General features: G+C 36.5%; 5 protein-coding genes across 5 annotated transcripts; 2 read left to right on the forward strand and 3 right to left on the reverse strand.

Annotated features, from left to right (window-relative positions):
• Positions 1 to 8758: 8758 nt before the first annotated feature.
• LOC114093540 (olfactory receptor 4A47-like) lies at positions 8759 to 9682 on the reverse strand. Its single transcript, XM_027936334.2, has one exon. It carries the CDS (start codon positions 9677 to 9679, stop codon positions 8759 to 8761), a length of 921 nt encoding a protein of 306 aa, XP_027792135.2. The 5' UTR covers positions 9680 to 9682.
• Positions 9683 to 22553: 12871 nt separating this feature from the next.
• On the reverse strand, positions 22554 to 23483 carry LOC114093740 (olfactory receptor 4A47-like). The gene has a single exon (XM_027936634.2). The coding sequence runs from the start codon at positions 23481 to 23483 to the stop codon at positions 22554 to 22556; it is 930 nt and encodes a 309-aa protein (XP_027792435.2).
• A 13565-nt stretch (positions 23484 to 37048) lies between these two features.
• LOC114093700 (olfactory receptor 4C3-like) lies at positions 37049 to 37957 on the forward strand. Its single transcript, XM_027936577.2, has one exon. The coding sequence runs from the start codon at positions 37049 to 37051 to the stop codon at positions 37955 to 37957; it is 909 nt and encodes a 302-aa protein (XP_027792378.2).
• Positions 37958 to 45787: 7830 nt separating this feature from the next.
• Positions 45788 to 46708, reverse strand: LOC114093781 (olfactory receptor 4C45-like). The gene has a single exon (XM_027936687.2). It carries the CDS (start codon positions 46706 to 46708, stop codon positions 45788 to 45790), a length of 921 nt encoding a protein of 306 aa, XP_027792488.2.
• A 22538-nt stretch (positions 46709 to 69246) lies between these two features.
• On the forward strand, positions 69247 to 70176 carry LOC114093651 (olfactory receptor 4C12). Its single transcript, XM_027936507.2, has one exon. It carries the CDS (start codon positions 69247 to 69249, stop codon positions 70174 to 70176), a length of 930 nt encoding a protein of 309 aa, XP_027792308.1.
• Positions 70177 to 70216: the final 40 nt, after the last annotated feature.

The raw sequence follows: 70216 nt of genomic DNA on the forward strand, positions 1-70216 counted from the left end.
TTTGGTACCTCCAATCTTTTCATTTATCCAACTAAAAAGTGTTCATAGAACACTGTAATTCTGTCTCACTGTTCACATAAGGTGAACATCAGTGTGTCCACTAGCTCAGGAAGGCTCAGGGTCTACATCGGGCTCATGACATTAGAGGAGAGAAATCTCCATGCTAACTGAGGAATCAGCTTTTTCATCTTGGGCCTTCTACTTTTCCAAATGGAAGCAACAGTGTTGAAGATATAACATGGGCCCTGACTTCAATTTTCAATTTTTTGAATTTATATTTAGTGACCATTTTATACAATCTAAACAGCCATTTTCTGCCTACAGAAGTTATTATTCTCATTTTCTTGAATATTCGAGTGATATAATTACCTGTGTAATTAAACATTCCCACAATCTCAAAGTCTGATTTCTGCTACTGACTAGAATGTCTTACCTTTGGGAGCTTGTCTGAAGTTTGAAGGAGGAAGTTTGATCTCAATCCAAAATAGTGAGTAATCCCTCTTCCATTCAATATGCACACAGAAGAAAGAAAGCTGTGCTATTCTTGGAGAATATATTTGAAATCACACTACCATGATTTTCCATTTTCTCTGGAGTCTTCTAAATACTGCAGAAAATAATTAGTGTTTGTAGTAGTATTCAAAAGAATTACTTGGTAAAAAGAGAAAAATGAAAATTTACCATATTAAAACAATTAAGAAAAAATGCAAACAAACAATTTAAACATAGAAATAGCACATCTAGAATTTTCCAAAAAAAATGAAAAATTTCTAAGTTCTTTTCTGGTAACTTTAATAAATACCACTTAGCTTTTTAATCTGTCTCCTCTTGTCCTGAAAATGCCAAGTATTTGTGCTTGGTATATGGATAGAGTACTCTTGTACCTTTTCAAATCCTTCTTTAAGAAGAATAAGCCATCTTTTTAAAAAAATTATAACTGTGACTAACAGAGGACAGTTTTGTCTGACAGGGACAAAGATCTCTAAATATTTTATAGCAAGAACACATGTTAATCATGGTGCCCTGCAACTGGAACGTGTCCAAGCTGATCTTGCTTAATTACACTCCCTGGGACTCTCCATATACTTTTAAAGAACATCTGTGTGTCAAGATGCAATATAGCAAACACATAAGTAGAGTCACAAGGATATAACAAGGAAAAATATTTCAGAAACATTATGGGACAAATAATAATCAAGAACAAAATATCAGCCCCATTGATTTGTTCCAAAGAGTTGAGTTTATCACTTATTCCTTTTTTTAGTCAGAGCAATTTTCATTTTATATTTATCTAATCTTCATTGTGTTCCATATGAGTTTGAGATTAAATATAGTTTTAAAAGTTTTATGCAGCTGTAGTAACTAGTTACTTATGTATTTATTTTCTTTATTCTTTCTTTTTCTACAAAACTAAAGAGCACCAGGTAGGGTAGTGCACAGTTATAATCTCAGAGGCTCAGGAGGCTGAGACAGGAGGATCACAAGTTCAAAGCTAGCCTCAGCAACAGCATGGTGCTAAGCAGCTTAGTAAAACCTTGTCTCTAAGTACAAAATAGGGCTGGAGATATGGCTCAGATTTGAGTGCCCCTGAGTCAATCTCTAGTAACAAAAGCAAGCAAGCAAACAAACAAACAAAAACTAAATAGCATCTATTTTGTTTCATTTATAATAAGATACCAACTGGTTATACAATAGTTAATAAAACAGAAGAAAAAAATGAAAATGTAGTCCTAACTTCATCAACTTTATACCTAACACAGCCACAAAATAATAATGGAAATAATAATGGAAAATTGTACCTTAAATAACTGTTTGGAGAACAGGTTATTATGACAGAAAAATATAAGAGTGAGACACATTTTGCATAATACATAAGGCCTTTATAAAGGTGATATTTAAGGTAAAGTCCCAGGATGAGAAGTCAGTTGCCCCTTCAGGTCCAGGGTTACATGTGGGAAGATACAATGTGGAAGTCAGCTGGGTGATTTCAAGATGCTGTGCTGTCACTGAACCTGAAGGGGTTGAAGACAGGAAAGGGGTAGAACAACGGGAAGTTGAAGGCATGCACAAAAGCCAAACCACAAAAGATATCACAGATACCACTAAGAAATTCGAACTTCATTTAAAGCGCTTTTCAAATGAGAGTAAAGAGGATGTCCTGTTAGTTTAGCAAAAATTCTCAATATTTAGCAAAACAAATCCATAAAGTGGAAAAAGAATTGTATATCAAAACCAACTGAAATTATTCCAGATATGAAAACCTGGTTCAACATTCAAAAATCAATTAACGTACTCCATCACACCATAGGACCAAGAAGAAAAATCACAGGATTATATCAATATTTTCAGAAGAAGTGTTTAATAAAATTCTACACCCCTTCATTTTAAGGACATTCTGTAAAATATGGATAGAAAAAGGCTCTTAAAGTTTTTTTAAAAAGATTATTATCAAAGCACCGCAAAACTGACATCTTCTATAATAGTGAGAGTCTAGAACATTTCCTGATAAGGGTAGTTTTAGTTATCTTTTGTGTCACTGTAACCAAACCTATTTCTTCTGACACACCCTGCCTGCCTACAGTTATTCCTTGGTTAATCCATACTAGTGGATTAATCCACTCAGTAGATTAAGACTCTCATGAGCTAATCATTTCACTTCCTAACATTCTTGTATTGTCTCTCACAGGAAATTGGGAAGGATACCTCATATCTAAATCATAGCAATCAGGAACAAGGGAAGGATGTTCTCTCTCACTGCTTTTCAACATTGTACTCAAGTCCTAGCTAATATAATAAGAAAAGAAAGTGTATACTAATTAGAAGAAATAAAACTGTCCTTGTTTGCAGTTGACATCATCTATGCAGAAAATCCCAAATACGTCTACAAAACTCTGGAACTAATAAATGATTGGTGTGAAGCTGAAATATAAAAGAATAATGTGCAAATGTCAATGACTTTCCTATAGGCCAGCAATGCACAAGTGAAAGTTGAAGTTCAAACACCGTAGCACTTGCTACTACAATGCTCTCATGAAAAAGGAAGTAAATGTTTTCATTCACATCCCTTGCTCATGTACAGAAAGACTTAATATTGCCAAGGTAGGTTATGACCTAATTTTATAGATGCAAACAAACTCATTATGAAGTTTACATTCTGAGACAAAGACACAGAAAGGGTAGCACCATGCCCAGGGGGGTGTTTTTTGAAGAACAAAATTGCACACTGAACATTATCCAACATCAAAAGTTGCCACAAAGCTTTGTAATCAAGACATGAAGTATTGGTGAAAGAGAATAGAAGGTGATTTCAGAGGAGACAAGTATGTCACCCAGTTTAGAAGACAGGTTGGTAGTTTCTCATGTACTAACATGCTCTTACCCAGAGTCAAGCAATTAGGCTCCCTGGTGTTCAGCCAAATGAAACAGAAGTGTATGTTCTCACAGAAACCTGTACAGACGTTCTGTCTGCTTTGTTCCTAACTGCCAGAACTTAGAAGCAACAAAGATGGCAGTTAGTGGCTGAACAATAAGGTATGGAACAATAAGAAATTACATTGCACAATAACCTATTATTTGTTACTAAGAAGAATTGAGGTACTGAGCCATGGAAAGACCTAGAGGAATCTATTACCAAGTGAAGAAGCTGGTCTGCAAAGTTGTGTGGTTATTACTGGATGACTATCCAGTAAAGTCAAAACTGTGGGAAAAGTAAAAAATCTCAGTTTTTGTGAAACATACAGTATTTTTAGTTCAGTTACTCTCTTCTGTATGATTCTGTGAGTGTGAACACATCATTACATGTTCTTCCAAAACTATAGAAAGTACAACTCCAAAAGCCAAGAGATAACCCTAATGTAAACTAGAAACTTTGGATGATGTCAATGTTAATTAATGAATTGTCAAAGGACCCAATATGGTGTGGCAAGTTGATAGTGTGTGCTCTGGTTTAAAAGTGTCCCCTAAATGCCATGTCTTAGAAACAATGTAACAGTGTTGAGAGGCAATTAGTCCCCTGGATTAATATTATGGTACTGGGGGAAGGGTTGGTTAACTAAGGGGTGGGATGCTGATAAAGGTGAGCTCAGCCCTCCCTTGCAGTCTCTTTCTTGCCATCTTCTACCCTTTTTCCCTTTATGAAGGGATGGTACAGTCCCCTGACTCTCTCCAGATGCCAGTGCCGTGTTCTTAGGCTTCCCAGATTCCAGAATCATGAGAAAATTATTTTCCATTCTTTATGAATTCATCAGTCTCACTTATTCTGTTAGAACAACCGTAAACGTACCAACGGGGAAACTGTGGGGAGGAAGAGATTTCATAAAAATGACGATTCTGCTAAAATTTCAGTGAACCTAAAACTGCTTAAAAAATAAATGTTCTTCAGAATTTCTCCAGTGTTGAAATAAGACTGTAAATGTAGTGAAAACATCTCCTGGGAATTAAGGGGAAATTAAGACATTCTGTGATGAAGGAAAACAAGAATCTGTCATCAGCAGAACTACCCCAGAAGAATGGCCATGGAAGTTCTCTCAACAGGAAATGACACAAGGAGACACCTCAGAAAGAATATGCTAAGGGAAAAAATGGGAAAATGCAATAGACTTTCCTTCTCCTCTTGAGTTTTCTAAATTATGTTTGAGAGTTGATACAAAAATTATAATGTTTTTGATGTGATTCTAAACATACATGAGGAAATATTTAATGTAAACTATAATTATAAACATGGAAAAGTAAAAACTTGATTGAATATAAAACCTGGGCTGATCAAATGGCTAGACTCTTACTCCTAAATTTTTTTTGCTCAGACTTTTAGAATAAACAAGATTACAGAAATTCACTATACTCTCTCTCTTCTATAGTATAATTTAAGTAAGTAGAGATTCTTGTAAACAAATGGAGAATCAACTGAACCAAATAATGCATGGATACACCTGGACATAATTTCTTGAAAAACAAATTTATTTATTTATTTATTTATTTATTTATTTATTTATTTATTCATTCATTCATTCATTCATTCATTCATTCATTTATTTTATCAGGGATTGAACCCAAGAGTGCTTAACCAGTAAGCCACACATCCCCAGTTGTTTTTTTTTTTTTATTTTCTAATTTGAGAGTGTGTCTTGCTAACTAACTTGCTGAGGGCCTAAGTTATGGAGGCAGGGTTTGAACTTGTCATCCTCCTGTCTCAGCTTCCTGAGCCGCTGGGATTATAGGTGTGCACCACTGTGCCCAGCTATTTTCTGAAAAAAAAAAATTATCTATAAGTTGTTTTAAGGAAGTGGCTTCAGAGTCTACTCAAAGTTGGCTCAAAATTGTTTTTCCAAGAATAGGCATGCACAAAAGAAGATACCATCATAGCCCAGTCAATAAATGTGACATTGCAAATAACTGTTCTGACAACAGTGATGATCACAGTATCTAAGAGCAATTAAGAATCACATGCAAAACCTTCTACTAAAGGCATAATGTGAATCTCAACCTAAAGAAACAGCATACAAACCTAAACAAGAACATAGGACACTCCGCCAAACAACTGTCATGCACTCTGCCAGATTTGAAGAGTGAGAAGGGAAGTTTTAGGGTTCTCTTGTGCAGGCCTGGATAGTCATATAGCTTCTTCATAGGTAGTATGATACTTTTCAAGGTGGGGGGTTTTATCATGAGCCATATGGAGAATTTTGAGCTTATCACATGCAAAAAATGAAATTATAGACATGTGGTGTGTTGTTGCCAAAGTCCATTCTTGAAATACTGGTTTCAAGGTTACCTTTAGTGGACTCCGGAGGCAAGTCCTGAAGAACAATTTAAGGATATTGGGATCCAGGGAAAAAAAATAAAGGCTCAGGAATGTTTCACATAAAAGGAATCCATGTTTTATGTATGACAGGAAAATGCACTGTGTGAACTTGTATTCTCTTTTGCCACAAATAGAATTTCATAGGGTCTGTTGGTAAACTTGCAATAGACTGTGTGGATTATTAAATAGTATTGTTTCAATATAAACTTCTTAATTTGCACTGTTGTTATTCAATAAGTGTCTTGAGTTTTGGAAAGTCTTATAGTTTTAAGACTATTGGGTCATCATTTTTACAATTGATTCCTCATTCTTTAAGAAAAAACTATCAATAAGTCTATACAAATAAATGAGACCAAGAGAAATGAAAAATAAAAAAATGATATAGACATATATCTAGAATGACATATGCACATATAATGAGATATATATTCATATACTAATACAAAAATAGACACAAGACAGGAAAAACCATATGTGGAATAATTTTAATACATGGGGAATCTTGGGGAAGTTTCTACAGAATATCTTTCAACATTTATCTGAGTTTGAAAATATGTCACACCTAAGATATTTTTAAGCAAGAACTATGCATGAAAAATATAGAACTAAATCACCACTAAAAATAACAGAATCAATGGATTCTTTACTCAGTATATGCAAATAGGTCTGAAGGCCTTGTCATTACCAGGTACCCAAACCTGCCATACCTATGCACAGGTAAGACTTCTTGGATTTGGTCTAAACCCTCTCCAGGTCATACCCTTTTACAGGGTTTTCAACCTCCATGAGGCCTTGTTTATACAGCTGTAAACTGGGTCCAATGAGAGTACCCACCTACTGATGTTATTGGAGGAATTAATACTTGGAATGTTACATGAGGAAACCCATAACATGTACAGAATAAGCCCTGAAAACGCATACACATTTTAGAAATGCTGGGTGTGATTGTTACTTCAGAGAATATCATCCCAATGTTACTTAAGTTGTCTCTGAAATAAATTAATTTAAAAAATAAAAGCATTTCTATTTCTATAAAGCCCTCATTCAACAATTATTTACTGTGGCCAGCACTATTACATGTGCTGAGGGCTGAGCAGGAGCTTATATTATAGTGAGAAACAATACAATTTTTAAAGTAAAATATGTAGAGAAGTGAGTCAATTGTGCTAAACTTAAATGTTGTAATAGAAAATTAAATGTGACAGGGATAAGAAATATTGGGGTGGATTTTTAAAATATGATCATTCATATTTGTATAACATTCTAAATATTGTGGCATATGTGGATATCTATATTCTTTTAAATTATAAAAAAACAATGCAAATAAAACATGAAAAGCACAATAAGAATCCTTTAATATAAGGAAACAATATAATGTAACTTTACCAAAGTTTAGTCCACAAATGCCAAGATAGTTTAATACAATAAAATCCCATGTAACATGGATCACAAAACATGTATAAGAGTAAAAATTTCTAATCACCTAAACAACTACAAACAGGTATTTAGAGAAAGTATACCATTATGATTTTCTAATTTCAATAAAAAATTGTGACATATCTCAGCTGTCATCACCATTATTTCACATTATTCTGTATGTTGTTACCAATCCAGCTCACCGAGAGAAATAGATTAGCAGTGTTGGAATTTGAAAAGAAAGAAATGCTTATGGATATGAAAATGACCAAAGAATATAGCAGGAAAACCAACAAAGAAAAAAGAAGCAACACCTAAATTTGAAAAGTGACCACTAAATGAGTATAATCTTCATCAAGTTGGTGACATAAAAACAAAGAGAAATGGACAACCTAATAAAGTTGAGACACAATAATGTAACTGTGAATCTCTACTACAATAGATCTTCGAGGTGAAAAGAACTCCGAAACTAGTGAACCATATAGAGCCATAATCATATTTTAGCAGTAATTGTAGTATCATCTTTATTTCTTTCAGTTCTGTTGATATCTGATTGACAAATAAGATTCATACATGTTTTGGGTGTACAGCATGAAATTTTGGTATATGTATGCATTGAGAAATGATGACTATAAATCACGTACACATCATGTCACATGATTAAGTTTTCTTCAATCTTTTTGTTGTAGGACACTTCAGATCTACCCTCTTATTAGGAGTCAAGTATATAATACAGCAAAAGAAACAATAACTACCATACTATCAACTCCAGAATTGCTTAGCTTGCAAATGAAACTTGGTGCTTTTTGACCAACATGACTGTTTTCTCACTCTCCAGCTATGACAACCATCATTCTTCTTTCTGCTTCTGAGAGTGTGAAGATTCTAGTGTTAATATATGTATGACATCATGCAGTACTTGTTGCACAAATGATAAGCTCTCTTAACTTGAAGAATCTTAGAAACACAGTCTCTGCCCCTGGGATGAGTACTGGGAGATGCTGGTGAGTAATTCATCATATATCTTTTTTTCAGATTTACCATTTTGCAAGGGTTCCACTGTAATATTCATATTTATTATGCTACCCATATTAAATTTAAAAATAAAATATTGCACTAAAATTACAATTGTAATGATAGTAAAATCAAATAAAAATGAGACACATATAGCATTTAACTTATGAGAAAAAAGTAATCATGAAAGGAGAAATGAAAACATAGTTATTAAAAATAAGTGTAAAATATTAAATAAATACCCTTGTAATACTATAAAAATTTTATTCATAAATAAATTGCATATTTTTATTGACTTCCTAGTATATGCGCTCCAAAAATTGCCAGGTCTCTTAATAAAAAGACACTAAAAAATGACCAATTAACTGGGGAAATATGTTAAGGTCAAAAATCTATAATCTATTCTTTAATTATGCTTAACAAAATTGTCTGAGCAAATTAGCATCAGTTTTAAGACTGAAATAAATAATGTATCTTAAGGAGACAGTTTCATAGTGAAATGTTTCCTTTTATAGTGACTCAATGATCCTACCTCATGTGACTTATTTTCCACAATTTATGCATAGCATTTGTCATTTCTGAGTTTCTCAGAGTATAAATTAAGGGGTTCAGCATGGGAGTCAGGACCATATAAATCACACTCAATGACTTGTCAATGGGGAAAGTCTTGGCTGGCCTTGCATATATGAAAATACAGGGAACATAGAAGAGGACAATCACAGTGATGTGGGAGCCACAGGTGGAGACAGCTTTCCGCTTCCCCTCCTGACTCAGGTGCTTCAGAGAGTGGAAGATGATGGCATAAGACACAAGTAAGAGCAGAAACACAATTGAGCACATCAACCCACCATTGGCAATCACTAAGAGGCCAGTGACATAGGTGTCAACGCAGATGAGTTTCAATAAGGGATGCATGTCACAAGTAAAGTGGTCAATGACATTGGGGCCACAGAAAGGGAGCCAATAAATAGTGCCAAGTTGAAATGCAGAGTGCACAAAACCTCCAACCCAGGAGACTACCAGCAGCACCACACACACCCATGGCCTCATGATAAGCAAATAATGCAAGGGCTTACAGATGGCCACATAGCGGTCATAGGCCATCACCAACAGAAGACAGGCCTCTGTCCCTCCTAAAAGGTGTTCTGCAAAGAGCTGAAACATACAAAACTTGAAGGATATGCTAACTCTTCCTAAGAACAAGTTTAAAATCAAAGTGGGGGAAATGATTGATGAATAAATGATGTCCACAAATGATAAATTAGCAAGAAAGAAGTACATTGGAGAGTGCAGGGTTTTACTGAAGGTTACAGTTATGACAATGAGCAGGTTCCCCAGCATGGTCAAAATGTAGAAGAACAAGAACATAGCAAAAAGTACTTTCTGCTCCTTTGGATTTTGTGTGAGGCCCAAGAGGACAAAGTAAGTTACATTGTTCCTATGTTCCATCTCTTCTTTTATTGATGCTGATTTCAGAAAGGAAAGAAGTTTACCTGTAAAACAATGAAAAAAATCCTGAGAAGTATTCTAAATTTTTGCTCATCTGAGATATAGATAGATAGATAGATAGATCTCCTTGCCTCACACTACCTTCAGGAGATATCTTGATTACCAAGTAAAATAAAAGAAGTTTTCCTGGACTAAGTGATTTGATACATAATTATGTGGTCCAACATTCAAAGAGTAACTTGAGAAATATGTTCATAAATATATTTATTGATGCTATGCTATAGGTTCAAAGTGCTGCAATCTAAACCTGTTGAGATTTAGGAAGGTTTATCAGAGAAAGTTACTCTTTAGATCAGTTTAAAGATGTGAAATAACAAGAGAGAATGAAAGGGAATTCCATGTGAGCATGCGCTGGTTACACAGTCACACAATGTAATTTGAAGACTCACTTAATGTAATTTTCATATGAAAAGTGGATAAAATCAATTACTAATGGAAGACTCCAGACCACCATCACTGTATCGATACTGGTGCTGAGACTTTAGAAAATGATGCCCTTCCTACACTTTCTTTGGCCCTCAGGTCCACTAGAAATGTCACCCCCCAAGCATCTTAGCATTCATGTTTCTGGGAACATTGTGCTCAAAGTGATGTCTTGTTCTCCATGACAGTTGCTATCTGTCTTATTGCAGCACCAGCACCCCACTTTCTGGTACCAAAAGCTGTCTTCATCTTCTGGAGCTATAGTCATTTTAAACATAAATGGGTTGTCTCAGAGCCCTGATGCTAAATATTCAAAATAAAGGTATGGGCAGAGGTAGATCCCTCAGAACACAATGAACAAAGGTTAGTCTCCATCCTTGGCTTGCAGATGACCATCTTGTGGTAATGTGTCATTCTCCCTCAACAAATATTCTATTCCAATAGAATATAAGTTACATGGGCTTGGGATCCAGCATAATACAATTTCATAACTGGATGACCTTTACAAACTCCATTTCCAAATAAAGCTTCTTTTTGCAGTACTGTAGGTAAGACTTCAACATATAAATTATATGGGGAACACAATAAAACCATGATAGTTTCAAGTGAGAACTTGACAAACCAGTAGCTACCACAGACTCATCTTGGCAAATCCCCAAAACTTCCTTCTAGAGACATAGGTTAAATATTGCACGTTATCCTAACCTATAAATACCTAAAGCACTCTGGATTGCATGTCTTCAACATTGTCACACCCCTACCTTTCAAGCTGGTATCTGCAACTATTTAATTGACATCTTCAATTAGATATCATTTTAATATTTACAAAAATGAATATTGTATTTTTCACAATAAATCTATTCCTTCCTAGGTTTTGTTTCACTAATCAAGGGGTACTTCTTTCTGTCTTATCCTTCAAGTGAAATTCTGATAGTGTTCGAACTTCTTTTATTCCTCTCATGTTGCTTATTTATTAAGACCCCTTGGCTTTCTATTTTATACTATCTTGCAAATGTGATCATTCTTATTCCATCTCCTTACATCCCTTGTGTACTATAATAGCCCCAGGCCATATCTATCACTGACTTTTTGACAAATGCTAATCTCAGAGACCAGAAGTAGACATCACAAATTTGTTAAGTAATGGTGATTATTGTACAAGGTGTGCAGTACGTTCAATCTTTTCATTTATCCAACAAACAAGTATTCATAGAACATTATATTCTGTCTCACTCTTCCCATAAAGTGAACTTCCAGCCATCACTGAGTCCCCACTAACTCATGAAGGCTTTGGGTCTAAACTGGGCTTATGACATTAGAGGAGAGAAATCTCCATGCTGACTGAGTAATCAGCTCTTCATCTTGGACCTTCTACTCTTTCAGATGGAAGCTACAGGGTTAGAGGATATAGCAAGGTCCCTGATTTAAATTCTCAAATTTTGGAATGTATTTGGCATGAATATCTTATACAATCTGAATAGCCACTTTCTGCCTGCAAGAGTTTCATCAATATTTTCTTGCATACTTAAGTGATATAATTTCCTTTGTAATGAAACATTCACACAGTCTCAAAGTCTGATTTCTGCTACTGACTATAATCTTACCTGTGGAAGCTTGTCTGCACTTTGAGGAGGAAATTTTACCTCACTAATAAATAGTGAGTAATAGCTCTCCCATCCATTATGCACACAGAAAAAGAAAAGTTCTGTTATTCTTGAAGAATATATTTAAAATGACGCCTTCAGGTTTGTTCACTTTCTCCAGAGTCTTCTAAATACTGTTTAAAGACATTCAAAGGAATTCCTGGGTACAAATAAAAACTAATATTTTCCATTATTAAAATAGTGAATACTCAAACAAATAATTTCAACATAGGATCTCACACCTAGAATTTTTTAAAAAGGAAAATTTTCTAGATTTTTTTCTGGTAACTTTAAAAAATACCATTCTGCTGTTTAACCTGTCTCCTCTTGTCCTGGTAAGACCAAATACTTGTGCTTGGTATATGGATAGAGCACTCTTGTGCCTTTTCAGATCTTTCTTTAAGACTAATAAACAATCTCTTTATAATTATATCCGTTACTAGCAGATATAAACTTCCAAAGGACAAAATCAAAGATAACTAAAGATTTTATACCATGAAAACACATATATCTTGGAGCCCTGCAACTGGAGCGTGTCCAAGCTTATTCTTGCTTAATTACACTCCCTGGGACTCTCCACATATTTCAAAAGATCACCTATGTGTGAAGATGCAATACAGCAAATGCGTGAGTCATAAGTAAAATCACAATGATGGAACAAGAAAAAATGGTTTCAGAAACATTATGGGACAAATGGAAATCCAAAATAACCTGATAGTTTGTTCCCGTATACGTGAATCTATCATTTCTCTGCTGTGCAAGAGCCATTTTGATTTTCCATTTTCCTTATATTCAATTTGTTCCTCTCTGTTATGTGGGTTTATATATTTTAAAAAGATTTATGAAGCTGTAGTAACTAGTTAACGAATTATTTATGTGTTTTCCTCTTTTAAAAAATTACAAAATTACAGAGCATCTATCTTGTTTCAGATTGCTCTACAATAGTTAATAAAACAGAAGTTAAATTAAGAATATAGTCCTTACAGCATCAACTTCATCTTCTAATAGGACCACAAAATAGTCATGATAATAATTTAAAATATGAGTTATAAGATGGGATTGGTATGAATAAGAAAAACAATAGGTGGTTGTGAATGAAAAAAGGAGACACTTTTTGAACAAGGTAAGTTTATAAGGACCTTTTTAAAGGTGATATTTAAGCTGAATTCCAAAGGATGAGAAGTTGCTCCTGTGGGTGCAGTGACACATGTGGAGAGATTTAATGTGGAATAGAGCTCGGCAAGTTCAAGATGATGAACAATTATTGTACATGAAGGGAAATAGAACAATGTGAAGTTTAAGACATGAGCAAGAATCAAACCCTTCAGGGTAATTACAGATCTTTCTAAGAAATTTGGACTTCATTTAAAGTTCTTTTCAAATGAGAATATGGAGGACCTCCAGTCAGTAGTTCATCAGAAATTCCACAAAATATTTATAAACCAAATCTAACAATGTATGGAAAGAATTGGGCATCATGACCAGCTGAGATTTATCCCAATTATGGTGGTTTAACATTCAAAAATCAATTAGTGACTTCTATCACACCAGAGGATAAAAATAATCACAGAATTACACAAATATTAGCAGGAAAAGTGTTTAATAAAATTCCACACCCCTTCATTATAAGAACTTTCTGTAAGCTATAGATAAATAAGACTTCCTAAATTTAATAAAGAATATCTACAAAACAACAAAAAAACTGAAATCATCCTTAATATTTAGAATCTAGGAGTTTTCCTCCTAGGATCTGAACAAGGTTAGGATGTTCTCTCCCACCAGTGCTTTTCAAGATTCTACTGGATGCCTCAACTAATGCAATAAGACAAGAAAAAGAAAGAAAATGCATACTAATAAAAGAAAGCAAACTCTCTTTGTTTGAAGATAACATCATCTATGCAGAAAATCCCCCAATATTCTACAATACTATGGAATTGACAAATGTGTTATGGTTTACATTTGAATTTTCCCCCAAATGCTCATGTGTGAAAAAATGCAAAATAGTTTAGATGTGAAATGATTTGGTTATGAGAACCTTACTCTAAGCAGTTCACTGATATTAATTAACTGAGTGGTATCTGTACATAGATAGGGTGTGGTTGGAGGAACTGAATCACTGAGGGTGTGCTTTTTCTTTTTATGTTGTGTCCCTGCTGAAGTGACCTACCTTTCTACTTCCTGATTGCAATGTTCTGAGCTTCTTTTCTCCTCCACACCATTTCTCCTCCTTCACCATGATGTTCTGCCTCACCTCAGACCCTAATAGAATTGACCATCTATTGACTGAGACCTTTGAAACTGGGAGCACCAAATAAACTTTTCCTCCTCTAAAATTGTTATTTTCAGGCCTTTTGGGCACAGCAGTGAAAAATATGACTAAAACACAATTATTTGAGTAAAGCTATTATACACGAGATTAATTATCCAATTATACTCACTTGACTATATGCCTGTAATGAACAAGTGAAAGTTGAAATTAAAAACACAGTAGCACTTACTTTAATACTTCCCAAAATGAAATACTTGGGTAAAGTTCTAACAAAATATTACAAGATCTTTATGAGGGAAACTATAATGCTCTGATAAACACAGAGCTAAGTAAATTTTAAATATATATATATATATATATATATATATATATATTCCCCGTTCATGCATAGAAAGTCTCAACATTGTAAGTTCAGTTCTTCCCAGATTAATTAATCTTTTTTTACAATCAAAATCTTTATGACCTAATTGTATAATTAGGTCAATTATGACCTAATTGTCAACAAACTAATTATAAATACACAAAATGCGTAACACTAGGCAGAGGGAAAGAACAAAACTGGACAATGAACCCTAATCAACATCAAGACTTGCCACAAAGTTTGTAATCAAGACATGTAGTATTGGTGAGAGAATAGAGGAGGTGATCTCAGAGGAGACAAATATGTCACTCATTTTAGAATACAAGTTGGTAGTTTCTCATGTACTCATGCTTTTACCTACAGTTAAGCAATTAGGCTCCCTGGTGTTCATCCAAATGAACCAGAAGTTTATGCTCACATAGAAACCTGCACGCATGTGTTTCTGTCATCTCTACTCAGAATTCCCAGAACTTAGAAGCAATAAAAATGACATTCTGTGGCTAAATAATAAACTATGGACCTTCACATAATAAAAGATTATTGGTTACTAAAAAGAAATGGTCTACTGAGACATAGAAAAGCATGGAGGAAACTCAAAGCGTATTACCCTGTGAAAGAAACCAGTTGGAAAAGGCTACATATTGAATGGTTATAAGCATATGACTTTCCAAAAAAGTAAAAAACTATGGAAAATGTAAAAATTTTAGAAGTCTTGAAGCATAGCTGATTTTTAGTTCAGTTAAGCTCTTAGGAGAGTGGACACACATCACACATCACTACACATTTTTCCAAGCCCATAGAAAATGGAACAACAACCAAGAGTAAACCCTAATGTAAACTAGGAACTTTGGATGATGCCATTATTGATTAATCAATTGTAAAATGAACCGATGTGGTGTGGGGATTTGATAGTGTGTGCTATGGTTTAAATGTGACCCCCATACTTCATGTGCTAGCAACAATGTAGCACTGTTGAGAGGTGGGACCCTCAAAAGGGTATTAATCCACTGGATTAATGGTGTCATCCTGGCAGTGGGTTAGTTATCACAGGAATGGGATCCTAATAAAGGTGAGCTCAGCCCTCTCTTGTTGTCTCGTCCTTGCTGTCTCCTTCCCTTCCATTTTCACTATGGGTCTCAACTCCCAGACCATCTTCATATGCCAGTGCAATGCTCTTGGACTTCCCAGCTGCAGAAACATGAGCAAATTGGATCTGTTTGGTATGAATTAATCAGTCTCTTTTGTTAGAGCAGTAGAAAGTAGACTAAGGCAGTGGGGAGGCTGCCTTACCAGGGACAAAGGTTATATAGGAGGTCTAGGTATTTTGTGCTCAAATTTCTTTGACTCCAAAACTACTCTAATGTGGGGACAAGTGCATGGAGTACTGCATACATGGCATACGTTAAGGGTGCCTGAGTGGCAAACTACTCCCCTTGTTCTAAGTGTGCGAGCTTACCCTGTAGGCACAGCCTTGGGTGTGAGGCCCTGTGTTGTGGTCCCAGCACTTTGGCCCACTCCTTGGTTGGTCACTGCAAGAACAGTTGGCCAGAAATTGTATTGGTGGCTGCCTGTAATCTGCTTAGCTACTGCCTGACTATATATATATACATGGTAACTGTGCAATAAATTCAGACCTGCTTCTTGAGGTAGGGGCTGGGGCTGGGGCTCAGAGGTAGAGCACACGCATAGCATAGCACGGGTGAGGAGCTGGGTTCGATCCTCAGCACCACAAAATAAATAAATAGATAGATAGATAGATAAAATAAAGCTATTGTGTCCAACTACAACTAAAAAAATACTTAAAAAAAATCAGACCTGCTTCCTGCTTGGTCTCCGGAGGTCTTGATTCGTTACTCCATAGCCATACTCTCCTCTACCCTGTTTCATGGAACTCCTCGCTGGACAAGAGAAAGCCCACACACACTCTAATAATAAATTTATAATATTATATCCCATCTGATTCAAATATATGATATGTCAAGGTCATCGTACTATCATGTATAACTAATTAAAACAAAAAATAAAAATAACAAAATAAAATAACAAAAGGTAAAATAAATAAATATATATATAATGTTAAAAAAATCCTGAGAATTAACTAAAGTCAGGAAGTACCCAACTACCTGAAAATTAGATATATGACCCAGGAACCTAAATTTGGAGCCAAAGTCCAGGCAGACCAAGATAGAAGCAAAGATAGAATAATCTCACCATTTGAACATAGCCTGTTATGGATTTTAAACAGGGTTTCAAAGTTGTTTTTGAAAGAATTGATTATGGTTAACCTAAAATTTTCTACTAAGCCTCACTTATAAAAGTGTTAACCATCTTCCAATGGGCAGAGGACTATCCTTCACGGACACTTGGGGGCATCCCAGATTTGTATGATAACAATATATAATGTGTTGTCATTTGAATAAAATTAATGACCAAATAAAAAAATTGAATAAATTAATCACTATTCACAAAAAAATAGTGAAAGAAGCACAAATCTCAAATTTAGAAATGATACATAGAAACAAAAAAAAAATTTACAAAGTCAGTAGTAGAATTAAGCAAAATAAGTTTCCATCTGAATTAAATTAATGATTTTACAGGAAGTCATAGACTAACAAATTTTCAAATATATTATTTTTAAACACTTTTAGTTGTAGATGGCATAATACCTTTATTTAATTTATTTATATTTATGTGGTGCTGAGGATGAAACCCAATGTCTCACACAGGCTTGGCACTTCACTACCAGCTAACGCATGGACATACAGACTGAGAAGGAAAAGTTTTAGGTGCTTTTGTGCAGGCCTAGATGGTCATCCTGCTCTTCATGTTTCATATTTCCTCAAACAACTAATTATCCTTAAGCTCTTTTTTAGGAAGTACCCCCCGAATCCACTCAAAAGCAACTTGAAACCAGGTTTTCAAGAATGGGCATGCACAAAAGATGCCCACTATCCACTAGATAAACTTTTTCATCATGATCTTAAAATACACCAACTGGAGCATGATAACTCTCCCACCCTCAGAATGAAACATGTAACTGTGAAAAAAAAAAAGTGTGATGTCCATGTAGGCCTGCACCCAAAGACTTTCCCTTACCACCACCAGGCAACACATAGCTACCCTCCTCTCCCTTCCTTGAAATTCTGTTACTGCCGACTAATATAACTCCTATATCTCTGTCCAACTTCAATAAAACTTCTTTCTTATTATAAAACACAGGACCATATTATTTTTCTTATAGGTACATTGAACAGTGAGAGCTTGCTTGATATTAAAACTGTAAAATACCTTGGAAGATCTGCCCAAAGCACTTGAGGCCCCATAAGTAAAGAGCAGAACAAGAGACAAATTTCTAGGCAACAGGTCTCAAAAAAGGACCTATCCAAAATGTTTTTGGCAGTAAGAAGCCAACTCTGATGACACAGTGAAGAGAAATGGAAGATATCATCATAGCCCGCTGAGTAGATGTGGCATTGCAAGCACTGGTTCAGAAGACAGCCATGACCACAGGTGTGGTATCTAAGAGGAATTCAGGATCACTTGCAAAAAAGTCCTGCCAAAGGAGTAGCCTGAACCTCAAGCAAAAATAAATAAATAAGATAAAATAAACCCAAACCTAAACAGGAGCACATAGGACATTCTACTACATAATTGCCATGTACTCAGAAAAAAAAAAAATAAAAAAAAAAAAAAATATATATATATATATATATATATATATATATATATATATATGGGGAGAGAGAGAGAGAGAGAGAGAGAGAGAGAGAGAGAGAGAGAGAGAGAGACTATACAGGCTGAGAAGGAGAAGTTTTAGTTGCTTTTGTGCAGGCCAAGATGGTCATCTTGCCTCTTCATGTTGCAAGATTCTTCTCAGGGTGGGGGTTTTATCATGAGCCATGTGGAGGATTTTAAGCTTATTACAAAAACAGTTTATAACATGGATTCCTGTTCATAATATGGATTCATGTGGATTCCTGTTGCCTAATTCCATTCTTGAAATGCTGGTTTCAAGGTGACCTTGAGTGGATTCTGGAAGCACTTCCTGAAACAACTTAGGGACACTTGGAACCAGAAAAAAGAAAGTCTCAGGAATAGCTTCACCTGAAGGAATCTGTGCTTTACATATGACAGGAAAATGCAATGTATGACCTTATATTTTCTTTTGCTACAAGAGGATATTATTGGGACAGTTAGTTAAGTGGCAATGAGCTGTGTGGATTGTGTAATAGTATTGTCTCAATGTCAGCTTCTTAATTTCAATCACTGTATTGTGGTTATTCACTAAGTTTATGGGGTTTTGGAAAGGCTTAGAATTTTAAGACTAAAGGGTCATCATGTCTTAATTTACTACTCAGCCTTTAAGAAACAACTATCAATACATTTAGGCATGTAAATGAGAGAGAGAAATTCAGACTGGAAAAGTAATGATATTGGCATATGTCTATAATTTTACATACACACACACACACACACACAAGACAAGAATTTAAGCAGCAAATGTGGAAAAATATGAATATGTGGGAAGAAAGTAGCAGAAAATTCTCTAGGATGTTTCACAACTTTTATCTGAGTCTGAAAATATGTCTCATTTAAAATTTTTTAAACAAAAAATATATAGAGACTATAAAACTACAAAAAAAGGAATCAATGGATACTATTTACTCCACTTATGCAAACAGGTCTGAAGATCTCACCATCACCACCAGGTAACAGCACCTGCCACACCTTAGCCCGGGCATGTCTTCTGGATATGATGTCTGACATGGATGCTCTCTCAAGGCCATTACCTTGTGTAGAATTTTTAACCTCCATGAGGCCTTTATTTGTGCAACTGTAAAATGGATTCAATAATGGTATCTGCCTCAAGGTTGTATTGAAAAGAATGAAAACTCACAGAATTACAGAGGAAACCCACATCACATGCTTAGAACAATTCCTGGCAATGATAAATGTTTTATGAATGATGGTGATGATTGTTACAAACATGTAGAGAAAACACTACCTCAATTCTACTTAATAAATTATTTTAAACAGTGAAACTAATTATTTTTATGAGGCATTCTTTCAACAACTATTTTCTGTTCCAGTAGGATCATAGAAACTGAGAACCTAACAGTAGGCATACATTCTAGAAAGAAAACAAATAATAATAATAAATTTTAAATAAAAATATATAACATATTAGCTAGTCAAAAGTGCTAACACTAACTGTGAAAGTAAACATTAACTGTGACAGGGTTAAAAAATATGGGGGCGGTGAATTTTTATAAAGTTAATCAGATAAGATCCATATATAAAATTACAAATAATGTATTTATAAAATCTATAGACTGTTTAAATTTATAGAAATCAATACAAAAGTCCTTTGAAAAGAATCACCAGGATCCAGCAATATAAAAATCAAAATAACAAATCCCTAGCAAAATCTGTTCCACAAATGCCAAGATGATCCAGTACAAGAAATTCATATGATATAATTGATCATATTAGGATACAATCATGTAGTTATCTGAATGACATATAAAAAGACATTTTGAAAAGTGATATCATTCTTGATTATTTAAAAATTCAACAAATATAAATTAAGATAAAGTTCTGCTTTTATCACCATTATTTCACATTTTGCTGGATGTAGGAGCCAATGCAGTTCAACCAGAGAAATGAATTAACAGTGGTAGAGTTTAAAAGAAATGCTGAAGATAGTAGAAAATTAAATAGACGTATATAAGGACAATCAGAAAAAAGAAAAAGAAGCAATTTCAAAGTTTGAAGACAACTACCCAATGTTGTATGAACTTGTATGAACATAAGTTTCATAAAGTTGTGTCATAACTATAAATATAAATGGACAATCTAAGAAACCTAAAGCACAATAATTTTAATTGTGACTCTCTACTAAAATAAGTCTTCTAGGTAAAAAGAACAGCCAAGAAAATGCTAAATTGCATCAAATAGTAATTATATTTGTTAGTATCATAAGGATTTTTTATATTTAAAAATGTTTAGCCCTATTGAGGTAAAATTGACAAATAACCATCATACACACTTCAGGTAGACAAAATAATATATCTACACACACATACACATGCACACACACTCATGCACACGCATACACAGAGACACACACACATTGTGAAATTGAAGCCAGAATTAGACAGGCAGTCAGTATAGATGATAGGTAAATTGAGTCAGGTCAGATGAAGTCAGGCCAATTTTGAGTGAGTCCTGGGAAGTTGGAGACTGTCCCCTGAAAATTAAATTGTTGATTCCTTCAGAGTCCTTCCTCCACCCTTATCAAGAACTTCCCCCTGCTCCAACTTGTTGCTAAGGTAACCTGTCCCAGGAATTGCCCCTCCCTACAGGGAGCTATAAAGTTGATAATTGATGTGTCCAGGGCTACACCATCCTGCCCTCCCCCCCCCCCTTCAGCCCACCTGTTTCTCACCTTTTGGACATCCCACCCAGCATTCCTGATCACTTAAGCAGGAAGGAGAAAGATAAGGAGAAGAGGGCAGGAGAGCAAAGGAAGCCTAGGACATATAAAAAGGGCAGAACATCTCACTTTTTGGCATACCAGGATACCAGCTATGGCCCCCTTCTCCCTCCCGGGAGACGTCTATGTTACCCCTTTTTAAGTAAACCCTGGTTTATATGGTTGCCTCAGCATGCTTCATTAATGTTCAAACTTCAACATTTGAGGGAACAAAACTCACCACTGATAACCAAGAGTATCAAAATGATCACCATAATTGAGCTAATTGATGCACACATCATCTTATGAAAGTATCATTGTCATAAGACACCAGATATCATTTAGCTTTTCAAATGAAACTTTGTACTCTTTGACCAGCATCTCTGCTCCTCCAACCCCCTCCAGCCCATGACAACCACCATTATGCTTTTTGCTCCTATAAATGCCACATATAATAACTATCGTGCACTCTTTGTTTTTACTGTATCCACCCTATGTCACTTAGTGTAATTTCCTCCAAGGTAATTCTCATTGTCACAAATGATAACATTTCTTTCTGGAAGAATTTTAGAAAGAGCCCAGTGTGTGCATCTGCAAGTAGCACTGGGAGACTTTGGTGGGGAACAAACACAAGATTTATTCTAGTCTTGCCATTTTGTGTTGGTTATATTTTTTTAATATTTTTGAGTTGTAGATTGAAACAATACCTTTATTTTATTTCTTTATTTTTATGTGGTACTTGTTGGGAAAACATATAACGCCGGCAGCACCCCAGAAAAAACCCCAACATGGTGTCTAACGACCCTCTTTCTCCTCTTTGTTTCTTTCACTGGCGCGAAACGTTCCCACCGGCGCCAATGTTCAAACCCTGCTGGTGGGAAGCCTTAGCCCCCATTAGAATTAACTTCTTAGGCTCCGGAACTGACCATGGAAGAGCTTGCCAATAAACGGGCGACCTGTTATCTACCTCAGCCCTGCGACCTCTCCTTAGACCTATATAAACACACAGCCTTTTGTAATAAAGCTGAACCTCTTTGGTGATCTGTGTCCTGTGGTGTAATGCTGTGCGTTGTCTTCCAGTCTTACAGTACTGGGGATGGAACCCAGTGCCTTGCACATGCTAGACAAGTGCTCTACCACTGAGCCACAACCCTAGCCCCTGTGGGTTCTATTTTTAATGTCATTTTATATTATGATTTTATAATTTAAAGAATAAAATATTGCACTAAAATTGCATATGTAATGCCACTGAGGTCAAATAATTACCACCGCTTATATAGAATACAAATAGAATGATAAAGAGAATCAATGCAAAAGAAAACAAGAAATCAGAAGGAACTAAAATTAATTCAGAAATTTAAAAAATACTGTAAAGCTATAAAAAATCTTATTAATTTTCTACATATTCTATACTGACTCCCAACTACATGTGCACTATAATTTTTCAGTACAGTGATAAACAAGACATTATATAGTTACAGCAGAGAAATGTATTAATGGCACAAACACATAATTTATTGTTTAATTATATTTACCAGAAATTCATTTGAGGGAAAGGAAGTTAGCATCAGTTTCTAAAAGTCTTATGATTCCTAAAGAGACAGTTTTATATTGAAATGACTCTGTTCATAGTGGCAACTCACTTATTTGCTACCTGATAAGAATTTTCTTCTCCAAAGTTTCTTCATGGAACTTGTCATCTCTGAGTTTCTCAGAGTGTAGATGAAGGGGTTCAGCATGGGGGCTATGACTGTGTAAAACAAACTCAATGACTTGTCAGTGGGGAAAGTCTTGGCTGGTCTTGCATACGTGAAAATACAGGGGACAAAGAAGAGGACAACCACAGTGATGTGGGAGCCACAGGTGGAGAGAGATTTCCACCTCCCCTCCCGACTCAGGTTCTTCAGAGAGTGGACGATGACAGCATAAGACACAAGTAAGAGCAGAAACACAGTTGTGCAGATGAGTCCCCCATTGGCCATCACTAAGAGGCCAATGACATAGGTGTCAACACAGACAAGTTTCAGTAAGGGGTACATGTCACATATGAAATGATCAATGACATTGGGGCCACAGAATGGGAGCCCATATATAGTGCCCAACTGGATTACTGAGTGCAAAAAACCTCCAACCCAGGAAACTACCAGCAGCACAACACATACCCATGGCCTCATGATAACCAAATAGTACAGGGGCTTACAGATGGCCACATAGCGGTCATAGGCCATCACCAACAGAAGAAAGACCTCTGATCCACCAAGAAAATGTTCTGTAAAAAGCTGAGTCATACAAAACTTGAAGGATATAGTATTTTTTCCAAAGAACAAGTCTACAATCAATTTTGGGGAAATGACTGTAGAATAAACAACGTCCATAAATGATAAGCTAGCAAGAAAGAAGTACATTGGTGAGCCCAGGGTCTTACTGAAGGTTATGGTCAAAACAATGAGCAGATTTCCCGCCATGGTCAAGATGTAGAAAAGCAAGAACATAACAAAAAGTACTTTCTGCATCTTTGGATTCTGTGTGAGGCCCAAGAGGACAAAGTAAGTTATATTGCTCTTGTGTTCCATCTATTCCTTTATTGATGCTGATTCCAGATATTAAAGCAGTTTACCTACAAAACAATGAAAAATATTCTTATAAGTATTCTAATGTTAATTTTTACTAATTTATTCACTAAGAAAACATATAAGAGGTATCCACTTGTATCAAGATACCTGCTGTGGATAGCTTAATTACCAAGTTGAATATAACACAGTGCCCTGCCACAAGTGACATAATGAAAAATCATGGAGTCAGGCAATTAAAGACCAACTTGATAAGTGTCATACAGGTATATATGCCATGCTAAGGATTTACAGTGCTGAAACATCCAAACCCACTGGTATCTGGAAAATATTCTCACAGGAATCAGCACTTTAGGTGAGGTTAAAGAAATGAGATAAAAATAGATTTTTTTAAAAAAAGAAATTCCATGAAAAGACACATTTGTAAAGTCAGGAAGGTGTAATGCCAAAGACTCACTTGACATAATTTTATGGCAAAATAAATTATGAATTTGAAATTGGACCAAAGACACTATTAGTTGCCAGTGCTGTAACTTGAAGACAATGATTGCCTTCCTCCCACTTTCTAATCACATGTTGTTCATGTGAGACCTCAAACACACATGCCTTAGCATTCCTATTTCTAGGAACACTCTGCTCATTATGATGTATGGGTTCTCAAGTCCAGTGCATGCCTTCTCTATGACTCCCCTCTTCCCTCTGAGTCTTCACCATAATCACCTTGCAATATTCACAATTCTACCTGTGGGTTCTTCATGGCAATATTGAATCTTTCTATCATAAATACCCAAACTCTCCCAGCTCCTAACCACAAATCCAAGAGATAGTTCCACAGTTTTGGATATTTATTGCAGCCTCACTCCATTCTCAGTAGCTAAAATATATTCATTTGCTAAAACTTCCACAACACAGCAGCATAAACTGTGTAGTTAAACAGCACAATTTTTGTCTCCAAATTCCACCATCTTCTACAGTGTTGATTCCTCTAGAAGACCATGAGGGAAGGAGCTGTTCCATGTATGTCTTCTTGGCTTAGAGATAGGGAACTTTACCATTCTCCTTATGTCTAAATTTTCAATTCCAATATGACACCAGCCATATTGGATTGATGCCCATCCTAATGCCAAATTATTTTAATTTGATTATCTACCCAAAGACTTTATCCCAAATAAAGTCACATTCTGAGATATAACAGGCAAAGAACTTGACATAAATATTTGAGAAGGGAGGCAAAATAAAACCATAACTGTTTCATGTGACAATGAGTAACCGATAATAACTACCACAGTCTCAGATATCCACTGTCTCACTGAAACCTCCTTTTAGTGTCTTCACATGCATATTCCTCCTTTACTTCACCTATGAATGCTTAAAGCTCTCACAAATTCTGTGTCCTAAACAGTATCTCTCCCCTACTTTTCAAACTAGTCTCTGTAACTACCTAATTGGCACCCCCCATTAAGTATCCACTTAGCATTTAAAAAGTAAGTTTTTAAGCTTTCATGATAAATGTATTCCTGATAAGTTATTCATTCTCTATTTAAAGAAATAGAAGCTTCTTTGTAATAGACAAGACTACATTCAGATGATGTCCATAACTACTTTATTCCTCTCATTCATTCATACATTTAATAAGTCTTGTTCACTCTCACTTTATAACACATTGCAAATCTGACTATTCTCACTACACCCTGTTCACATCTCCTGTCTCCTGGAATAGACCCCTGCCTGATCTGCCTCCTTTTATCTTGGCTTCCAATAAAATGTCCCCCTGAAGCATCCCACATGACCCTTTTAAATCTTATTCAGATCATATCATTCCCTTACTCAAACCCTGACCAGGAGATTCCACTTTACTTTCACCTATTAAGTAGACACTGATTTCAGAGACCAGAAGCAGTTAGTTACCACAACCTGTGAAATAATGGAAAGTGTTGCAGAAAGTTATATTGTATCTACAATCTTTTATTTATTTATTCTGCCAACATGGGTCTGTCCAGCATGTCATTTTCATTGTGCTGATCAAATAAGGAGGACTTTCAGGACTAGCTCTTTAAGGCTCAGGGTCTACATCAGGGGTCATGTCTTCAGAAGACAGAAATCTTGGTGCTGACAGAGAATCAGCTTTTCACCATGAATCTTCTACTTTTCCAGATGGAAGCATAACTACCAAGAATATAAAATGTCCCTGAATTTATATATATATATATATATATATATATATATATATATATATATATATATATATGGAAGGCACAATAAAACCATAACTGTTTCATATGACAATGAATAACCAATAACTATCACAGTCTCAGATAGCCACCATCTCACTGAAACCTCCCTTTAGTGTCTTTCTTGCATATTCCTCCTTTTCTTCAACTGTAATTGCTTAAAGCTCTCACAAATTATATATAAATATATATTAAGTTATATATTTGTAAAAATATATAATATATTAAAATTTATATATAAATTTTATATATACACATATATATGTATATATTTGTGACAACTATTATGTAAAACTTGACCAGTCACTTTCTGCCTGCAGAAATTTTTTCAACATTTTAATTCTTACAAACTCAAGTAATATAATTTCCTGTGTAACAAAAAAATTCATATAACTGTAAAGCAGAGTTTTCACTACCAATTGATGAAATCATACCTTTGGGAGATTCTCTACATATTGAAAGTTTTTACTACATAAGAAGTTTTTACTCACAAAGAGCTAGAAACACCTCTTCCATTCAGTATACATGCAGAAAGAAAAAAAAACATATTATTCCTTAAGAATGAATTTTAAATCATATGGCTATGTCTGTCCACTTACTCCAGAGTCTTCTAAATATTGCAGAAACCATTACTAGCATTATAGATCAATTTCAAAGGATTTCCATGATACAAATAGAGAAATTGAAATTTCCAAATGAGGACAAATGCCAACGAATCATTTGTCCGCATAAGAGGATAGAAATTAACCATTTTAAAAGGGATATGTCTCCTCAGTTATTTTCCTGTAAAACTAGATAATTAAACAAAATAAAGAAAAATAAATACTTTTTAATAAAGAATAACTACCATTCAGCTGTTTAACCCATCTCCTCTGGTGTTGATCCACTCAAATATTTGTACTAGAGCTTAGGACAGGGTATTATTGTACATTTTACAGATCAGACTGCAAGCCTAATAAAGCTTCATAGAAAATAATTTATCAGTTACTAAGAGGACAGCATCTTCTACCTGAGGGGGCAAAGCTCACTGAAGATTTTATACCATGAGCCCATGTTAATCCTGGAGTCCTGCATCTGGAATGTGTCCAAACTGATTCTTGCTTAATTATATTCACTGGGATTTTCCACAAGTTTTTAAAACAACATCAATATATAAATATATCATTAGATCAATCACATAACTAAGATTGGGAGACGTAAAAAGGAGAAAATTGTTTCAGAAACACTATGGAAAAATTGACAGTCTAGAATAACATCTCAAGATGAGTGCAGTGATGCACTCCTGTAACCCTAGCAACTTGGGAGGGTTGATACAGGAGGATCACAAGCTTGGTGCCAGCCTCAGCAACTCAGCAAGTCCCCTAGCAACTAGTGAGACCCTGTCTCAAAATAAAATTTAAAAAAGGTTGGGATGTAGCTCAGTGGTTAAGTGCAACTGCATTAAATCCCCAGTGCAATTAATAACAATGATCACTACTACTACTACTACTACTGCTAATAATTAATAATAATAATAATAATAATAATAATAATAATAAATATATCAGCCCAGTTAATTTGCTCAGTGAAGAAAAATTCTCACTTATTACCTGCTTTGAAAGAGCATTTTTTAAAAATTTAACTAATATTCAAGTTTTTTCTTACTACTAGTTTTGGATAGAAGACCATTTATGTGGTTGGGATAACTAGATATTTATTTATTTTATTTCATATTTTATGCTATTAACTGGAGATACAAGATTTAACAAAGCAGAAGAAGATTACAGAAAAAAATGTGTTGGGTTTATGTTTTATAATAGTCCATTAATAATAACAGAAGCAAGTAAAAACAATAATTATGGTCTTTGAACAGTACTTAAAACACAAACAACAGGCCACGTGACAGAAAATGGAAGTAAGACAACTTGTTAACAAGCAGATGCCAGTGTTGTGCTCCTGGACTTGCCAGCTGCAGAACCGTGAGCGAAACAATCTTTGTTCTGTATAAATTCATCAGTCTCACTTACGCTCAGATGACAGAAAAAAATGGACTAAGGTAGTCAGGGAGGCCTTGCCTATTGGGGACAGAGGTTATATAGGAAGTGTAAATACTTGTGGAGAGCCACAGCAGAAGGGGTCCCAGCAAACTTTCAGACTGCCAGCTGATGATTGGCTCACAGCGCCCCAGCAACATCTAGCTGATTGGCTCCTCTGTGGTGATGCTCATTGGGCTGTTTCCCTGCCCTTTCAGACCACGGAGCTGCTCATTGGGGGACTTTTTGGCTCTGCCCACGTGACCCAGCCAATCGGCCTCAAGAGCAGGAGGATTGTGGGAGGTGGAGAGGCTTGTGGTTGTGAGAGAGGCTTGTGGGAAGCCGGTGGTGGCAGTTGGGCTCTGAGGGTTTTTCCTGAGGAGCGGTTTTGTTTGGCATGTGTGGTTCTAAAAATAAAGTTCGTTTCTTTTGACAAGTGGCTCCTGAATTGTGCCCAGCCAGACTGTGGCAAATACTTTCTGCTCAAAACAAATTCTGAGCACATAAAAGTGCTCTACAAATAAAGTTCATTATTAAAAACCAAAATGGAGAACCACCCAGGGTAAGGAAGCACAAACCTGCCTGCAGATAGGCCAGATGAGCCAACCATTCTTATTTCAAGTTGAGGTAAAAACAAATAAGATATGATGGAAAGGTCAAAATATTTTGAACATAGCCTATGTAAATTTTTAATGATTTTTTATTAGTACATTATAGTTATAAATGATATCAGGGCTCATTTTGACATAATTAGACAAGCATGGAATATAATTTGCTCCACTCCTGTCCACCATACCTCTTTCCCTCCCCTCTTCTCCCTCCTCCTTCCCCTTCTTCTGCTCTACTCTTCCTTATATTTATTTATAGTTTTCTTTTAAAAATTGTGTGCCTTATAGACATACATAAAGGTGAAGTTCACTGTGGTATATTCATACACATACAAAGCATAATTTTGATCAGGATTGCAAAGATGTTGAAGAATTGTGACTGGGGTTAGGCTTCTTGATTGTGATTTTATCATTGAATACATTAAACGTATTTAAATCTGATATTTATTTTCTCAAAACGAAGGGGATAATATGCAATTCAAGAAATTTTGCTAATATAGCATAATGTGTGTAAACTGCATACAAAGTGCTTCATAATCAGAAATGTTTAAAGCTTTTGTTAAATGAAAGTATCGACCATTTCTGATTTTGCTTTTTAAGATAAATTTAGTAATCAATAAAAAATAAGCCAATTATTACATTTTTAAATTTCTCATTGGTGCATTATAATGATACATAATAGTGGGATTCATTATGCCATAAAACATGATTTGACACCCAACATTACGCACACAATTGGATCAATCAGATTCCTCAGTACCTTCCCTTTTCTTCCCATCCTCCTCCCCTCATTCACCTGCTCCACTTTATTGATTTCCCTTCTTTTATTATTATTATTCCATTATAATATACATAAAGGAGAATTCATTTGGTATATCCATATATTGCATAGGATAATTTGATAGATATCCTTCTCCAGTATTTCCACATTCCCTTCCCTCCTACCTCCCCCTCAGTCCTCTTCCATTATTAGTCTCCCTTTTATTTTCTTGCAATCACCCCATCATTTTTTTTCTTTCTTTCTTTTTTTTTTTTTTGTATGAGATTTAATCAAGGGGTACTTGAGCACTGAGCCACATCCCCATCCCTTCCTTTCTTAATTTTTATTTATATATTCATTTATTTAGGGTATCACTAAGTTGCTGAGACTGACCTTGAACTTCCAATCTTCCTATCTCAGTATCCCCAGCTGCTGGGATTACAAGTGTTCGCCATCATGGCTGGCAAGTACCACCATGCCTGGTGAGTCTTGTATTTTTTTTTCATTAGAATTTTTATATTTTAATTTGTTATAAATGACAGCAGAATACATTACCATTCATATTGCACACATGGAGTACAATTCTTCATATCTCTGGTGTACACAAAGTACAGTTACATTCATGTATTCCTACATGTACTTAGGGTAATGATGTCCATCTCATTCCACAGTCTTTCCTATCCCCATGCCCTCTTCTTTCCCCTCCTTCCCCTTTGCCCTATCTAGAGTTCATATAATCCTCCTCGCCCTACAACCACTTTATGAATCAGCATCCTTAAATTGGAGAAAACATTTGACATTTGGGTTTTTGAGGATTGGCTAACTTCACTTAGCATTATATTCTCCAACTCCATCCATTTACCCACAAATGCCATGAATTTATTCTCTTTTAATGCTGAATAATATTCAATTGTGTATATGTACCACATTTTCTTTGCATCTTGTATTTTTAAACCATTCAGAAACTCAATGTTATTTGATTGGAGAATTAAATCAATTAACTTTTTAAGGAATTCTTAGAAACTTCACAAATAGATAGAAATTAAATAATATACTCCTGAACAACTAATGGGTCAAAGAAGAAATTTTAAAAGATAGTAAGAAATACCTTGAGACAAATGAATTGGAAGCATGCTACATGTCAAAACATGAGAGGCAGCAAAAGCAGTCTTTAGGGAAAGTTTATAGCAATCAATGCTGTCATCCAAAAAAGAAGAGAGATCCCAAATAAGCTACTACCAAACCTGCATCAGGTGAAGAACCAGTTAGACTTGAAGTCATCAAAAGGAAGAGAATAACAAAAATCACAGCAGAAATAAATAAAACAAAGACTAGAAAAAATAGAAAGGATCAACAAAACTAAGGGTTTTTTAAAAAGATAAACAAAAGGCAAAATTTTAGGGAAAATTAAGACTCAAATAAATAAAATCAGAAGTGAAAGGTGATGTTACAAGTGATATCACAGGAAGCCGAGAGATCTTGGGTGCAAAGGACAATTTAAAATATATTTCCCAAAGGCACTCACCCCATGACCTACTTCCTCCCCCCATGCCCTCCCTGCCTACAGTTTCCACACATTTATCCATTCAAATTAACTAACGCATGATATAGATTAACCCATAGATTAGGTTACCCCACTCATTATATAGATATTTCACTTCTGAACATTCATGTATTGTCTCACACATGAGCTGTGTGTGAGACTCATATCCAAATCATAACACCCACTCGAGATATAGGAAAATACTAGTCCTTCCAGGGCCCACTATCTCTTCCCAGTCACAAATATTTCTTTTCTCTCAAAATCAACATGGTTACTATGATTTTTATGATAAAACTTGTGTTTGCCTTTATACTTTGGTACATTAACTTTTAGTACACTGGACGTATACTTAGTTTTGCCCATACTTAAATTTTAAATAAGGCAATCACATAATGTGTGCTCCTGGCTTTCCACAATTTCTGAATCATCATTGGGCATGGGAGAATCATGATACAGGTACCTATAGTGCATTTATTCTTATTGCTGTGTGTTGCAAGTGGCACTATTAATAATTACTCAGAGGTAGATTGTCTTTCAATGAAAGTTTTTATTAGATCACATCAGTCATCAAATATAAACAATTAATGCAAAAGTGTTGGGTATGCTGGAGCACCCCAACTAGCATTCAATGCACACAAATTAAACACTAAAAGCAAATCACACAATCTTAGGGCAACCACTGTGTGGGCTCTCTCTCGTCCAGTGAGGAGGTCCATGGAACAGGGTAGAGAAGAGTGTGGATGCGGAGTTGCTAATCAAGACCTCCAGAGAACAAGCAGGAAGCAGGTCTGATTTTATTGCGCAGTTACCATGTATATAAACTCAGGCAGTAGCTAAGCAGATTATAGGCAGCCACCAATACAATTTCTGGCCAACTGTCCCAGCAGCGACCAATTGACTAGTGGGCCATTGAGCAAGTGCTGTGACTGTAACATGCAGTCTCGTGCCCAGGGCTGTGCCTACAGGGTAAGCTGTTTGCCACTCACATGCCTAGCACAGGGGACTGGTTTGCCACTCACATGCCCTTAATGTATGCCATGTATGCAGTACTGCAGTATACCAGGCGCTTGTCCCCACAAACCACAAGCCAAAATACTTCCAATGCCACACAACTTCTCTTAGCCAAAGAGCCAATGTTGTCCTTGTCTGGTGATTCTCTCCAACTGATGGCTGGACATCAGAGACTGATGTCAATCCAGGGAATGACAGCAAGGTGGCCAGTCTTACCAATGTCCTTGGAGTAAAACTCTTCAATGCGGCAGGACCAGCAATTGAAATACAATTCCAGGTTGGTGGTGCACGTTGGTGATTGGTTACACCCAGTGAAAGTCAATGTCCATTGATTATGTCCAGTGAGGTGATGTAATTGCAACTGGCATGTTCTTTGCTCATGTCCATGGAGCTGTGCTCCCTATCAATTGTAACTAGTCATTGCTAAGCATGCCTATGGCTAGTGCCCCTTACAGCTCTTTATCAGTCGTAAGCAGACATGACTAAGAAGTTCAATGGCTGCTGTTCCTTATGGCCAGCAACTTAGTGAGTCCCAGTATGTCCCAGAATGTCTATGGCAGATGCTCCCTACACTGTGTTACTTCATTATATGAATATACCATAGTTTTAAAAGTCTATCTTAACTTTGATAGGCATTAGCATCATTACCAGTTTTATGATATTATGAACAATGTTATCTATACTTACAATGTGTCTTTCAATGCACAGGTGCATAAATTTCTCTTGTATTTGTGCCTAGGAATGGGTTCTCTGGGTAATAATTTATATGTGTAGTCAGCATTAGTAGACAACCTTGAATAGCTTTCCTATATACCTATGCAATCCCACCAGCTGTGTGTGAGAGAAGCCATTCCTCTATGTCAATGGCAAACACCGGGTATTGAGAGCCTTCACTTCAGTCATGTAGGAGGAGCACTGTAATGGTAATTTATCATGTATCTCCATCATATTTCCTGGATGACAAAGGAAGTGATACCCCTCCCTTTCTATTGTTTCCTAGTCATCCTCTGTTCTGAGGTCCTTGTTCGAGATTCACTTGGCTGGCGATATTCCTGATGTGTAGGAATTCCTTATACATTCTGTATCAGTTCCAGTTGTCTGGGATGCAAGGGATTCACTGGGAACACTGTAGAGGGAAGGAGGGACGAACCATCAGGAAAAATACAGGTCTGTCTTCTGTGCAAGAGAGAAGGAGGAGAGGGAGGAAAGCTGTGGATTACAATGTGGTGGTAGAAGTTTTGTCCAGACTGATGGAGAATCTTATTTAAAAGTGAGATGGGAGAAGAGGAAAGGGAATTCTGAGGACAGTGAGGAAGGCCATGCATGGTCCCTGAGAAGGGTTGGGAATGTGTGCTGATTAAGGAAACACAGTAGCATGGCTGGGCAGTCCTGATGGCCTTTTGAGGGTGGTGACAAAGTTCTCAGCTGACCAGATCTTCCCTATTTTGTCTTATTCTAGATGCTTTGAGGCCACAGTTTACAAGAAGGCTTAGGATGGGATTCACTGGGTACAACTGTTGAGTAAGCCTGGCCAATACTAGAAAGAGGACTGTAAATCTAAATGGTTACACAACTGCTGGAGGAAGGCTCCTTCATGTATCCACGTATATACAAAGCATGTCTGTCCCTCTGGCTCAGCAATCCCATTACACATGCAGGTGGAACCTGGTGGATTAATTCCTGAATGTGTACTTGCTGGGCTCAGAAGGTTATGTAAACTGTAATGGATTTTTGGAGAGAATCTTGTCAATCATTATGATCATAAACAATACAACTAAAATTAACTCAGCAATGCCATATTATTTGGTTTTGCAAGCATGTTATTTATTTATTTTTTCCTGCTTTGTTTGGACTGGATACCATTCCTTTTAGAATAAAGACTCCAAGCTGCTAGGAAACAGGTCTGTCTTTCTCACCATGGTATGCCTGGCATTTACCAAAGTGCTACCTTATATTAGGTAAAGCCTGAACAACTACTGACAGATGGACCTGGCAGAAGTGTGATTCCAATTCAGGTGTTCTGAATCTAGTTCCCTTGATCTTTAGCACACTACACACTAGTGTTGGGGACAACAGGACAGTGATTCTTATCTCTCAGCTTTGCGAGGGAGTTGGATGTAGGAGGACCTAGTCTGTGCCTAGAACAAGATATTCAACAAAAGCTGTCGATTTTGTTATGGTAGGTCAGAGATTTCTCTAAAATTGCTGACCCTCCATTATCAGTTCCTGAAATATCCTAACTCCTTTTCTTCCTGGCACTTTATGGACATTTTCTCTAGACACTAGAAGTCCACTGCACATTTTCAAGAAGTAGAATACAAGTTACTTCCCTGAGAGACACTTTATATTCACAGGGACTAATTAATGATGCAGCCACATTGTTTCAACCTGTGGACAGGCAGAAGCTGCTTCCAGCACTCTATCCCTCAGAGAAGCAGAGAGTGTTCAGTGCTAATGACCCCTCATTTTCATTTCTACCTTATAAATGACACTCTTCACCGGGAGGAGAAAGATTTTCTCTGAGACTGTGCTGATGAATACTTTTCTCAGAAAGAAGAGCCAGAAAGCCAGCTGTCACTTCCCTGAGGCTTTTGCACCTGAGCATTGGCAGGGGTGCTTTTTGCACTTGCACAAGGCACAGATTGGAGTGAAGAAAGACCTGGGTTCTAACTGTGCTTCTGCCCCAGTCACCCATGCAACTTCAGAACAGCTTCATTTCATCTTGCAGAGTTTCAAATCCACCACTAAACGGAGGCAACTGGGAAAGATGATTTTAAATGTCATGTGTTCTTCAGCAAATCAAAGGGAAATAGATGGTGGGACAAATTCCTAGCTGCTTGTAAATGAATGTCCCTCTTTAGTTTTTCACCTAGTTCTCTTGTAAAAACCTTGTAGATTAGATACGTTTCTTCAGTGAATAACAACTGCCTAGTCTGTGCTTTGCCTCAATATGAAAAAAAAGAAGTTAAATCTCAACTGATATTTTATAACATGAAATAGTGAAACTTAGAATCATATACTTTAAGCTAGCCTCGAAGACCTTTCAGGAACATCATGGTATGATATTGGGGATTAAGGATATTCTGGAGACTTGTTGGTACCCTCAGATCCAATCAATGTAAGTTTTTTATAAGTTATCTTTCAAATTTAATAAACAAATATTTCAATCTGAGTTAAAAAATGTAGTGGAATAATTTTGCTAACATTATCATCATGTTCTACAAATAATTTTGTTTCTCATGGATCACCCAAACAGGAGATTTTCTTTACTGGTTTTTAACAAATGCTTTATTTCATTCTCCTAAAAATTTAAATTCCAGAAACATATCAGTTTATCATTCTTATTTATTGGCATTATCAACTCATTATTTGGATGTACTAATATATAATTCATTATTATATTTTTCTCTGCATCCTTTTGTTCTGTATGAGGATGAGTGTTAGGATATATTTCATACTCATGATGAAATACGCCCACATCAAGACCTACTTAGTCTGGAACGCACACACTTGGATCCTGGCTCCTTAAGCCATATGAAGATTTGTTGCCTAAGGTGGCGATGATGGTGACAATCAGAGATGCCATTTATTGAAAGTTTATCATATCCAGGTTTCTACAAACACATGACATGCACTATTTTCATATCTTCTCTGTAACCTTGGGTTGTAGTAGAGCTCTTTTATTTATAAATTTAAGTAGTTTTTAAAAAATTGACACATAATGATTGTACAAACTCTTACCTTTATTTTACAGATAAGAACATCCAGGCTTTGTGAGGTCGTTCATAGTCATGTGGCCAAAAGTGGCAGAGGAAGGATTTAAACCTAGGCGTATCTGAGTGACAGTGTAGTATGCTAAGCCCACAGACCCTGTGGCAAGACTGCCCGGTAGAACCTCAGCTCTGCCACTTGTTTGCTATTTATGCTTTTCACAAAGTGACAGAGAGGGGAGGGCAGTGGAAAAAGTTGAGATCCCCACCTGAAAGTTGTGAACTGTACAACTGTGTCTCTTTCTCACTCTGCAAAATGAGATTCAAAGAGGAATTGACCTCCCGGGGCTGAAGGGAGGATGAAGCAGTTTTATATGGTGCTTGGTGAGGTGCTGGTGGGTCTTTGCTCTATGGCGCTCTCTGTGCTTCTGACCTGACAGTTCTGCTCAGGAAAGGTCCTCATCAGACTGGACCCTCCCAGAAACTGAATTTGCCTTCTTGCAATAAAGCATTTGCAGAAGAAAGGGAGCAGCTTCCTGGTCAGCAGAGGAATTTTCCTCAGCATTTCATATCTGGGTGTCTCTTTCCTCTGCTGACACTGGCTCTCCTTAACGCTTGTCACACTGAACATTAGATCTTCAGCAAGTTGAAAGATTCGGCGACTTGAAGAAGGCCTGTATTTCTAAGATGTGGGGAGGTCAGTAGTGATCTTTCAAACAAAAGCTAAGATAGGTATGTCCTTAACATCATTAGGAGAATGGAGAGTAAGTAGGTATCTTCTGCCAGATGAGCTTATTATCCATAGCTGGTTAAGACAGGGCCTTTCTTCTCTCTGTCCTTGTAGCCTCCTTTATGTAGTCACGTGACAGATAATCATGTAATAAGATGTTCATCAATTTATGTTTTTATTTATATTTTACTTTGAGTCCTTCATGTAGACTGAAAAGGGGTCAGTAGCCTTTACCTGGGTGGTTCTAATGTGCCAGGGTAAGAAACACCCAGAAGTGTGCAAATGTGTAAAGCAAGTGGAGGGGGAGTAAATCAGGCTGCTTCCTAGATATGGTCCACTGCATGGGGACATAAAGGGAGGAAATAGCAAGGAAAGAAGGGAGCAGGGGCAAGTCTCCCTGTGCAACCAAGTCCTTTTCACCCCATTCTGTTTCAGTTTGATTTACATCAGTTTGTGTTACCACTGGAAACCCTGATTCGCAGTTCAGCAAGCCTTTCTGTGAAGTCTGAGAAGAAAATTTTAATTCAGAGGCTACAGACCACAAAGGCAGGGATTTCGGGAGATCCAAAATATTCATGGTTTTCTCCAGTGCCATCTTATTTATGCTGAAAATGGTCAAGATGCATTCCAGTTTTAATCTCGTAAAATTGATTCTTGTCGAACGTCCAATCCCAGCTGTAATAACAGTTACAGGCTAAAATAATTGAGTTAATATTTTCAGCTAATAACTAGAATATCCAGTGCCCAGTGATGTAAAAGCTACAGACATGATCACATTTTGTAATTAACAGCATCAATTGGTATGAGATCTTTGGAACACAGGAGGGTTAAGAGGGACAAAGGGAAAATGGTTTTGCCAAAAGAAAGCTTGTCACAGTCCCACCCCTGGAATTAATTCTCTTACTTATGATTTTTGACATTATAGGTAATACTGTGCTTGCATTCTCAGTGACCTTGGACTCCATGGGAACATCTCACAATATTACGGAATTCTTCATGCTGGGTCTCTCGGAGAAGCCAGAGGTGCAGAGAATTCTCTTCATGGTCTTCCTGATGATTTATGTGGCCACAGTTGGTGGCAATGTGCTCATTGTGGTCACTATTGCCTCCAGCTCCATTCTGGCTTCCCCTATGTATTTTTTCCTGGCCAACCTGTCCTTTGTGGACACCTGTTATTCTTCTTCTCTGGCCCCTAAACTCATCGCTGACTCCTTGTATGAGGGCACAACCATCTCTTACGAAGGCTGCATGCTTCAACTCTTTGGAGCCCACTTTTTGGGAGGTGTTGAGATCATTCTGCTCACGGTGATGGCCTATGACCGCTATGTGGCCATCTGCAAGCCTCTGTACTATACAACCATCATGACCAGGCATCTCTGTGCCATGCTAGTAGGGGTGGCTTGGCTGGGGGGCTTCCTGCATTCCTCAATTCAACTCCTCCTGGTCCTTTGGTTGCCCTTCTGTGGGCCCAACGTGATCAATCACTTTGTGTGTGACTTGTACCCTTTGCTGGAGCTCGCCTGCACCAACACACATGTCATTGGTCTGCTGGTGGTGGCCAACAGTGGTGTGATCTGCCTGTTGAACTTCCTCATGCTGGCTGCCTCCTACATGGTGATCCTGCACACCTTGAGGTCCCACAGTGCAGAGGGGAGACACAAAGCCCTCTCCACCTGTGGGGCCCACTTCACGGTTGTGGCCTTGTTCTTTGTGCCCTGTATATTTATTTACATGCGCCCATCATCCACTTTGCCAATAGACAAGCACATGGCAGTGTTCTACGGGATTCTGACACCTATGCTGAATCCACTCATTTATACCCTGAGGAATGAAGAGGTAAAAACTGCCCTAAGAAAGCTCTTTACACTGTAAGAGCTTTCTTTACATTGCAGGAGGGATGGTAAACGGTAAATTGGGAATACAAGTGACTTAACTTCTGCAAATGAAACAACTGACACTTTTAGTACTGTAAATCATCTTATTCCATCATTTTTCTTCATTCACTTCCATGATTTATTTGGCCTTTTCACTTGCATTGCATAATTTCATTATAAAACAGCTGTATGGAATCCACAGGTCCTGAATTATTATTCATATTTTATAAATGAGGCAATGGGTGTTGTGTGATGTGGTTAATTGATTAATCAAAGGTTATCTGGTTCTGAAGCTCAGTTATTTTGATCAATCATCTTTAAGTAGCAATCCCCATTAATAACTTTGAATCTGTGTGATAATTAACTGAGCCTTAGAGAAGGAAAGACATAACCTCATACCTTCAAGCTTATCCATGCCTGCAGCTTCTGTCCCTCCTGTCACCCTGTGTGATGTCATCAATATAGCTGCTGCAGGACAGTAGACAGCTTGAGAGCTGCAGGCAGATCAACCAGAGTCTGAATCTAATTTCCTATGTTTACTTGTGGCATGGCCTTGAGGAAGTGTCATATTTCCTTTTTTAAATATTTTTTAGTTGTCAGTGGATCTTTATTTTTTATTCATTTATATGTGGTGCTGAGAATCGAACCCAGTGCCTCACACATGCTAGGCAAGCATTCCATCTCTGAGCCACAATCCCCGCCCTCAGAAATATCATATTTCTACAAGTCTTTGATGCTGTATGGGCTCTCTATCATCCAGTGAGGAGCTTCACGGAACAGAGGAGAGTGTAGCTGCAGAGTCACTAATCAAGACCTTCAGACACCAAGATGGAAGCAGGTCTGATTTTATTGATAGTTACCAATCTATGGATACTTGGGCAGTAGCTAAGCAGGTTACAGGCAGCCACCAATACAACTTCTTGCCAACTGTCCTTGCGGCAACCAATCATGAAATGGGCTGTGGAGCAAGCACTGTGACTGCAACACGTAATCTTATGCCCAGGGCTGTACCTACGGGGTGAGTGGTTTGCTGCTCAAACACCTAGCAGGAGGGGACGCCCTTAACATATGCCACTTATGCAGTACTCCATGCACCTGTCCCCACGTGATGCCTATCTTTAAAGTAAAAGTCATGACATTTCAAATTCACATGTTCTGTTTGTCTTCATGTGTCTGGCTTATTTCACTTAGCATGACCTCCCCCAGGTCTACCCACATGTAGCAATGCCAGGGCGTTCATTCCTCTTTTTAAGGCATTAACTGTATACCTCAATAAAGCTTGGGGCAAATAGTGAAGGTAGTATATGTTCCAAAGAGTTATTGTGAAAACTTCATGATCTATACAGTTTTAAATGTAGTCTCAGGCACAGAGTAACCTCCCAGGATGTTTATTTGATATTATCATGTCTACCTCAAGCTTTTCCTAAACCCTCCATAAAGTGCCTGCTCTCCTGTCTCTGCTAGGTTTGAAATATGAATGCTTATAGAAGAATATTTTTGTGTGAGTGATGCAAAGAGGCATTTCCTTTTGTTTTTCATAATTCTTCCTTTTTCAGACACCCAAGGTTTCTTGTGTTCTGGAATCTGGAACACATGCCCATGTTTATTTCATCTTTTTCTTAGTTTTATAAGCTCTGCATATATTCCTTTCAAACTTTACCTTTTTTAAACTTGTGCATATTAATTATACACAATGGTAGTTTTCATTGTGGTATATAATATTTACACACAAAAATATAATCTCATCAACCTCATTCCCCAACATTGCTCCCAGGTTCCTCTCCTCCCTCCCCAACTCCCTATTCATCTCCCTCTAATTTCATGGAGACCCTTTCTTACATAATATTTTTCCTTCTAGCTTCCACAAAGAGGAAAAAACTTCTCTTTCTGAATCTGACTTATTTTTCTCAAAATTATATTTTGCTCTAGTTCCACCTATTTTCTTGCAAATGCCATTATACAGTGGCATTTTTATTCAGCCAAAGGCTTCCATATTTCTATTTCTTGTTTGACAAATAATCTGTAACTTACCAGGTTGCAACGTATCCTCTGCTTTTATAGGATTCAGGATTTGAACCCAGAGACGTGAACATGCTAGATAAGTGTTCCACCACTGATCTACACTGTCAGCCCCATGCCACTTTTGTACAAAGAAAAAATCTAACAAGATGAAAATTAATATGAAAGGAAATATTTTTATTGTTAGATGTAATATTTAAAATTAGTTCCTAAGAGCCAACAAATTTGGAAGCTTAAAAAGCTTGGACTGGGGATGTGGCTCAAGTGGTAACGCACTCGCCTGGCATGCATGGGGTGCTGGGTTCGATTCTCAGCACCACATAAAATAAAATAAAGATGTTGTGTCCACCAAAAACTGAAAAATAAATATTAAAAAATATTCTCTCCTCTCTCTCTCTCTCTCTCTCTCTCTCTCTCTCTCTCTCTCTTTCTCCTCTTTAAAAAAAGAAAGAAATAGCTCTTGCTTGACCCTTAAGTTTCTGTGTCTGTTAAAAAAAACAGAACTTTTAGGCAAAGAAAATATTGTCATCTTTTGTTTAATCACCTTTTCATAGGCTAATTAATAATAGCCTACCAAAATAAGTAAATTAATAATAATTGAATATCTTGCCCATTCATATAGAAATATACATGAGTGGGAGTTTGACTCAGTCATGTAAACAAATGTGGAGTTCTTTGAGGGACTTAAAATAAAATTAGGTTCTTGTTTTACAGAACTATGAAAATAAATTTTAGATTAAAAAATTCCAAACTCAAAAATTCCTTTTTAAAAATTCATCAGAAGACAATATTTGAGAATATATTCATGACCTAGGACAGAAAAATACTTTCTGAATGAGATAAAAAAAAATGGATCAACAAATGATGTAATTTATTAAACTGCTATTAAATGATAAGAAGACACCATAGACAGTTAAAAGAGCAGTCACTACTTGGGAGGGTATATTTGTGATCTATATAAATACCAAAAAAGCAGAATGCAAAAATCACAACTAAAAGTAAGAAGAAAAGTTAAACAATCAATAGATTAACAGGCAAATGCATGAATAAGAAATTTATACTTGCTATGAACATTTTAAAAGATGCCCAACTTCAGTGGTAATCAGGAAAATGCCAACTTATTGTAACTAGGAAATACCATTGTTTCATATTAGCTTGGCAAAGACTAAAACACTTGACATTATCAATGTAGCTGAAGATGAGAAGTGGCAGGCTTTCTCACACTGCTGGTGACATTCACCACAGAAAGCTACTCCATGGAAATTATTCAAGATAAAAAACAAATATTTGGTTCACTTACAGGTGTTTATTTAGAAAAACTCTGATGAATGTGCACATGGAAACATACAAGGTTATTCATAATGGAATCTTCATAATAAAACAGAATACTTTAAAAAAATATGGCAGATCTGATGGGTAATAGTACACCAGTGAAAAAGAAAGAAGCTGAATCTCTACCAATGAAGATTTGTCTGAAAAGCTTAAAACTGAGTGAATAAGTGAGGTTAAAAATGGTGCATCTAGTATGTCAGCATCAAACACAATATTATCTTGTTTCTATGTGTGAATGTGTGTGTGTGTGTGTGCAGTTATGTTTATGAAGACAAGTGCCATTTTTAAAGAAAGGACTGAAAAAATACTATGAAATTCTTAATCATAGTTTTTTTAGTCATGAGAAATAGGAAAGGAGCCTATTTTATTTTATATCTTAGTTTTAAATTTAATTTTAAAAGATAATAATTGTATATATAGCATCATAATGAAAGTGAAAAATAAACATAAGTACAGATATGTTTTTTATTCTATCATTCAGAATAGCGGTTTAATGGTGATAGAAAATGGTGATTTTTGCCCCTCCTTCAAAATGAAGAAATTCTGATGATGCCTGGCTCCTGAGTCAATGAATTCCTAAAGTGCCTACATATTTAATAGCATCTCTGCTCACTCTGACTTATTCTCCCAGTTGAGGCTGGTCCTTCTAATGCTCCCATCACTTCCTCTAAACCCATCAGCTCCAGGACCCTTTTATTGTCAATTGTTGCTCTGTTGTTATAACTGACTTCATCTACAGACTTGGTTAAGACTCTGCTAGCCTGAAAGATGGAAACGACACTCTGGAGTGTAAATTAGTTCTTTGTTCAGCTTACAAGGCACCTTAAGCAAGAACCACCTTTCAGATGCTCCATTTCCTTGTCCAAATACGGGTATGTCATTCCTTAGGTTATGCCCCAGTAAAAGGAGAGTGCACATGGAAACAGTAGTAGCTGCCTAGTGACAGAAGTGTGATAAATGCTAGTTCCCTCCCTGAGATGGAGAAAAGGGAAAACAGAAGAATCAATACTAAAAATTACCTAAACCTCCAGATTTTAAGTGCTGTAAAAAGAATAGTAGTGAGTACAAAGGGAGAATACCTGTATTTGAATTTTTTATTTTATGATTCATTCTTATGTGGCCACTGGCAAAGAACTTAAAAATAGGATTTTTTTTTTGTTCACCTCTCTGAACACCTGTTCATCATGTGAAGTTTCTTTCTTCATGGAAAATATTAGGATGAGTGCATATTTTATGGTTTACGTCTGAGATGTCCCACAAAAGCTCTTGTGTGAAATAATTCAATAATCTTCAGAGCTGAAATGATTAGATTAAGAAGCATAAGCTAGGGGCTGAGGTTGTGGCTCAGTGGTAGAGTGCTTGCCTAGCATGTGCGAGGCGCTAGGTTCGATCCTCAGCACCACATAAAAATAAATAAAATAAAGATTTTTTTTAAAAGAAGCATAAGCTAATATGTGGATTGACCCACTAATGTGGACTAAATGGGTGGTAACTGTAGGCAGGTACGGTGTGGCTGGAGGAAGTAGGTCACTTGGGGGTATGCCTTTGAGGTTTATAGTTTGACCACCGTGATTGGATTTCTTCCTCTATCTCCTGTTTTTTAGGTCCTGAGCTGATTTCCTCAGCCATGCCCTTCCACCACGATGTCCCACCTCACTCAGGCCCAGAGCCATGGAATGGGCAGATCATGGACTGAGCCTCTGAAGCTGTGAAGCACAATTAACTTTTCTTCCTCTAAGTTGTTCTAGCCAGGTATTTTGGTCATCGAGAGGAAAACCTGACTAAAACAACGTATTTATGTGAAATATGTTTGATGATCTTTGTCTTTTGTTTTTATGTATCAGAGGAAAGTACCACTTTGCAAGCTGCAGGCTACTTCTTCAAACTCAAAGATTAAAGAAAGAGAGAGAAATAATTTCAAAGACGTTTCCTGTTATGTGAGAATCAAAACATTCGTGGAGTTATAAATTACTGACAAATCACCAGCTGATTCTTTGAAGACAACATTTTCAGCCAGGTCTGTTTGTGAAAGCAGATGAAGTCAGGGGGATTTCAAAAAAGAGAATTCCAAATAAAATATTAGAAATTTAAACAAACATAGAAAATCAACTCATTTGTGTATATCTGGGGGAAGTCACTGTGAGGTTGGGTGAAGCACAAGGGCTTTGAGTTAGATTGACTGAGACTGGAATTCTGCCTAAGCCAAATTTTAGTGAAATAAAATTCAAGCTCATCTAATTAGATTTTAAGAGTTCTTAGCACTGAAAGGATAGTGATAAGAGGTAACACATATGTTTAATTAGCTCAATTTATCCATTTAGCAATGTATATCTATATATTTCATCAGGCCGTACACGTGATGTATGGTTTCTTCTAAAGCTCTTACTCTGTGATATCAAAGCATCTGCAGTTTCTAAATCTTTTAGTATTTTATTATGTTCATGATTAGGATTTTTTCTCTGATCCAGATTTGAGAACATTATCATTCAGTTCCACAACACAACTTGTTCTTACACTTATAATTTCCTGTAACAGCTGTTTTCAGAACTTTCTTCTCCTTTGTTCCTGTCTAAAACCCAACTTCAGTGTTCAGATATTTTCAGCTTTAACACTTCAAGATTTGTTCATTTTCTGTCTTTTGTGCCAGCCAATTCTTCTTCTACTTCCTTTTTTGGATAATTATACACTAGAAGGAATGAATAGTAGAGATGCAATTGTCAAAATAAGCTTCTTGGTGAAAATGCTCTTTGTGTGACTGTGTTAAGTGAAAAGTTTTCTATTGCTGTAATGGAACTTCTGTTAACCTCTCAAACTCAGGAAGATAAGAAAAGCATATTTTGATGAACGTACTTTTAAAGAAACTTCCTACTGCTCTACAGTCTTTTTATGTATAGTTTCTGTTCCTCTTTCACAATACAACTTCAGTATGTCTGTAATGAAGAGCATAAAAGGTGACAAAAATATTGCCCTTGACGTGTCACACCACAGTGAGATTGACAATATGACCCCTTCTGAATCTTTGGTAGTTTTGCCCTCATATATCCATTCAAGAAAATATTTAAAAATATATTTTATGAGTGCATTGGTATAAAGATGAATATAACCCAAGTTGGATTTGGATTATATTTATTCTTGTTTTCAAGAAATGAAGCAATGCACAGATTCCTTAAAGTATCATGGTCTCTTGGCACTATCTCCCTGTATGGGCTAATAATAAAAAGTGATGTATCCACCAATGTATGGGTGGATAGAGAAACTGTGATGTATATGCGAATCATACTCATAAGTAATAATGTGTATGTATAATAGAATAATATTCAGCCATAAAGAGAATGAAATTCTGTTATTTGTAGCAACATGCACAGAACTAGAGGACATTATGTAAGGAAAATAAAAAAGACACTGCATGTTCTCACCATGTCAAAGCTAAAAAAGTTGATTGCAAAGAGGTTTCAAGTAGAACAGTGGTTGCTGGAGTCTAGGAAGCATGTGGAAGAGGAGGAGGAACAGAAGGTTGGATAATGAAAACCAAAATGTACTTTCTTATGGCTTAGATATGAGGTGTCCTCCAAAGGCTCCTGTGTCAATGCAGGAACATTCAGAGGTGGAATGATTCTGAGAGCTGTAGCTTAGTCAGTCTATCCTAGTTTGAATTGATGGATTGAGGGATAAGTGTAGGTAGGTGGGGTGTGGCTGCAGGAGGTGGGTGACCAAGGAAAGCCCTGGAAGGAGGTATCTTATCTGTGGTTCCTTCCTGCCTTCTCTCTCTCTGCTTCCTATCTACCATGAATGAAACAGTGTTCCTTCACCATGTCTTCCCCTGGGATGTCCTGCTACAACTTGGGTCCACAAAAATGGAGTTGGCTCACTATGGACCTAACCTCTAGCTATGAGCCCAAATCAACTTTTAATCCCCTAAGTTCTTGTCAGGTATTTTAGTCACAGAAATGAAAAAGCTATTAAAAGTTAGTAGAAAGAGTAAGTTCTACTGTTCTACAGCCCAGGAGGGTGATTATAGTTCACATTTTAAAATATATTTTATAAATAATTAGAAAAGAGGAGTTTAAATATTCCAAGCATGAAGCAATACTAAAGTTTAAAGAGGTAGGAATTCTAAGTACATAGGGAGAATAAGTTCTAATATTCTATAGCACAAGAGGGTTAATGTAGTTCACAATAATGTAGTTCACAATTTATTACATATTTTATAAAGAATTAGAAGAGATGAATTTAAAGATTCCCATTATAAAAAGTAATAATATTTAAGGAGGTAGAAATTCTAAGTACCCTAATTTGATTATTATATACACTCTGCATACACTGAATGATCACACTGTACATAAATATATACGATTATATGCCAATTAAAATTTTGATGCACAGAGGATAATTGACCATCCCAATTTTAATGAGTCAAGGAGAATAGAGCTTTATAAAATATCACTCAATATTCTTCCTAGTGCACTACCCACAGGGCTTATTTCTCATCAACTTTCATCATTTGATTCCAGAGTTTCTTCAGAACCTTTTTCACTTCCTCATTTCTGAAGGTGTAGATCAAAGGGTTTAACATAGGTGTCACTAGGGTACAAAACACAGTCACAGCTTTGTCGGCAGGGAAGGAGGCCACAGGTCTGAGGTACAGGTATGAACAAGGTACAAAGAATAAGATGACAACTGTGACATGAGAGGCACAGGTAGACAGGGCTTTGCGGCGCCCTTCAGAGCTGTGAGACCTCAGGGAGCGCAGGATGATGACATAGGAAGCCACCAGCATGGAGAAGATGATCAAACACAGTGACCCACTGTTGGCAGCAATCAGGGACCCCAAAGTGCGGGTGTCTGTGCAGGCCAGCTCCAGGAGAGGAATTAAATCACACATAAAGTGGTCGATGACATTGGGTCCACAGAACGGTAACTGAGCCATAAACAAAATCTGTATCCCTCCATGAATAAACCCCAAGACCCCAGCCGCCCCCACCAGGAAACCACACAGCTGCCGGTTCATGATGGTCATGTAGTGCAAGGGCTTACAGATGGCCACATAGCGGTCATAGGCCATGGCCATTAACAGGATGATCTCAGCTGCAGCAAAAAAATGTTCAGCAAAGAGCTGAGTCATGCAGCCACTGAAGGATATGGTGTTCTTTTCAGAGATCAAGTCAAAGATCATTTTGGGTGCTATGGAAGAAGAGTAGAAACCGTCTATAATGGATAAACAGGACAGAAAGAAGTACATGGGAGAGCCCAGGGCTGGGCTGATGAAGATGGTGATGGAGATGAGCATATTACCTGCCAGTGTGATCAAATAGGTCAGTAGAAACACAGTAAATAAGAGTTTCTGCAGTTGTGGATTTGGGGTCAGGCCCAGCAAGATGAATTCTGTTACATTGCTCATCTCTCCTGTCAAGTTAGCTTGTGTTGGGGCATATCATGGTTCATCTGGAAAAAAAAAATCACAACATTTCTGAGTGATGACATTTCAAATTCTGTGTTAAAGTACTCCATTGCCTTGTGAGACCTGGTCTTGCAATGGATGGGGTTAGATTTTATTTACCTCAGCTGTTTTACAGGTAGTTGTAAAGAACAGAAGGATGTTAGATTTCTCTTAATTCATTTTTATAAAATAGTGACAATACCTTAGAGGTACCACAAGAAAGCAAGATGCTGTTATGAACACTGACTTATGTTTGGCTTCTGAACATTCTTTCTTTCTCTAAAAAATCTCAAAGATGGCTTTCTTTCATTGCTGGGAGGAGTGCAAATATCATAACAATTATTTTTAAGTTCTATTTCTTTATCTTCATGGATATGATATATGAACACAATATTCTATTAAAGTCAACTGTATCCTATATCAGGGTGTCAAGTCTCTTTGAATCTAAACCATCTGTGTTTTTTGACCGTTGGTCCCTCTACCTCATTTGAATGCACATGCACATAGAGATAGAGCTGCAGATAGAGGTTTTTTTTTTCTTTTTCTGAATGCCAAGGAATTATCTTTACTACATATCAGTGAGAACAATTCATTCTAAAGCTCCAGATATTGTGCCTGTCTCTATGCCACCCTTTCATGCTGTTTCTTTCTACACCTTTGGATATGGATGTAAATGGTACAAGATTCTCCCGAAAGTTCACAACATTCACAAATAAATGTTCTTTGCATTGGAATTTTAACAGATACAGTGCTACGCTCTGGATTAGATATATTTCCCCACTCACATTTTACAAATGGAACTAAAAGAGACATGAATTTACCCTGAATTTTCTGTTGACAAGACATATATATTAGGATCTGATAAGAGGATACAATTATCATAGTTAGCATAAATTCAGTCAGTTAAGTCTATTTGTTATTTTCATGGCTGACTTATGGAAGTATTGAATATATGCAAAAATTTTAAAAATATTCCTTTTTATTGAATTACCTAGGCCTGGGTTTTCAAGATTAAATTCATATTGTTACAAACGAGCATTAGGTATTTTATTTTTTTCTCAGACTTTTATACTTCTTTTCCCAATCCCTGCCCAAAATCATCCATAACCACATAATTAGAAAAAAAAATCTAGACACACAAGTCAGCCTCAAGACCTCTCAGCTTCCATAAAAGTGTGAAAAAATGTCTTTGGTGGCAGGGAAGCTCTATGCCTGAATAGTTTCCTTTCTATTCTGACTCTTGTGGATGATAAATACAGTTATTAATTTTTCTTTTTTTAATTTTTAAATTTATTTTTTATGGACTTAATTCATAGTCTTATTTTAAAGTGGCAAATGAAAGTCAGGTATAGGAGAAGTTTTTAAACCATTACAATGAGAACTCTACAGATTCAGTGTATTTAGTGAGACATTAATATTATCCACAATGTCTTAAAAGTGACTCCAGTCATTCTTACCAGCAACTGATTTGGAAAAATTGCAGATTATATTTTCCACTGATATTTTCAGTGGAAATTTGTGTCTGAATTCATTTTCATAATAAAATACTAAACTTCCAATCAAATATGTATTTACAAAAACAACTTCAGAGAAAAAAAAAGTTGGATCAATCAAGTTACTGTGCTGAAATTTTTGGAGAAAAATGTTTAGCTTTCACTAACCTGGGTCTGGTGATGGTGGAATTCTATGTCGATGTTTTCTTCCCCTCTCGGAATTTGCAATCCATGGACTCCATGAACCTGAGACTGGAATTAATGTCACTTTAGACAATTCTCCAACGTGGACCTTTTAGTGTATTTGGTTCCATTGTTAGTCTGAATTTACTCAGAAAACTGAACAATTTTAGTTAGGAAGCTTTGATAACTCTAGTACTTAATTTCTGCTCATTTCCTTGGTTTCTTATGAAAGCATAAATGAATCTTCTGTATTAATTTTTCAGAAAAACATATTTTCAGGTAGTTTGAACTATATCCAATTCAAATTAAAAACAAAAGGAATACAGCCTAATTATCCAAATAAGGAAAAGTCATTAAAGACAACAACAAAACATAAGTGAATCTCATGGTTTAAACGTTGTTTTCTCAATCAATTTCACCAAACTATTCCTTCCTAAGAGCCTAGGAGCAATGTGGAGAGGGGATTCCTTTCATCCTAACTCAAGTTCTCAGCTCAGGAGTGGGACCTCGCAAACAAGTCTCCATCTTGTAGATCATGGCTCTGCTGCTGTCAGTGGCTCACGAACCCTTTATTATAATTCTCTCCTCGTGGACTCTAGAGAAATGTTTAAATTGACTTTCACAGACTGCTAGGTTTGGAAATGCTTTGACCTCTCAAGTACCCATGAGGATCCGTAATTGGCTCTGCTGATTTCCAAGGCAACAGTAATAGTCCTCTGCTTACTCCCCCTTGGTACCCATAAACATCAGTAGTGGCTAGTTTTAGAAAGTTACTTAAGGTGGGGCTAAAAGTATGTCCAGGCTACAGTTTAGGATGAAACTTTAGTAATAAAATTTGGAAAATTCATTATAGGGTTTGTTTTTTGTTTTGTTTTGTTTTGTTTTGTTTCTAATTGTAATTTTGAGCATGGCCTGGGATTTGGGTTGGTTTAGACATAGAAACCAGAGAATAATTCTTCTCTGAAACATGATTGGTGTCAAAGGTATGGTTGCTCTGAAGGATAGAACTGCCAAGACTCTGTTCCTGAGGATGCTTGAAGATTGTGCATTATTATTAGTGACTGAAGAGATGTAGATGGCAGCATTCCCAGCTACCAAAGACTGCATAATTTAAAACCCATAAGGATGTCAACTTCTTTCAAGGGAATCTCATAGATGACACATTTCCCTGGCTAAGGGAAAGAGAGAATATACTGATTCGTAGATTTAGGCAACCTGCTTCCAACAGTAGCTACTGAGGACACCACAGTCAGTTGAACACTGTGGACAAAGACACACAGAACACTCTGGAAAGGAGGCCACACCATTATCTTGTCTCCTGCATCTTCTGAGGTGATGACAAATGGCTGCAACCTCACTGGAAACACTCTTTTTTGCTATTAACCTTTAAACCAAACTGAGGCATTCCTAAAGTCCAGGACAGAATAGGAAAGAGTCACCTCTGCTCTCAGTAATTGTCAGTTTATTGCCCTTATGTACCGCCAGCCACACTTACAGTCCTCCTCTCATTTATTATTTTCTTAGTCAATTTTGATTGTAATGGTAAAAAGGATAATAAAGATATGCATTAGAGATAGAATGCACAATAAATTTCTATAACCAAGCAACACAGATACATTATATGATGAAAAAAATAATAAAAATGCAACAAAAGTTCAAGAAAACTAAAATTACAGTACAAATATTAAAATGCTATCAATTTTATAGAAATGGAACAATTTTGCATAATTCAAATTGGTATCTGTTGAATGAACACTCTGAACTGTTCTTTTCAGTTAGCTTAGGGTAACTACCACTCTACTCTATTTATTTGAGTTTGAAGTTTTGAGATATTTTATATGAGTGGAATAATGGGGTATTTGATCCCCTCTAATTGTTTTTTTTTTCATCTAGCATGGTGTATCAAGCTTTATCCCTATAAAGAAAAAAAATCCTTATAAAGAAAGTTTAACATGATAGGGTTTCCTTCTTTTGTAAGACTTAAGAGCATTCCGTTGAATATATATCCCACAATTTATTTATCCATTCATCTACATAAGAATGTTGAAAAATTTCCACTTCTTTAACTATCCCACAATCATTAACAGACTGACTATAGATATTTCTTATGTTTTTTTATGTCAATTCTTTCATTTTATGGAGTTTTTCCCCCCACTGTCCTTTTGGGGTACTATAAATTGAACTGAGGGGTGCTTAAACAATGAGCTACAGTACCAGCCCTTTCTTATTTTTCTCATTTGGGGTCTCACTAAGTTTCTTGGGGCCAGGCTCAGTTGCTGAGGTTGGCCTTGAACCTGTGATCTTCTGCCTCAGTCTCCCCCATTGCTGGGATCACAGGTATATACCACATGTCTTGTTTGTCTTTTGTTTTGAAATAGTTTTAGACATTAAGAAAGTTGAACTCTCATTTCAATTCATTTATATAAATACTCAGAAGTGGGGTTTGTGTATCATATGGTAGTTTGATTTTTAACAATTGAGGAATCTTCTTTCTGTTTTCCATAGCAGCTGCCCCATTTCCACCAACAGTGTCCACAGCTGCTGGGAACAGGCCTGAAGCTGAATCTAAGTGGACTGGTCTGGAAGTGGGACAAGCTGAAGGTCTGAAGCTGCTGGGGTCAGCGTGCTGGTGCTGTGGGCATGGAGAGCAGACCAGCTGTTCAGTCAGCGCTGGGTTTGAGTGAGGCAGGATTGGTGTTGTGTCCAAAGGAAAGTCCAGCTCTCACCTTCCTCTGCTTCCCCCAGGAAAAGCAGATCTCTTTCCCTGCTGTGCTCCCTGGTGTTGGGGGAGAGGGTGATGCAGGTATTGCAAAAGTTTCTCTTACATCACTTGCCACATGTCTTTTCTTGTTTCTGTGCTAAGCCAGGAGCTATAAGTTCTCTCCTAGTTTCCTCAGCTCCTTTGAGGAGCTTTTGTATGTTTGATAGTTGTTCAAGTGGTGTTTATGAGATGACAAAGGGAATATAGACTCTTATTCTTCTATCTTCTGGTTTGAATGTGGATACTATTATTGATGAAGAAACTAATGATTTAAAGAATGACTGTGTTTTATTCTCTATTTTCCTGACAAGTAGCAAGCATAGTCTTCCAAGATTCAAGAGAAACTTATGGGATATAGATCATAGGGAATTGGTGAAAATTGGAAAATAGGCTGAGAAGAACATGTAGGAAAAAAGACCTGTATGAGGGAATATGCTCTGGAGGATTTGCAGTCCTAGCTCTCATGGGAGGTCATAATTTTTCTTGGCACTGCTTGTAGTACAAAGTTGTATAATTTTCTTTAGTATTGCCTTTTATAGTAGGTAATGGGAATAGGAAGAAGTAATATAAATTTGTGTTTTATATATGACATTTAGTTACACTGAATCAAAAAAGTCCCTATATGGGCTTGATTTTATACGGATTGCTAAACTAGGCATGGTGGTGCACACCTGCAATCCCAGCAGCTTTGGAGGCTGAGGCAGGAGGATCACAAGTTCAAAACCAGACAGCAAGATTTAGGTGCTAAGCAACTCAGTGAGACCCTGTCTTTAAATAAAATACAAAATAGGGCTGGGGATGTAGCTTAGTGGTCAAGTGCCCCTAAATTCAATCCTTGATACAAAAAAGAATAAAATACACACACACACACACACACACACACACACACACACATTGCTATTTAAACATCCTTTGCTATTTGAGAATCAAGTGAATTGCAAAAGTTATGTTAAATGTATTCACATTAATACCAATATGTCTTAAAGGACAAAGTTAGTGGGTACATTAGTTAGGATAAGCTGCATTTTGCTAGAGTAACAAAACCAAGTCTTAGTGGTTTAACATATACAATCTTATTTCCTGTTCATCCTCTAGGTTTGGGTGTTTCTGTAGCACAGCTCTCCTCCATGTGGCTACTCAGGAATCCAGGTTGTTTTTCTGTATGGCCTTTCCAGCTCAGTGTGTCTTTTAGCCTTGCTACAGGAGGGGAAAACAAGGCTGAGTAATAAAAATTGGCTGCTAAGTAGTTCTGCCTGAAAGTTACACATATCAATAACTTCTGCAAACACAGTCCTACTTCAAAAGTATGTTGGCTGGAAAGTAAGGTTGTTTCACATTGGTATTTCATGATCATCAATTGGGTTGACCATGACCAAGAAGAACTCATGTCTCATTTGGAATGAATAGTTTACTAACCTGCTGAAAGTCATCAGCATGTAACAAAAGATGTAGGATGGCCAGGGAGTTCTTTGGGTTTCGTTTTTATAATGACAGAAGTAGGATTGAGGAAATTTGCAAAATTTGTGTCCTAGAATTGACCTAAATCTTTTTCTTCTTTCTTTCTAAATCTAGGCTTCTTTTCTTAAAATTCTATTTTGGGTACAACTGAAATTATTCCCATATAATTTGTCTGTAATTCTCTACCCAAATTTGTATGTGCTGATTGTCTTCCCTGATTACTCAGATACCATCATTTTCTTGTATGTCAGCTGCCTTTGTCCTTCTTAGCTAAGGCACAAATACAACCCATAGAAGTTTTTAGGTGGTGACATGGTGTGTAGGAAACATCCTTGTGAAGTATCTTCTATTTGAGAAATGATGTCCAAAACTTCTTTATGACTATACTTGGAAGAATTTTATACTCCTCCATGAATTTCAGCAGAAAAACAAATTCATTTTGGAAAGAGCAATATTTTAAGGTAAATGGAACCACCTGAAATTGTGCAGCACAACAGTCTTAATTTCTGAGTGAATCCTGTCTCAATGACTCATATTCTCAAAATCAATTCATTTCTGGTTATCCTCTCTCTTTCACAATAATAAGTATATCTGGATTTCAGTAGTTATAGTTAAAATTATGCTTTTCAACACAATTTTTAATGTTAAGTCCATTTGCTAAAATATTGTAATTACTTGGCCTATTGATATGTATGGTGTCCCCAAACTTTGCTCAAAATTATCATATTTGATACATAAACTAATAGAACTGTTCTAGGTGGTGATATTTTTATGCTAGCTAGGAATGTGCTTTCTTTGGTGACTATAAATTTCAGGGTGTTTCTAATATGAAATGCCTCAGTCATCATTCAATCAAGTTCTCATCTTTTATGTTAATACGTAAATAGATTTTGTTTTTATATTCTGTATTCATGTGAATCATTGCCCAAGGTGATTCTTTGGCCCCAGAGCTTCTTCATGGCATTTTACACCTCTGTGCTTCTGAGGGTATAGATTAAAGGGTTAACATGGGTGTCAGCATAGTATAAACCAGCCAACACTTTGTGAATGGGGAAGGTGACCATGGCTTAAAATACACAAAAAACACAGGGCACAAAGAAGAGGACAACTACAGCAACGTGGGAGGCACAGGTGGAGAGAGCTCTCTGCTGCTCTTCAGCACTGTGAGTCTATAGGGAGCAAAGGATGAGGACATAGGAGATGATGAGAATAGAGAAAATGAGCATGCACATCAGCCCACTGTTGGCAGCCACAAGGAGGCCAAGATGTGAGAGTACCTACAGGAGAGTTTCAGGAGGGGAAAAAGGTCACAGGTGAAATGATCAGTGACATTTGGGCCACAGAAGGGCAAACAGACCATGAAAATAGTTTAAATCAGACCATGAAGAAATCCTCCAGCCCAGGCCACAGACACCTGGAGACCACATACTCGCCTATTCATTGTGATCATGTAATGCAGGGGCTTGCAGATGGCCACATAGCAGTCATTGGTCATCACTGTGAGCACCATGATCTCAACTCCCCCAAAGAAATGTTCTGCAAAGAGCTGAGTCATGCACCCACTAAAGGAGATAGTTTGTTGTTGTTGTTTTTTTTTAGCAAGTAAATCAAATATCATTTTAGGGGTCATGGTAGGAGAGCAATAGCCATCTATGAAGGACAGAAAACTATATAGGGGAGCCCGGGGCTGAATAGGTTGGCTATCCGGGTGAGAAGCAGACAACCAAAAATACAACAAACAGGAATTTCTGCACGCGTGGGTCCTGCATCAGGCCCAGCAGGATGGATTCTGTCACATTGTTTGCTTGCGCCATCAATGTAGCATGGCATTGGTGTAATTGCTTTATCTGTGAAATAGTTCAAGGATTTAAACTGTAGCAAGTTTTGAACAAGCAAATAACTTGGGCTGGGAATTTTTCCATAACACGGATGTACTTCCCAAGTAGAAAAACTCAACCCTCAAGGTTGGGTAATACTATTGGTCATAAAATGAATACATGGTCCTCTCTCTCTCTCTCTCTCACACACACACACACACACACACACACACACACCTCAATCATATACACAGACATGGTTTTTTGATACTTTCATTTGAGGAATCTTTCCTGTAATTGTTCATGTATGGCTATTCCCCTAATACCTATGCACTACTTTTCCCCTAGAAAGACAGGTATAAAAAGAGAAAGAGCAGAGACTGGAATCCATGGGATTCTACACCCCAGTGTCTTCTCTGGTCACCAGTACTAACGAGGCTTGTTTTCAGGGTGACTATAAAATATCTGGTGAGTTCAATTTGAAATTGGGGATGATATAGTCTAATTTCAGAATCAAATGAAGTTATTGAATACTTGAAGCTATAGTAAGACTTACCCTGGCAGTTCAATTTGCTGGTTCATGGTACATTCAAACACTATAAGAATACATATTGTGAAGACTAAAATCAAATACCTTGGAAGAAGCATGCCCTAAACCAAATAAAACAGAGAGTTGGTATAATCCAGGATCTCCAAATTTATTTGAAAATTCAGAATTCACTCTCTGGGGATCTTTAGTCATGTTTAGATTTCAAGCCATTCTGGCAAATCAAAATCCAGTTTAGGAAAAACTATAAAAACCTCTCAGGATTTGTTTCCAGAACAGACACTTTTAAGCTCAGGAAGTAGAATCTCCATAATTTGCTGAAAAGAGTGTGTTATTTAGAGTCAGATAGAATATTTTTTTTTAACTTACACTGATGATTTGTCCCCAAGTTCAGTGTTCAGATCCTGGTCTTAGTTTTTATAAAGTTTTTCATATATGAAATACAAAAATAGCAGGTAGTATACAGTTGTGGAAGAATAAAATCATCATATAATTCAAAGTTGAATCAGAAAAAAAAATAACAGCTTTCCCTAGACTTGATATCTTGATTAGAAAATATTTGTAATAACATGACAAGTATGATTCTTTTTAAAAATATTATTTATTTACATTATGGCAGAATGTAATTCATTTCATATTACACATATAGAGCATAATTTTTCATATCTCTGGTAGTATACAAACTACGGTCACACCATTTGCGTCTTCATACATGTACTTAGGGTAATGATGTCCATCTCATTCCACAGTCTTTCTACCCCCATGTTCCGTCCCCTCCCCTCCCACCCCTCTCCCCTATCTAGAGTTTGTCTAATCCTCCCATGCACCCCCTCCCTACCCCACTATGAATCAGCATCCTTATATCAGAGAAAACATTTGGCATTTGTTTTTTGGGGATCGGCTAACTTCACATAACATCATATTCTCCAACTCCATCCATTTACCTGCAAATGCCATGATTTTATTCTCTTTCAATGCTGAATAATATTCCATTGTGTATACATATATTCACCACATTTTCTTTATCCATTCATCTACTGAAGGACATCTAGGTTGGTTCCACAGTTTAGCCATTGTGAATTGTGCTGCTATATATATTTATATGGCTGTGTCCCTGTAGTATGCTGTTTTTAAGTCCTTTGGATATAAACCTAGGAGTGGGATAGCTGAGTCAAATGGTGGTTCCATTCCAAGTTTTCCAAGAAATCTCCATACTGCTTTCCATATTGGCTGCACCAATTTGCAGTCCCACAAGCAATATATGAGTGTACCTTCCCCCCACCCCCCGCCACATCCTCACCAACACTTATTGTTGTTTATATTCTTGAAAGTTGCAATTCTGACTGGAGTGAATTTTGCATTTCTCTAATTGCTAGAGATGTTAAACACTTTTTCATATGTTTGTTGATTGATTGTATGTCCTCTTCTGAGAAGTGTCATTTCAGTTCCTTGGCCAATTTATTGATTGGGTTATTTGTTTTTTGTGTGTTAAGGGTTTTGAGTACTTTATATATCCTAGAGATTAATGCTCTATATGATGTGCTTGTGGTAAAGATTTTCTCCCATTCTGTAGGCTCTCTATTCACTTCACTGATTATTTCTTTTACTGAGAAAAAGCTCTTTAGTTTAAATCCATCCCATTTATTGATTCTTGGTTTTAATTCTTGCACTATAGGAGTCTTATTAAGAAACTTGGGGCCTAATCTGACATGATGGAGATTTGGGCCTACTTTTTTCTTCCATTAGGTGCAAGTTCTCTGGTTTAATTCCTAGGTCCTTAATACTTTTTGAGTTGAGTTTTATGCATGGGGAGAGATAGAGGTTTAATTTCATTTGTTACATGTGGATTTTCAGATTTCCCAGCACCATTTGTTGAAGAGGCTACCTTTTCTCCAATGTACATTTTTGGCGCCTTTGTCTAATATAAGATAATTGTAGTTTTGTGGGGTAGAGTTTGTGTCCTCTATTCTGTACCATTTGTCTACAGGTCTATTTTGGTGCCAATACCATGCTGTTTTTATTACTATTGCTCTGTTGTATAGTTTAAGGTTGGAATAGTAATACCACCACCTTCGCTCTTCTTGCTAAGAATTGTTTTGGCTATTCTGGGTCTCTTATTTTTCCAGATAAATTTCATGATTGCTTTTTCTATTTCTTAATGTCATTGGGATTTTTATTGGGATTACACTGAATCTGAATAGTGCTTTTGGTAGTATGGTTATTTTGACAATGTTAATTCTGCCTGTCCAAGAACAAGGTAGATCTTTCCGTCTTCTAAGGTCTCCTTTAATTTTTTTCTTTAGCATTTTGTAGTTTTCATTGTATAGATCTTTCACCTCTTTTGTTAAATTTATTCCCAAGTATTTTTTTGAGGCTATTGTAAATGGGGTGGTTTCCCTAGTTTCTCTTTCAGTGGATTTGTCACAGATGTACAGAAATGCCTTTGATTTATGGATGTTGATTTTATATATAGCTACTTTGCTGAATTCATTTATTAGTTCTAGGAGATGGGTCTTCTAGGCATAGAATCACATCATCTGCAAATAGTGATAATTTGAGTTCTTCTTTTCCTCTCTGTATCCCTTTAATTTCTTTTGCCTGTCTGATTGCCCTGGCAACTACATTAAATAGAAGTGATGAAAGAGGGCATCCCTATTCCAGTTTTTAGAGGAAATGCCTTCAATTTTTCTCCATTTAGAATGATGTTGGCCTAGGGCTTAGCATAGATAGCATAGATAGGGTTTACAATGTTGAGGTATGTTCCTGTTATTTCTAGCATTTTGAACATGAAGGGATGCTGTATTTTATCAAATGCTTTCTCAGCATGTGTTGAGATGATCATATAATTTTTATCTTTGAGTCTACTGATGTGATGAATTACATTTATTGATTTCTGTATGTTGAATCGATCTTGCATTCTGGGATGAACTCTACTTGATCATGATGCACTATCTTTTTGAGGTGTGTGTATTTGATTTGCCAGAATTTTATTGAGAATTTCTGCATCTATGTTAATTAGAGGTACTGGTCTGAAGTTTTCTTTCTTTGATGTGTCTTTGTCTGGTTTTGAAATCAGGGTGATATTGGTCTCATAGAATGTATTTGGAAGTGTTCCCTCTTTTCCTATTTCATAAAATAGTTTGAGAAGTAGTGTTGTTCGTTCTTCTTTAGAGGTCTTGAAGAACCCAGTTGTGTATCCATCCAATCCTTGGCTTTTCTTGATTGGTAGGCTTCTGATAGCTTCTTCTATTTCCTTGCTTGAAATTGATCTGTTTAAATTGTGTATATCATCCTGATTTAGTTTAGGCATATCATGTGCCTCTTGAAATTTTTTAATGCCTTTAATATTTTCTATTTTATTGGAGTACAAATTTTCAAAATAATTTCTAATCATCTTCTGTATTTCTGTAGTATCCATTGTAATATTTTCTTTTTCGTCATGGATGTTAGTAATCTGAGTTTTCTCTCTCCTTCTCTGGTGTTAGCATGGCTAATAGTTTATCAATTTTATTTATTTTTTCAAAGAACCAACTTTTTGTTTTGTCAATTTTTCAATTGTTTCTTTTGTTTCAGTTTCATCTCTGATTTTAATTATTTCCTGTCTCCTACTTCTTTGGGGGTTGATTTGTTCTTTTCTTTCTAAGACTTTGGGATGTAATGTTAGGTCATTTATTTGTTGATTTTTTTTCTTCTTTGAAGGAATGAACTTTATGCAATGAATTTTCTTCTTAGAACTGCCTTCATACAGTTCCAGTGATTTCAGTATGTTGTATCACTGCTCTCATTTACCTCTAAGAATTTTAAATCTTCTCCTTGATGTCTTTTGCAACCCATTGTTCATTCAATAGCATATTATTTAGTCTCCAGGTGTTGGAGTATCTTTTATTTTTTATTTTATTATTGATTTCTAATTTCATTCCATTTTGTTCTGATGGAATGCAGAGTAGTATCTCAACTTTTTTGTATTTTCTAAGATTTGCTTTGTGGCATATCATATCATCTATTTTAGAGAAGGATCCATGTGCTGCTGAGAAGAAAGTGTATTTGCTTGTTGATGGATAATATACTCTATATATGTCAGTTAAGTCTAAGTTATTGATTGTATTATTGAGTTCTATAGTTTCTTTGTTTAGCTTTGTTTGGAAGATCTATCCAATAATAAAAGAGGTGTGTTAAAGTCACCCAGAATTATTGTGTTGTGATGTATTTAACTCTTGAACTTCAGAAGAGTTTGATTGATGAACATAGATGCTCCATTGTTTGGGGCACATATATTTATAATTGTTATGTCTTGTTGATATGTTTCCCTTACGCAGTATGAAGTGTTCATCTTTATCCCTTTCGATTAACTTTGGCTTGAAGTCTATTTCATTTGATATGAGGATGGAAGCCCCTGCTTCCTTACATAGACCATGTGAATGGTATATTTTATCCCAACCTTTCACCTTCAGTCTGTGGGCATATTATGAGATGAGTCTCTTGAAGGCAGCATATTGTTGGGTCTTTTTTTTTTAATCCAATATACCAGCCTATGTCTTTTGATTGGTGAGTTTAAGCCATTGACATTTAGGGTTATTGTTGAGATATAATTTGTATTATGGGTCATTTTTGTTTATTTTTTGTATTTAGCTTGACTTTGGTTTCTACTTTGGTTGGCCTTTACTTTATTGTAGTTCTTCCCTTTGCAGATTTTCATTGTTGTTTTTCATTTCCTCCTCATGGAATATTTTGCCAAGAATATTCTGCAGTGGAGGCTTTCTTGTTATAAATTATTTTAGCTTTTGTTTATCAAGGAAGATTCTTCTTTAAACATCAAATTTGAAGCTTAATTTTTCTGGATATAAGATACTTGGTTGGCACCCATTATCTTTTAGAGCTTGGTATATGTTTTTCCAGGATCTCCTGGCTTTGAGAATCTGGGTTGAAAAATCTGCTGAGATCCAAATTGGTCTACCCTTATTGTTACTCTGATTTTTCTTTATTGCAGCCTTTAAAATTCTATCCTTATATTGTATGCTAGGCATTTTCATTATAATGTGTCTTGGTATAGATTTGTTGTAATTTTGTCCATTTGGTGTCCTGTAGGCCTCTTGTATTTGATTTTCCAATTCATTCTTTATACCTGGGAAATTTTCTGATTTTTTTTATTGAAGAGATTGTGCATTCCTTTGGTTTGAATCCCTGAACATTCCTCTATCTCAATAAATCTTAAATTTGGTCTTTTGATGGTATTCCATAATTATTGGATATTCTGTTCATAGTTTCTTACTATCTTCACTGTGAGGTCAACTTTATTTTCAAGATTGTGTATTTTGTCTTCATTGTCTGAGGTTCTGTCTTCCAAGTGGTCTAGTCTAGTTAGTGATGCTATCTATTGAGTTTTTTAATTGGCTTATTGTTTCTTTCATTTCAAGGATTTCTATTTGTTTTTGTTGTTGTTGTTGTTTGTTTTTTTCAGTATCTCTATCTCTTTCTTGAAGTAATTTCTTGCAATCTGTATTTGCTCTCTTATCTCTTTGTTGTTGTGATCGATGGTCTCCTGAATTTATTTTCTTATCTCTTTGTTGGAGTGATCAATTTTTGCCTGTATCTCCTCACTTAGGTTGTTCTTTAATTCCCAAATCCTTTTAGTTATGTATATTCTGAACTCCACCTCTGACATTTCACCTACTGCACTATCTATGGATTCTATTATTGTAGTGTCTTGGCTTGTTTGGGGCACTTTCCTCTCTTATATTTTCATGATGTCTATGTGTCTTCCTCTCTTGCAGTGTAGATCAGAGTTATTATAGCTTCTGCCCTATTGCTTTATAGTGTGCCTACAGGTTACCCATACCTCCCTTTAAGGGAGAGATCAATATTACAGCACTCAAGGTACCCAATGTGCAGCCATACATCAGTTAGCTTCTATTTTTACATTTACAGTTTTGTCACTATAATCAGAAATGATGAGTTTGGTTATCTTCCACCGTATAGCCAATAGATTTGCATAATGGTTTATTTACAGCTTCTGATAGTGGAAGGGGAGAGTGGAGGTTTAGCTGAGATGTTTATTAGGTAGGAAGTGAGAATATGGAGGTATTAGATTGTATGACTAGTGAGAGGGTAATCATAAGAAGTTGACAGTTAGTAGGAGAAACAAGAGATAGGCTGTGGGAAGCCATCCTGACACGTGACTGGGCGACTCCCGTTAAGGGTCTGAGGCTTCTGGCTGTGTCGGAATTTTCCCGGCCCTTTCCTGATGAGAGAGCCCATCCGTGTGGGGGTGTGACTGACCACTGACCCAGGGGGCCCAATCACTGACCCTGACCTTGGAGTGCAGTCCCCCCTCAACCTTCATTGGATGGAATTATCCCCTGAATTTCTTGTTCCCCAATAAAAGGCTACTCCCTGGCGTGTTCACTCTCTCTCTCTCCTGCTAGCCCTGAGTAATCCTTGCTGCCCTGCTGGGCGGTTAGAGGTCAGAGCCAGAGAGGGGAGCCGTCTCGGACCTGGCAATAGAAATAAGGTAACTGTGTCTGTGTGTTTTATTTCGATCTCTTCTAACTAACTTTATGCCTAGAACCTCATTAATGAAACCATTGCGCAGGCCGCATGGTAGAATAGGCAAACCCATGCAAGACTCCCTGTTACCTCAGCAACAGGATAACTGTTAGCACCCCCTGTAGAGAAGCCTCTAGTCCAGCCAGGCCACAGGGACCTTGATGATGTCTTACCAGGTCCTTATTATTGTCCCTTGATACAAGCAGCGATATCCCAGTTTTGTAGCAGTGGAAGCCTCAACCTATATGTACCCTGATGTTGGGCTGTGGAGCCACACTTTGGTGAATAAGGAACTCTAACATGGGATGGAAGCTATGCCTTTTATTGAAATAAAACCCAATTAAAAAGCTTCTGGACAGTGAAATAAACAATTAAATGCATGAGAAAAAAAACCTACAGCATGGGAGAAAGCCTTCACTAGCTACCCCTCTAACAGGAGATGAACATCCAGAATATATAAAGAACACCATATATTAACACCAAAAAGAAAAAAAAAGAATGAATGAAAAAAATACTTCTCAAAAGAAGAAATACAAATGGTCAAAAAATATGTGAAAAAAATTTTCAACATCCCCAACAATAGAGGAAATGTAAATCAAAATTACACTGTTTCAAATCACTTATTAGAATAATAATCATTAATTATATAAATAATAAAGCAGAGTGCAGTGGCACATCCCTGTCATCTCAGTGACTCAAGAAGCTGAGGCAGGAGGGTCACAGGTTCATAACCAGCCTCAGCAACTTAGTTATGCCTTAAGCAACTTAGAGAGACCCTGTCTCAAAATAAAAAAAGTAAAAAGGACTGAGGATATGGCTCAATGGTTAAGTGCCTCTAGATTCAATCTCCAGTACCAAAACCAAAACAAAACAACAACATAAGAATATAAATATAAATTGCTGGTGAGGATGTACATTGTTGGTGGGACTGAAAATTAATACAACTAGTTCAGAAAGCAGTATAAAGACTCCTCAAAAGACTAGAAATGGAACCAACATATGACCCAGCTATCCCACTGCTTGGTATTTATCCAAAGGAACTGAAATCAGCATACTATAATGATACAGTGACAACAATATTTATAGCAGCATAATTTATAATAGGCAATTTATGGAACTAGCCCAGGTACCTGTCAACAGAGGAGTGGATAAAGAAAATGTGGAATATGTACACAGTGAAGTTTTAGAAGCTATAATAAAGTATGGAATTATGTCATTTGCTGTTAAATTAATGTAACTAGATAAAATGATGCTAAGTGAAATAAGCCAGACTCAAAAATTCAAGGGTCAAATATTATCTCTGTACATAGAAGATAGACCAAAATAAGGAGTAGGGGGAGTGTGGAGAGGATCCCATGAAAATCAGGAATTAGTGGCATAGAAGGAGGTAATAGAGGGGGGAGGGAGGAAGGATAGAAAAAGGGAGGAACTGCAGAGTGAAATTGATCAAATTATGTTATGTACATGTATGAATATGTATATATATTTAATATTACTGGAAGCAGAAAATATCAAATTTCATATATTTAATATATGAACATATATATGATGTATATGTATGTGTATATATGTGTGTGTGTGTATATATATATATATATATATATATATATATATATGAAATTCAAAGTATGTGTATCCAGTTAGAGAAACAATAAATGATTGGGAGGAAGACCAGTAATATAGAGGAAGGTGAACAGTGGGAGGGACAAGGGGAGAGACTGAATTTAAAAAAAAAAAGTAATTTCTATGGTAATTATTATAAAAGATTTTAAAAAGAATTAAAAACCACTTCTTCACAAACATTTCTGAAAATAGAATAAGAGGCAATATTCCCCAATTTATTCTGTGAAAACCAAAGCTATCACATGAAAACTACAACCATCTCTTGAATATAGATTCAAAAATTTGCACCAAAAGTCTAGCAAGTTGCATCCAATATGTATAAATATGCATAAAAGTATTATACAAAAATATACAACAATATGTATAAAAAGTATTATATAACAAGACCAAGTGGGGTTTGTGCTGGGAATGAGGGTTGTTTCTGTACATGAAAATCAAAACTGATGTAATGCCCCATTTTAATAGAATAAAGGACTGCCCTGTAATAATGGCAGCTGTTGTTACTGCTTCTCTTGTTCTCTATTCACTGCCGTATGTTTAAATAGAGCAACTCTTTCTCAACTTTTATGATATGTGAGTTGAACAACACCCTGTCCTCCAGGCTACAGAGTAATTGCTGTAATATGTGTTTGCAAGATGTCAGAAAATATTTGGCTGTACCAATCTCCTCTGACCTGGGGAAATGACACGTGAAGAAAATTTGAAGAAAAACTTTTGCCTAGGGGAGGCTGCTTCTACCGAACAGCCAGTCGATTCCTTACCTTCTTAAGGAGTCAATGGGAAGCCATAAAATTCAAAACAGACGTTGTTTCTATGCTGCAAAAGTTGGCACCAAAATTTTAGCCTCCTTTTAGCTTTCAGCTCTACATATCACTCTGTCTGAAAGAGTATCAAATTTATGGTTCATTCCTGTGGGCAAAATATGTTCCCAGGTGAATACCTGTTGAGAAATTGACTCAGTATATCAACGTCCTCCATGACCTAGGGTAGTGAGGAAATTTCCCCATGTTGCTATTCACACAGCATCCAGAGTCCTTCATGTCCCAGTTTACGATACTCCAGGGCTTGTGGAGAAGTGTTTTATCACACAATATTCCAGACCAGAAATGCAGGCTGGTAGCAGATTAAACTGCAGGGAAATCTCTAATCAGGCAAAGATGTGTTATTTATAGATAAATACTCCTAAATATATGTTTCTAACATAGAATATTTGAAAAACAGAGATAATTAATTCCTGGGAGGGTGAAGCCTTAGTTAGAAGGATGCATCACTTATAAAGTTCTCAGGATCTTCCTTCCCTGCACACTCTAATTCCAGAGAAGTCATTTTCTTATCTTAAGGGTGGAATAATTGATACCAATGTTTGTGCCTTTATTCTGTAACTATAGATCTAGGTGCAGGAGAAGATGACGCTCTTCAGCAGCCAAGGACTTCAAGTTTCCTCTCCCATCCTTCCTTCTTTATTTCCATCCTTCCTCCCTTCCTCCTTTCTTTCCTTCCTTCCTTCCTTCCTCTCTCTTTTTAACATGAGTTCCAAAGGTACTGGAGCTTTGAGAATACTTGCTGAATCCATTTGAAGAAATTTGTGCCATCTTGATATTTTCTGCTTCCAGTAATATTGTCTAATAGATAAGGATTTGGAAAATATCCATAACAAAAAATACTGTCTTGATAGCTACATATAACAATTACTTTGTGTTTCTGAATATATTGGGCATTCTTCTCAACTACAGAGGCAATCGCAGTAAGTTACCTAGAATCATTGATTTTTAATCTAGTGTCTTGTATTCCCATTTTCCTTCAAGGTGTTAATAATTAAAATCATTGAAGCATTACTTTCTGATATGTGATGAGGGATCACTGTTATACGTTTTAGGATATTTTGCAGAAGTATTTGTTCTCATAAACTGTAGATCTGGATAACCTACAGTTTATCAGTTTATAATTTATAGAATCTGAAGTTAATTTCTAGGCTTTTGAGTGTGGATATAGTGGGGTGGCTGGCTGGGTGGCTGGGGATTTCCTCCAGGGGTAAGGCATAGAGGTGGTGGTTTGAATAGTCAGATTGGTTTATGTACAGTCAGTCACTAGTTTCCTTGAAACAATGCTCTGAACTTCCCAGGGATGAAACAGAGGGAAAACCTCACCTGGTGTTTTTCAGGGGAGATGTGATGAGATACAGCTCAGAACAAGAAAAGGTAAATTGGTGGTAGAGCTGAGGTAGGAGATGTGACCTTTGTTCTAGTCAAGACAGATTAGCATAGGAGAAAGAGGCACAGCCTCTGAATCCTGTTTTTCAAAGGAATCCTTTAACTCTAAAACTGAGATCCAAAAGGCAAATGGATTAAAAAAGACACTGCCAGGAAATGGTGTACCTTGTGCTGTGATTGGAAATCTGATTAATCCAACCTAGAGACACTTTTAATTATGACTTTATCAGATTTTCTCATATAATGTTCTAACTCAGCAGGAGCTTGTTTTTGCTTCAGTGGACCTGAGTCAATTTCTGCATCCTTGAGCTCAGGTCCAGCCCTCTTTCTTAGAGAGTCAATACAGGTATTGATGCATATGAATTGAAAGTTAATTCTCTGTCGTCTCAGGGTGATTTTTTCCTTGTATATATTCATCTCATGGCATCCTATGGAAGGCAAGATATGGAGGTGGAAAAAATTTGACTGAGTTAGGAATTAGTAGACTTAGGTTCTTCTTGTCCTCTGCCACTAATCTATCAACTATATTTCCTAGGACTTGGCCTGCCTGGTATCAGTCTACTCACCCTTAAAACATGATTAATTTGATCAAATGCAAGACAACTGAGGACTTCTGATTTAAAACAATTCTAGAGGTTTGTCCAGTGGAAACTTGAACAAATTAACATCTGACACTAGATTTCATAGCTTAGCAAAATGACTGCATGGATTCCCAGTGGTCACAGGTGGTGGCTTTAGGTTCTAGTACAAATTCTGGCATAGCTGATCCCTAAATGTAAACTGGATCTGTTAGAAGCACTGAGTGGAGTGCTAAAGATATTGACAGTCTGTGTTTGAATACAGCTCCTATGGTTTTCATCAGGATGGCTTCGGGCAAGTCATTTACCCTTTTCTAACCCCTTTTCTTGTGTACCAATCTCAAATGGTTGTTCTGAGGACTAGGTTAAAAAAATACATATAAACCATTTAGTATCATGCTGAGAAAATGACAGACAATAAAAATTATTAAATAGGAAACGTGGCTGAAAAATAGGTCTCTGTATGCTACTAAAAAGGGATAAAACAGAGTTACAATGAAAGTTTCATTTCATAATATTTGAGTATATGGAGTTTAAATAAGTAACAAAGTTTTCTCTGGGAAGAAGTTTGCTTAGGGTTTTGTCTGTCAAATATAGTCTAGGAACCATTTTATGGAAGTTGAGGTTTGGTATTAGAAGTTTTAAGCCTTAATGGGTACACTACTGGTTTTGGGAGTAGACAAGAAAAAGAATCTGAACATGCCAATTAACACCAAGAACATCAATTTTAACATAAAACTGAGTTACCTGGTTTGTATTATGTGTCTGTTCTGTGAGATGTGAAGAAGGAGGAAGATGAAATTTGTAAAAGAGAATGTTCTTCAAAATACTCAGACTATTTCAAGATTTATAAGACACTGAATGAATAAGTAAATAATGAAGACGAAAAAGTCAAGTTTAGGGTTTTCTGTCCGTTTTTGACTGTGAAATCTGACCTTTGGCACAGATATCCAGGAAGTTATAGAAACTACAATCCCAATGGCTAGGGAGGCTGAGACAGGAGGATTGTGAGTGCAAAGCCAGCCTCAGCAACAGCAAGGTGCTAAGCAACTCAGTGAGACCCTGTGTCTAAATAAAATACAAAATAGGGCTGGAGATGTGGCACAGTGACCAAGTGCCCCCTGAGTTCAATCTCTGGTATTAAAAAAAAAAGAAAGAAGGAAATGTTCTATTCAACAGTTGGTTCTCCCAAGGGCTGTGTCCTCTAGAGGAGAGTTGGTAATTAGAGAGGTTCACTTGGTTGTATTCTCAGGGGCTCTTGGGCCCTGGAAGGATTCTCTGGTACATTGGACTATCCAGAAGGGAAGCTGCAGTTCTGGGCTTGGCTCTCCAAGGCCAGCTCCTTAATGAAGTATTTGTGGGATCATGTGAAACAGGTTACCTTTCCATGTACCTCATTAGTTATATATCCTGCCCAAATGTAGTGGGGAAAATTCATCTTGCCCTTCACAACCTTGGTGTTTTTAGAGTATATTAAGATTAAAGGGCAAAAAGAAAAGAAATCAGAGGTCCAGGAAAAAGTGAGAATTAATAATGGCAAAAATTATCTTTAAATTCTATCTCAAAGTTTGAGTGACATTGGCATTCCACATCAAGAAATTAACATAGACATTGCCTTAAATGGATTTTGGTTGATTATTCAAATTAGACTTATTGACTACCCATATAAATTATTGACTAATTGTGTAAGTCAGAACCAGAGTTCAATAGTCCCGCTGGTAGACTAAAAATGGTATTTTTAACAATTCTAAGTGTTTCACGGAGGCAGGCTCATCTTCTTTTCTGAACTTCTTTGAGTGGTCATTGCCTCCATTTCATCACCAATGCTACTTAGATGTCCTCATCCTATGTCCCTTTGGTGAATTGGTGACAACAATTTCATGAGCACATAAAGTAATTAATGTATTACTTTAATTATATTCATATAATATCTTCTGTATTCCTATGATGGGCAAATTTACAATTGCTGTTGTTTGTTATTTTATACATTCTACTCAGTTTAAAAATGCATGCCCTCAAGTACAGGCCTCCAGGGGAAAAATATGAAAATTTTATTTATTTTCTGTTTATAAAACTAATAATGCAAACTGTAGAAATTTGGAAAATATTAAAAATAGGAAAAGGTCAGCTGTAATCTCACACCTGAAGTAAATGTCCTAAATATATTAATTGACTTATCTCTTTTTTTCTATACATATATTTAATGATAGCATAATGTTGGAGAATTTTATTTCATTTTTATTAATATGTTATAATTACACATATTAAGGGAGAATAATGTGATATTTCAACACATGCATACATTAAGCACTGGGTATATTTCTGTTTCCCTTCTTTATATTTGGCATCTTTAAGCTTCTCCAGTCTGGGTACTTATAAAATATGCAGCAGGTTATCATGAACTGTAGTCTCTGTACTGTGCTGTGGAACATCAGAATTCATTCCTTCTCTCTAGGTGCATTTTGTTACCCATTATCCAACCTCCCTTTGGCCTCCCTTCCCATCTTCTCAACCTCTAGTACTCCCTCCATGTTCTACAATCAGATTCCTTTTTTTTTTTTTTTACTTCCACATAGGAGAGGTAAAATTTGGTATTTGATTTATTTACCTTGCTTTTTTCACTTAAAAGCCTCCAGTTACATTCATATAATAATGTATAATTATATAACATTAATAAAAATAAACTAAAAATATTTTGGCAGAGATGTAAGGCAAAGGAAACTTATACATCTATGTTGGGCATAGGTGAAACAGAACTTACATAAAAATCTAGGTGAAAACTTTGAATTTTATTCTTAAAATACAGAAACAAAACCTACAATCTTCAAATACTAATTCCATAACTAATATCACTAACTTTTAACCTGTAATGTGTTTACATATTTATAATTAGGGCATACAGACTATTCTCTGGTTTTGATTCACATTATTTTATATGTATATTTTAAAATCTTGTTAAGTTAATATGATTACTTCTAGTAACTACCTTATTCCATCGTAATGATGCTTGAGTGAAATTTTATAATTACTCCCCTGACCCTAGGAAATGAAATTCCTTTGTTCTGGGTGTCCTATATCTTATAAGAATATTTTTTAAGTCAGAAAATAAAAGACTGAAAGAGTCATCTAAAGAGGTTTTGAAGTTCTGATTCCTACAGAGTTTTGTGAAATGGCTGAGTACTGAAAAGACAGAATTTTGAGCTATTATTCTTTCATGGTTCTTTTTTTCCTTTTTTCTAAAGGTAAAATATTCCTTCCTGGAGGTTTCATCACCTGGGCCACTTAGATGGAGAATAAAAGGAATGTAACTGAATTCATTTTAATAGGTCTTACACAGAACCCCAAAATACAGAAGGTAGTATTTGTGATATTTTTGGTTCTGTACATGATAACACTCTCAGGCAACCTGCTGATTGTGGTTACCATTATCAACAGCCAGGCTCTGAGCTCCCCCATGTACTTCTTCCTGAGCCACCTGTCCTTTATAGACACAATTTATTCTTCTTCTTCGGCTCCTAAGCTGATCATGGACTCCCTTCATGAGAAGAAAGTTATCTCCTTTAATGGATGTATGGCTCAAGTCTATGCAGAACACATTTTTGGTGCTACTGAGATCATCCTGCTCACAGTGATGGCCTATGACCGCTATGTGGCCATCTGCAAGCCTCTGCACTACACAACCATCATGAGCCACAAGCTATGCCTTCTCCTGGTGGGAGTGGCCTGGACGGGGGGATTTCTCCATGCAACCATCCAAATCCTCTTTACCGTCTGGCTGCCCTTCTGTGGTCCCAACACCATCGATCACTTTATGTGCGACTTGTACCCTTTGCTGAAACTTGTCTGCATGGACACTCATACCCTCGGTCTCTTTGTTGCTGCCAACAGTGGGTTCATCTGCCTGTTTAACTTTCTCCTCTTGATGGTATCCTATGTGATCATCTTGCGTTCCCTAAAGAACCATAGTTTGGAAGGGAGGCGCAAAGCCCTCTCCACCTGTGTGTCGCACATCACAGTAGTCGTCTTATTCTTCGTGCCCTGCATATTTGTCTATCTGCGCCCTGTGACCACTCTGCCAATGGATAAAGCTGTTGCCATCTTTTATACAATGGTAGCCCCTATGTTAAACCCTTTAATCTACACCCTCAGAAATGCTGAGGTAAAAAATGCAATCAGGAAGCTCTGGAGGAAAAAAGTGACTTCAAGTAACAATTAAACAGAATCACTGAACATTACGTACAGAGGTATCAGATGGA

The sequence above is a fragment of the Marmota flaviventris genome, chromosome 9 (assembly GCF_047511675.1).
Source record: "Marmota flaviventris isolate mMarFla1 chromosome 9, mMarFla1.hap1, whole genome shotgun sequence".
NCBI classification, from domain to species: Eukaryota; Metazoa; Chordata; class Mammalia; order Rodentia; family Sciuridae; genus Marmota; species Marmota flaviventris.

What these genes read in the sequence shown, in the direction of transcription:
- LOC114093540 (XM_027936334.2), bottom strand. Translation starts at nt 9,679, where the DNA reads ATGGAACATAGGAACAATGTAACTTACTTTGTCCTCTTGGGCCTCACA.
- LOC114093740 (XM_027936634.2), bottom strand. Translation starts at nt 23,483, where the DNA reads ATGGAACACAAGAGCAATATAACTTACTTTGTCCTCTTGGGCCTCACA.
- LOC114093700 (XM_027936577.2), top strand. Translation starts at nt 37,049, where the DNA reads ATGGGAACATCTCACAATATTACGGAATTCTTCATGCTGGGTCTCTCG.
- LOC114093781 (XM_027936687.2), bottom strand. Translation starts at nt 46,708, where the DNA reads ATGAGCAATGTAACAGAATTCATCTTGCTGGGCCTGACCCCAAATCCA.
- LOC114093651 (XM_027936507.2), top strand. Translation starts at nt 69,247, where the DNA reads ATGGAGAATAAAAGGAATGTAACTGAATTCATTTTAATAGGTCTTACA.